Source organism: Camellia sinensis, chromosome 14, assembly GCF_055761805.1.
Source record: "Camellia sinensis isolate YWXY chromosome 14, ASM5576180v1, whole genome shotgun sequence".
Taxonomy (NCBI): Eukaryota; Viridiplantae; Streptophyta; class Magnoliopsida; order Ericales; family Theaceae; genus Camellia; species Camellia sinensis.
Window position 1 is genome coordinate 41,390,714 of NC_138974.1, and position 67,425 is coordinate 41,458,138.

Genomic DNA, 67,425 nt, shown 5'->3' on the forward strand with positions numbered 1-67,425 from the left:
GTAGAACTCTATCTTGTATTCTTCACAAAAGCTTCTGAAGATTCTGCTATCGAACTGAGTGCCATTGTCTGAGATTAGGGCTTTTGGTATGCCAAACCGAGTGATGATATTCTGCCAAACGAACTTCTTCACATCTTTTTCTTTGATTGATGTCAATGCTTCTGCTTCCACCCACTTTGTGAAATAGTCTGTTGCTGCGATAAAGAACTTCCTGTTGCCGGGTGCTGTTGGAAGTGGTCCTACTATGTCCAAGCCCCACATTGCGAAAGGCCATGGGCTGGTAGGAGTTCTCTTGCTGGTTGATGAATTTGGTGTGCGAATTTTTGGCATTTCTCACACTTCTTTACATATTTCTCTAAGTCTGCTTGCATGTATGGCCACCAGTAACCTTGTGAAATGGCCCTGTAAGCTAGCGATCTTCCGCCTTGATGGCTTCCACATACCCCTTCATGTATCTCGTACAAGAAAGCTTCTACTTTGCTAGGATTACGCACTTTAGGTAGGGTCCTGAGAATGACTTCTTGTATAATGCTAAGGATTGGGAGAGCCAAAATCGTTGCGATTTCGCTCTTATTCTGTTGGCTTCTTTTTTCTCTTCTAGTAGGATGCCGTCTTTTAAGAACAGGATGATGGGATCCATCCAAGAGGGGCCTAGTTCTGTGCAACATACCTCTTCTGCTTCGGGGTCTTCTATGCTTGGTCTAGGTAGGTAGTCGATTAGTAGTGGATGAGGTATGGAGGAATCTGCCATTGAGGCGAAGCCTGCTAGTTCGTCTGCTTTGCCGTTTTCCTCCCTGTCGATTTGCTCTATCCTTACTACTTCAAATTTCTTGATTTCTATTCTGACCAACTCTTGATACTTGGCCATCCTATCATCCTTTGCTTCATAGTCGCCAAGAATTTGATTTACCACCAGCTGTGAGTCGCTGTAAACCATTAGTTCGGTGGCCTTCATGTAGTATGCTGATTTGAGTCCTGCGAGAAGCGCTTCATACTCTGCTTCGTTGTTTGATGCTGGGAAGCCAAGGTTGATTGCTTGCTCAACAACCAGGCCGTCTGGGGAGATGAGGACTATGCCAAGCCCTGCACTATGCCGGTTGGATGCTCCATCCACAAAGAGCTTCCACATCTCTCCAACGAACAACTTCCAGCACGTGGAGGGGTCAGATGATGTCGTGGGGTCAAGAATGGTGTTTTCTTCAAGGTCCATGCTTGCTGTTTGCCCCTCGCCATCTGATTGTACTATTGGTGAGCCTTGGTTTGTTTCTTCGTTGTTGTCCTTAGTCTGGTCTGCCTTGGAGTTTGACTGAGTACCTTCTACTAGGGGTTGCGCTATTCCGGCGTCAACTTCTGTCCCTAGTTCGGTTGTGTCAGTTAGGTCGACTGGGCAGATATGATGACTTCCAAGAGTAAACTCTGCGACGAAGTCTGCCAAAGATTGGGCTTTTATTGCGGTCCTGGGTTGGAACTTGATGTCGAATTGTTCCAACTCGACTGCCCACTTCAAAATTCACCCAGAAAAGTTCGCCCTCTCAAACAAAGCTTTTAGTAGGAAAGCTGTGAGGACGACTATGGTGTGGGCGTGAAAGTAGTGTGCCAATTTCCTGGAGGCCATCATCAAGGCTAATGCCAGTTTTTCCAGTGGCAAATACCTTGTTTCGGCTCCCAGCAATGTCTTGCTGACATAATAGATGGGCAAGTGTTGAATTCCTTATGCACGAACCAACACTGCGCTAACTGCGTGCTGAGAGACTGCCAGATACAAGAAGAGTTCTTCACTAGGTACTAGGGTAACGAGCAGTGGTGGGGAAGACATATACTCCTTCAAGTTTTCCAGAGCTTGGTCGCATTCTTCATCCCACTCAAACTTGGTTTTTAAGGCATGAAAAAATGGTCGTAGTCTGTCTGACGACCTGCTTATGAACCGGTTGAGTGCAGCTGCCATGCCGGTGAGATGCTGCACTTCTTTTACTGAGTTTGGTCTCTCCAGATCTTGGATTGCCTTGATTTAAGAGGGGTCTGCCTCTATACCTCGGTTGGTCACGAGGAAACCCAGGAATTTGCCAGATCCTACTCTGAATGCACACTTGGACGCATTGAGGCGCAACTTGTGCTTCTTCAGGATCTGGAACATCTCGCCTAGGTCCTTAAGATGGTCATTCTCATCCTTGCTTTTGACCACCATGTCGTCGATGTAAGCTTCCATTGTTCTGCCTAACAATGGTTCAAACATCTTGGTGACCATCCGTTGGAATGTTGCCCCTGCGTTCTTCAGGCCAAAGGGCATGACCTTGTAACAGTATAATCCTCTTGGAGTTGTAAAAGATGTGACCTCCTGGTCTGGTTCATGCATGGCGATTTGGTGATAGCCTCTATATGCATCCAGAAAGCTAAGTCGGTTGTGTCCCGCCGTTAGGTCCACTAGTTGATCTATCCGCGGTAGAGGAAAGCTGTCTTTTGGGCACGCCTTGTTGATTGTTTTGTAGTCGACGCAGACTCGCCATTTGCCATTTTTCTTTGGCACTACGACTGTGTTGGAGATCCATCTTGGGTAGTGCACTTCTCTAATTGCTCCTGCCTCCAGCAGGTTGCCTACTTCTTCCGCCACTATTTCGGCGTGGTGGAGTGCCGATCTGTGTGTGCGCTGAATGACTGGTCTGGTGGATGGGTGGACATTGAGTTGGTGACTGATGAAGTTTGGATCAATGCCTGGCATGTCGTAGGACGTCCAGGCAAACACTTCGATGTTGGAGGTCAAGAATTCCAAGACCTCTAATCTCTCAGTACTGGACAACGACGAGCCAAGCAAGAAGAACTTATCCGGGTTCTTCTCATCTATTTTTACCTCCACCAAGTCCTCCACCGCTTTTTGATCAGCCTCTTTGCCGACGTCCGCGAATAGTTCATTGCTTTCAGGTTCCTCCACCGAATGAACGTATCCTTTGGCAGCGCGGCTGCCGTTTACCGTGACGAAACATTGCTTTGACATGATCTGATCTCCATAAACTTCTTCAATTATTCCGGTGTCATTGGGGAACCGCATTACCTAGTGGTAGGATGACGCCACCGAACGCATGGCGTGCAGCCATGTTCTGCCCAAGATGATGTTGTAAGTGGAGGGGACCTTCAATACCCAGAACTCCACTTGTTTTGTTACGCTTCTTGCTCTGACTGGAAGAATTATTTTGCCAACGGGCCACTCTGGCATGGAGTTGAATCCAATTAAGGGAGAGACTGCAGGCGCCAAGTCTTTGTCTTGTAGCTTCAGTTGTTTAAATGTGTCGTAGTACATGATCTCACATGAACTACCCTGGTCAATCAGAATCCGCTTGACGTCAAAATCCTTGACTTGGAGAGTGACGACCAGAGCATCATTGTGAGGACAGTATATTCGATCTAAGTCCTTATCCGAAAAGGACATGACGTTTGTTGCCTCTGTCTTTCCCTTCTTGATGGCAGGTTGGGCACTTAACACCTCTCTAAAGTGCTCAGCCTTCTTGATTGATCCCCTGAGCTCGCATACACACTCAGGTTCAAAGACTCCATGTATTACATTGATAATGCCTTGAGGTGAGGCGTCGATTGGCATTCCGTTGGGGTTATTGTGATCCTGGGGGGCTGGTTGCGTCCCTCCTTCAATGTATTTGTCCAAGTGGCCCGCTGCCACTAACTCTTCCAGGTGTTGTCTCAATGGTGTGCAATTCTCCGTGCGGTGTCCCTTTTCTTTGTGGAAAGTGCACCGCGATCTTTCGTCATAGTCCTTCTGGGCTTCTCCTAGCTTGGCTGGCCACTTGACGAAAGACTCATCTCTTATTTCGCTAAGAATCCGATATATCGATTTCTTGAACACCGTGGTTATAGTAGTGCGAATTCTCAACCATCTTTTATCCGGGTCTTCTCCGTTATCTCGTCTGCCACGCCCGTTTTTGCTTTGACGATCTACTGTATTGACCTTCGCTGAGGTCTTCTTTTTTGGTACTGCGGTCGCACTAGATTTTACTTTTGCTCGTGCGCCATCCTCTTCTACCCTGATGTGCTGATGCACTCTTTCCATCACGGCTTCCATAGTGAGGGGTGGCGTCATGGTGATCGAGTCCCTCAGTCTGTTCCCAACTGGAAGGCCTCTTTTATACTGTGCAATGGCGAGATTGGTGGGGCAGTCCCCAATCTGATTGAATGTCTCCCAGTAGCGACTGTTGTAGGATCTTAGGGTCTCTTTATCGCCCATGTCGATGGAGAGTAGCTAGTTGATCTCCACCGGGGTTTTAGTGTTCGTTCGGAACCTTGTTACGAAAGTTTCTGCCAATTGCGCCCAAGAGGCTATGCTGCCCTTAGGAAGTTTCTCGAACCAAGTCAAGCCTAGGTCGCCAAGGCTAGACGGGAAGAGTATGCACATTAAGGCCTCGTTTCGTCTGTAAACGGCCATGACTTGGCGAAAGTGGCTCAAGTGTGAGTACGGGTCCGTCTTCCCTTCATATGTGGTGAATTTCGGCTGAAGGAAGCCTGATGGTAGGGGCGCGTTTTCGATCGCTAGAACAAATGGTGAAGTCTGTAGTCTTGCCAATGCTTTGTCCGTTGGTTCGTAGGCTGGGCGTGGTATTGGCATTCCAACCTCGACGCTTCCATGTGTCCGAGGAGCCAACCGCTGTAAGGAAGAAACTCTGTGCGGATCCCGCGCCCTGGCATCCTCCTTGCATCGTGCTTTCTCTTCGAGCACGGTTCGTAAGTCGGATGATCTGGGTAATTCCGTCTGTCTAGATCTAGTTTGATGCGAATGAGAGGGCCAGTATGTGCTTCCTTCAGTGTATGATCTTTCTGACTTCGTCCTCTCAGACCTGGAGTGACGAGTTCTGGAAGACCATGATTGAGTATCGCCTGTCCTGAGGCTTCTACTCTCTCCTTGTGAGGGTGTAGTATTCCTACTACGATTTTCTGAGTGGCGAGGGGGCGTCTTGTTTTTGCGCCCCTCTCCTGTCGCCACTTCTTTTTTCTTCATCTGGCGTTTCAAGGCCTCCATGTCCGCCGCCATCTTTCTTATCAATTCATCTTGCTCTTTTACGCGATCTACCAGAGCTTGATGGTCAATCCTCCGCCTTTGCCTGTCAGGACTTTGCGAACGAGAGTGACGGGGGCTGTTAGTTCGCCTCCCCCTTGTATCCCTCTTGGTGTTATGTCGTTGGGGCTCCAAGTTCGCCATGGGAGGGACAGAGGGTAATCCTTCACGCCTTGCGTCCCCTTCTGGAGTTTGCCCATCGACGGCGGATTGCGGCAATTCTTCAATGTGTGCCATTGGATGTAAAGGGGATAAGCTTTAATCAAGAGGTTTTGTTCTGTCTGTTTTTCCCACAGACGGCGCCAATTGTACGGGGAAGAAATAATTCTCCTCGTATAATCCTGTTGACTAAGTCTGCGCTGCTCCGTACGACGTCGCTTTGTCACCTGAAAACGCAAACGTGAGCTAGCCGGCAGGTGTGTGCCGGAAACCTCTCCGATGCTTAAGTCAGAAAACTTGACAAATAAACAAAGCTCAATGTATTCAGGAAGCAAAATTGTATGTTGTGTTATGTTACCTCCTCCAAGGTGATGCTTGTGAGCTTTTATAGGTTTCAAGTGGTACAATCCTAGTAGGACTTTTATTTCTCCATGCAGAGTCCTCATAGGATTCATACTCCTAAAGGAAAATGCTTATCCTTTTACACCCCCCCCCACTGCTCAAACCAAGTGGAATGGTTTTTACCACGGCCGAACTACCATTTGACCGAAGTACCTACAGCTATGCTGAGCCATAGAACAGGCCGAACTATTCCTTAGTTCGGTTCTCCCTTTACTCCTCCTTACCTCGGTTCTCTCTTGTTCAACCCATGGTATGTTTGGACCGAACCAACGATTTGCGGTCGGTATAACTCCAAGACCGGTATAACTTCCAAGACCGGTCTAAATTCAAGTTGATTCCTGAGCCGAAGTAACTTCATCTCTTTTGGCCGGAGTAACCTTATCTCTCTCGGGCCGGAGTAACTTTTCGGCCCTTTTTACCTTGGGCCATAAAGTCCATCTCATAGCTCGGCCCAATTTTCACCAAAAATTACCCTCTCAGTTGGGAAATCATGAATAAAAATAATTACTTGAAAGACTATTTTATTATTTTGAATTGTTTAGTAAAAAATAATAATATTAAGAAGGTCTTGGCAAAGTTAACAATTTTAAATTTTTTGGGGGCATGTCATGATATTCTAGCAAACGGCTCACAGGGCCTGTAACCGTGTGAGCCAGCCCATGGTCTTATTGCTAAACGGACCAAATATGGACAGTCCAGGACGCTCATAAAGGTAGGCCCTTGAAGGCTCATTAATCGTTCCAATTACTAGTCGGTTAATACACGCGTAAAACTCCAAAAGTAAAATGCTAATGATGAAAAGTTTTATTAAAGTTTTTATCAAATATCTCATATGAGTATAGAACTTACGATGTATAAATTTTATGTAAATCTCACATTTATGTAAGATATTTATATTGGATTTAGTTGGAGAATTTTAAAAAAAAAATTTAAACAAAAAAATAAAAATTTATAAAATTAAATAAAATATAAATATATATTATTCACATTCACTTATTTTTTTATGCTCTCTTTTTAAATTCCTTCTTAAATTTTTTTTTTTAAAAAAAAAACAGCTTTAATAAAAATTTTAATGAAATTTTAGATCTCTACCATCCGTCAATGTAAAATCACTACCTTGGAAGCTATGTAACTTCTTCCCGCAGCTCAGTGTATCATATAGGAGTCCGGATCCTCAGCCGCCCTCTCCAGCGGCCCTTCCTACGGCGCCCCAAAACGACGTCGTTTTGGGGCCAAATTTCAATTTAAAAAAAAATAAAAAGAGAAAAAGACAGCAGGAACAAAGAAGAAGAAGAAAGAAGGGAAAAGAAAAAAGGCAGAGAAAGGGAGGAGGAGGAGGAAGAGTGAACAAAATTTAGAGACCAAAATAAAATTTTCCATTTCATTTGTCTTGGTTTTCTTCACATCCAAACACAGTGAACAGAAATTTCAAAGAAGAGAGAGAGAGAGAGAGAGAGAGAGAGAAAATGGAACAAACCTGAAGATTTCTGGGTATTTGCCATTTCAATCTAATAACATAATCTCAATGTATAAAGAGATTTAAGAGCCCATTTCAAATACCCACCATGGTTTTCGCCGGAAACCTAGATGATCGTGAACAAACTTCTCGACCCAAATCCCATCACACGAATCTCAGCTTCAGATTCATGGACATACCTTGGTTCAAATTCAACAAAAAAATTTCCAAAAACGTGAAGCAAATGAGTGAATCAGAGAGGGATTGAATCAGAGAAGGAGAAAGAGAAGGAGACACTGAATGCGTTTCATATAATTTCATTATCGGTGGGGTTCGATTTGTCGTCGTTGTTCGAGGAGAGGAAGGAGGAGGAGAAGATGAGGTTTGCGACGGCGAGCAGAGTGATAGAGAGGATGGAGGAGGTGGGGAGGCGACGGAGTTCAGCATGAGGAAGAGCTTCAGCCTCCTCCTCTCCTCTCCTTCTCTTTCCCCTTCTCGATCCTCCCTTCTTTCTTCTTCTCCTTTGCTCCTGTTCTGTCCTCTTTTTTTTTAATTAAAATTTGGCCCCAAAACGACGTCGTTTTGGGGCGCCGAAGGAAGAGCCGCTGGAGAGAGCGGCCGAGGATCCGGGCTCATCATATAGATAAAGAGAGGGGAGAGAAAGCAATACCTTCCCCTCACGTCTTATTTTCTTCTCCTTAAAAAACTCATATATAGAGAAAGAGAGAACCGAAATCTATACTATATATTAAGCAAAATTGAGGTTTTAATCCCAAGCCTTGTGGGAGCTCCAATCTCCCAATCTAAATTTCCTGATTTTTTTATTTTTTAAAAAAAAAATCTTAGCATTTATTAACTTCTCCCAACTCCCAAGTCTTACCCTTATAATAACACTTTAATGCATTAAGAAAAATTATAAAAAAAATTCTTTAAAATCCAATACATATGAATTCCTTGAGAAGTCCCAACACATATGATTATTATTCCTCATAATAACACTTTAATGTATTAAGAACAAATATAAAAAAAAATTCTTGAAAAGTCCAACGCATATGATTATTATCAAAATATTAAACTTTAATATAATATAATAAAAAAAAAGACATTTAATTCCTTGAAAAGTCCAACACATATGATTATTATCAAAATATTAAACTTTAATATAATATAAAAAAGGAAAAAAAGAAGACATTTAAAAAAAAAATTTAAAAATTACAATTCACATATATAGATAATTGTAAACACAATCCGTGCATAGTACAGGTGATATGCTAGTAGATTTTTACCGCAAAAATCTTTTTTTCTCCCACGTAATCCAACCTCTCTTTCTCTTCTCTCTTCCCCTTTTTTTTTTTTTTTTTTTTTTTTTGTCGACTCTGGTGTATATCAAGCTTCGAACCTCTTTGTTCTCTCTCATCTTCGAATTCTGTCTGATCTTGTGCGCTTCTTTGCTCACAATCATCTAATGGGTTTCTCCAAACCCCTCAATTTCAGCTCTCTCCGCCTTCCCTCGCTCAATCGACCATCGCTTTTGGTGGGTTAAAACCCTCATTTGATGCCCAAAAAATTATACTAATTATTGTTACTTTGTATTAATTTATCTTTTGCATCGCTTTATTGGGGTTTCATTAATGTGTTGTTAGTTTTTTATATTTCCTGATTTTTTGATTTTAAAAAAAAAATCTTAATATTTATTAACTTGTCCCAACTTCCAAGTCTTACCCTCATAATAACACTTTAATGCATTAAGAAAAATTATAAAAAAAATTCTTTAAAATCTAAAACATATGAATTCCTTGAGAAGTCCCAACACATATGATTATTATCCCTCATAATAACACTTTAATGTATTAAGAACAAGGATAAAAAAAATTTCTTGAAAAGTCCAACGCATATGATTATTATCAAAATATTAAACTTTAATATAATATAATAAAAAAAAAAGACATTTAATTCCTTGAAAAGTCCAACACATATTATTATTATCAAAATATTAAACTTTAATATAATATAAAAAAGGAAAAAAAGAAGACATTTAAAAAAAAAATTTAAAAATTACAATTCACATATATAGATAATTGTAAACACAATCCGTGCATAGTACATGTGATATGCTAGTAGATTTTTACCGCAAAAATCTTTTTTTCTCCCATGTAATCCAACCTCTCTTTCTCTTCTCTCTTCCCCCCCCTTTTTTTTTTTTGTCGACTCTGGTGTATATCAAGCTTCGAACCTCTTTGTTCTCTCTCATCTTCGAATTTTGTCTGATCTTGTGCGCTTCTTTGCTCACAATCATCTAATGGGTTTCTCCAAACCCCTCAATTTCAGCTCTCTCCGCCTTCCCTCGCTCAATCGACCATCGCTTTTGGTGGGTTAAAACCCTCATTTGATGCCCAAAAAATTATACTAATTATTGTTACTTTGTATTAATTTATCTTTTGCATCGCTTTATTGGGGTTTCATTAATGTGTTGTTAGTTTTTTATATTTCCTGATTTTTTGATTTTAAAAAAAAAAATCTTAATATTTATTAACTTGTCCCAACTTCCAAGTCTTACCCTCATAATAACACTTTAATGCATTAAGAAAAATTATAAAAAAAATTCTTTAAAATCTAAAACATATGAATTCCTTGAGAAGTCCCAACACATATGATTATTATCCCTCATAATAACACTTTAATGTATTAAGAACAAGGATAAAAAAAATTTCTTGAAAAGTCCAACGCATATGATTATTATCAAAATATTAAACTTTAATATAATATAATAAAAAAAAGACATTTAATTCCTTGAAAAGTCCAACACATACGATTATTATCAAAATATTAAACTTTAATATAATATAAAAAATAAAAAAAAGAAGACATTTAAAAAAATATATTTAAAAATTACAATTCACATATATAGATAATTATAAACACAATCCGTGCATAGCACAAGGGATATGCTAGTAAATTTTTACCGCAAAAATCCTTTTTTCTTCCACGTAATCCAACCTCTCTTTCTCTTCTCTCTTCCTTTTTTTTTTTTTTGACTCTGGTATATATCAAGCTTCGAACCTCTTTGTTCTCTCTCATCTTCGAATTCTGTCTGATCTTGTGCGCTTCTTTGCCCACAATCATCTAATGGGTTTCTCCAAACCCCCCAATTTCAACTCTCTCCGCCTTTCCTCGCTCAATCGACCGTCGCTTTTGGTGGGTTAAAACCCTCCTTTGATGCCCAAAAAATTATACTAATTATTGTTACTTTGTATTAATTTATCTTTTGCACCGCTTTATTGTGGTTTCATTAATGTGCTGTTAGTTTCTTTAGATATGGGTATTTAGGTTGACTTGTAGTCGACGAAACTAGCTGTTAATTTAGCTGTTTATGTTCCTAAAATATTCAGGGAAATAATATTGTACTATGATTGTTTGTAGTGTCTTTAATATGTGGATGTTCTCTTATTATGGGAAATATGCAATCTTTAATTGCTTTCACTGTAATGGAAGGGCTTTGTTTTCTTTTTTTTTTGTTTTTGTTTTCATGTTTTAGGTTTTCAATGTTGTGGGTTCTGAGTTTGGTTCACTTATGTTTTTGTTCACAGAGGGCCTGGGTGCATTGGAGGTTTTGTGCAACAAAGCTGTAATATCTGAATCTGAACTGTCAGCACATTATTTGGTTCAACTGGTTGGTAAGATTACTTTCAGCTGCATTCTAATTATCTATTTCTATTCAGCCTTTTTTTTTTTTTGGGTTTGGGTTTAGTTTTGCATTTGCTAAATTTGTGGAATTTGATGTATTATTTGATTGTTAGTTTCCGCATATTTTGTATAAACAGGACATTTAGAAAACACTGTTCAAATCTTCATATGCAAATTTGTGCCTGCAACTATTAAAGGGAGATGCACTGATCCAGTTCATCACAATTGGAGTGCTGTGAATATGTATGTACATGTATATTTGCTGGTTTAAGAATAAAATATATGCTAGGGTCTTATACTTGAAACCATTAGTTTGCACTACATTTGAGAAGAAATATGCAAAATCTTGGTAGTAAAATCTCCATTACGATCTTACTATCTCTGCTGCCAAATTTAACACAAGATAAGTAAGTTCATTAAGAATTAAGTATACGCTCTTGCTTCAAGGCAGTGTATAACAGCTCGTTTGGATTGGGTGATTTGGAAGGAAAAGTATTTCTCTTTGTTCATATCACCTGTTTGGATTAGTAAAGAGGAGAGAAATGAGGTGAAATGGGAGGAAATAGAGAGAAACCTATTTCTCTTATAACCCTCATTTTGAATCTCTCCAAAAGTGGAGAGATTAGAAGAGAAACGAAATCAACAAATTACTATTTTGTTCATAATACCAAAACTGCCCATTTTTGATATTGAAGAAATACCAAAAAAACCCCTAAAAAAAACTGACACCTATGAAATGTTGTTTTTGGTATGATAACATGAAATGATTTCTTTTCTTTTCTTTTCTTTTATGTAGTTTAATCAAACAAGATAGGAGAGAAATCATTCTCTTTTCTCTCCTATGTATCCAAAACAAGAGAGGGAAAAACACAATCTTTTCTCTCCTAACTTATGTAATCATTTATTTTCTTCTCTCTGCTAGGTTCCCAAACAGAACGTAAGTGATTTATGGCCATACTTATATAGTAAGGTTGCGGGACACCATCCCTAGATGTATTCCTTTACCATTAATGTTGTACCCCTGACCAAAATCTAACTTTGCCACTGCTTCTATAAAAGAAAAAGAAAAACCAATAGAAAGCTACTTACCAGGCATTCTTGAAGATTGTAGCCAAATTCCTCATTTCCATGTGCATTCAGCAATATCATTTCTGCATGACCGATTGATTGCATAATTTGAACAGAAGGTTCTGCTGCAAATTTACTTGTGTTTTTTAAATGAAAAAAATAAAAATAAAATTAATCTCTGCTGCAAATTACTTATGAATTCCTGCTGAAATTTTAATTTGAAACCAACAGAGAGCCATTTAATGTGGTTTAATATCCAGGAAAAAATTATATTATTGACGGTTGAAGAACAAAGCATACGTCATCGCTTGAGCATGATTACAATCAGTGCCTTGCTGGTATCAGCAACGTAATGAAACACACATGCGATTTACTATGTTCTTATTTGCAAGAAAAAAGAAGAATAATTGTGAGGACAAATGTGATTTGGTTCTTTGAATAGGTTTATGCTTGAGTTAAATTAGTTGGTGCTATTTACAAATTGGTGGATATCTCTTAAAATGCAATATCTCTTAAAATGCAATATGTATAGAAAGAAAATATATATGTAATATGTATGATGTATCTTATTGTAGTTGAGATTCTATACCAGAAATATGGGGTTCTTGAGTTTTTATGTTTCAGTTTTAAGTTATGCTATAAAATGTATGTTATATGTGTGTATATAATTTACATATTGGAAGAGTGTTATTGTTTGTGTTGGTAAATTCTCAAATTTTGTTTTGATCTGACAAAGCTGAAGTAAAGGTAGTCTTCACATAGATTTACTGTAATTTTATTGTTTGTAAATTACTGTTACTCTGCTGGTCTTCATTGAATTCTTTCATTGAGACAAATTGTGAAGTATAAAGGGAATAACCCAATTTTCTTGTTTCTTACAGCACTGTGTTTTAACCATTCATGCACGTTGGTTAATGGACTGGCTATATTTCTCCTGCTGTCAGTTTCTGTAAATAATGTTCAGTGGGGCAAAGGGTGCTAAAGCTTTTAACATATTTAAATGGAAAAGGCGTGGTGAAAAGTCCTTAACAACTGGATTTCTTGATGATGTGCATCATGAAATTGAATTATCTGATTACCAAAGAGCACCCAGTCCTGGTAGTGAAATTCCTTCTGGGCTTCTGAATGACGAGGGCTTGAACGCAGAGCCAATTGCTGATTTGGACCTGTTTTTTGAGAGGCTTTACAGCTACTATTGCGAGAAAGGGCTTTTGTGCATTATTATAAAGTGGATAGTTTCGCTCTTGAGCCTAGCTTTTACCATATGTTTCTCAGGATTTTTCTTATTATATGTTGATTGGAATGGCCTTCGCAATGCAAAATGTGGGATGGATGCAGTTGAGTCTGGAATTAAGCCGTGTGATCTGGCTAAGGAAACTCTTCATCCGCATCCATTAATCCCTTTTACACTTTCGAAAGCTATTATTGTTGGGTATTTGGGAATATTTTCTGTCTATTGGGCATTCTGTTTTTTAAGGTTCTTTCTTTGCACAGCTGAAGGACACTTTAAAAATCCGTCAATTTTACTACAACAGGTACATCTGAGCAATGGAAATTATTATGCTGAAAGCAAATATTTATTTCTCCTTATTTTTACAGAGCAAAGATTTCCATCATTTTGTAATGCAATAAGCATGTTTATCATGTTTCTGCAGTCTATGCGTAACGGATAATGAAATATAGACCATGCCATGGGCGTCAATTCTTGAAAAGGTTGTTCGGTTACAAAGTACCCAGCAACTATGTGTAGTCAAGGATCTTTCTGCTCACGATGTGGTGATGCGATTAATGTGAAAGGAGAATTACTTGATTGAAATGCTGAACAAAGGGGTGCTTGCTTTTCCAATCTCTCAATGGGTTCCAGGTTCTAGCCCATCAGTCAAATTTGGCCCAAATGGTACGTGATATTGGTTAATACTAACAAAGACCCTCGAATGGACCTTAAATTGGTGCATACTGCAAAGTATGTTTGACAGGTGTGTTGCATTTTCCTTGAGGACAATTATAGCCTTGTGTGCATTATAGTGAGCCACTATATGTGATATATTTTTGCCCACTACATGTAACAGATGCATCTAGATGTCTATTGGTATCAATTTTGGGGCAGTTTGAAAGTTTGAACATTTCTCATTAATTTTAATTTTAGGGTGCAGAATTGTGTTCTTTTGTATTCTGTGTGTATCCTTGCTATTCATAATGGGGCATATTTCCCGGGAAATGTTATGGGTTTTCTCTTTTTACAGCTTATTTTTTTAACTTGTGGGTCCTAGGTCCACAAAGAGGAAGATTGATAATTATTATAAATTCTTTTAGCAAAATGATAATGGGAGGCTGCGTGACATCCCCAAACCTTGCTTTAGTGGGAGGCTTGTGCACTAGGTCACCTTTTTTTTATTAAGATGATGATATGCATGAATTTTAGACTCTTAAGGTCCAACGCAGAAGTCCTTTACAAGACGAAACTCTTGCAAGACTAGAATCATAGCAAAAAGGATTTCATATAGCCAACCCTAAATAGAACGAAAAAGTTTTTTTCCCCTCTTTTTTGGGGGCATGGGGAGGGGTAGATATATTCTTGAGTGTGGTTACGGTCTCCTTTTGATGCCTTCCCAAAGCAATGTTGATCATCTATTATTTATTTTTCAATTTTAATGAAATTTCATTGAACTGTTGTATAATTCACTTCATGGGGTTCAAAGGTGCATTCTACTACTGATTTTGAATCTATTGACAATCCTTTTCTGATCTAGATATACCTTTTTGGCAGAAACTTTTGTGTTCAGAGGGACTTTGTTTCCGATCCTAAAACATTAAAGAAGAGGCTTATGATAGTTGGGCTTGCAATGCTTCTTCTTTCCCCGTTTCTTGTCATATTCATGCTGGTATATCTCTTTCTGAGGCATGCTGAACAGTACTATAATCAGCCGAGCACAGCATCATCTCGAAGATGGTCAAATCTCTCTAAGTGGATGTTTAGAGAATTTAATGAGGTATCTTTGTTTTCCCTTGATTTTTTAGAGTCTGTGGTGCTAAGTGTAGCCAATTTTGTGTTCTACTTCCTTTTCCATCTCTTTTTACTCTTTTTTTTCTTTCTTTCTTTCTTTTGTTCTTCCTCATCTGCCCTTCTTCTTCTTCTTTTCCTTCTTCTTCTTTTTTTTTTTTTTTTGGTCACTTTTCAATACTCCCACCGCACCCCTGCTATGTAGAATAGATCAGCGTCTGTCACTTGTGTCCAATCTGTTGTCAGAATTTGTTTCTGTGCTTGGAAGTAATTGTTGATGGAATATTCAAGCTCAAATTGTTTGCAAATTCCATTTGTAAATTTTGTAGCCTTCAGTAGTTTTATCAATCCAGTGATATTAGACCGGTAGTTAACCTTTTTCATGTTCATTTGTTCGGAACTAGCTATTTGATCAGGTTTGCCTTTGATGCGGGATTCCTTTCTCTTTCTTTTGCCATCAAATCTACGGGGAAGACCTATTTGTTCAAATACAAACAAATTTAATATCACTATTCACAAATGAATAGTGATAATAAGTGTAAATTATTATATGTTATGTAAGGCCTCGTTTGGGAAGTGGCTATTTTAGCCAAAAAGTCAAAAAGCCAACTAAAACTAGTCACATCACCTCTTTACTTTTCTGCACATCTTTTCGTAAAAAGTCAAAAAATTACTAAAATAGCATGTTCCCAAACAAGGCCTAAATAATGGGATAGTGATGGTGAAATAGTATGTGAATAGCTGGTGTAAATGTTTATATGAAGAGATAATAGCACATAACAAACCAACATTGACATAAAGAAGGGAGAACAGTCACACATTACAACAAGAAGCCTGCAAGAACAAAACATGATGTAAATGTCTGTGATACTTAAGGTCTTGTGTTGTTAATATTGTCATTGATTTGAAGTCATTACCAATATGTAACAATCTGATGTAAATATTGACATTATGTATAATAGAATTCATATTGAACCAAAAGATGTTACAATATGAATATTAACATTATGTTAAGAATGTAATTATTGACATTATGTTCAAAATGTTACAATGTGAATATTAACATTATGTTCAAAATGTAATTATTGACATTATATTCAGAATGTGCATATTGATATTGATGTCACTCAATAACAAGTGAAATAATAAGATATTATTTACAACATGCCTACAAGAATTCACATGTAACTAAAATAGGGTTGATAATCACCTAAAGTTTGATCTATAATTATTTCATGACCATCAACAACCAATAACACCAACAAGTTTGACATTGACACATGAGAGGAGATAAGGAATGTTTTACAAAATAATAACACATAACAATTTAAGACAAATAAGTCATTACCAATATTTGATAATCAGATGCAAATATTAATATTATCGATAATGGGATTAACATTGAACTAGAAGAGGGTTGACAACCATAACCATTAACAAGCAACAATACCAATAGCTCCGTAAATATTTACATCATATTCCATTAATGTCAGAAGGTGAATATTGACATTATGTTCATAATGTGAATATTGCCATTGATGTTACAATGTGAATATTGATATTATGTTCAAAATGTGCATATTGACATTGATGTTAATCAATAACAAGTGAAATAATACGATGTTATTATTTACAGCATGCTTACAAGAATTTATATGTAACTAAAACAGGGTTGGCAATCATCCAAAGTTTGGGTTATAATCATTTCATGACCATCAACAACCAATAACACCAACAAGTCTGACATTAATACAAGGGAGAAGATAAGGAATGTATTACAAAACAATAACACATGACAATTCAAGACAAACAAGTCATTATCAATATTTAACAATCTGATGTAAATATTGATATTATGTATAATGGAATTCACATTGACCTAAAAAAGGATTGACAACCATAATGTGAATATAGTCATTAATGTTCATAATATGAATATTGCCATTGATGTCACAATGTGAATATTTGCATCATAATCCATCATATTTTTTGGTGAAAATTGAGGGTTCTATGGCTATGGACATCAACAATCAACAATACCAATATTGACAGAAAGAAAAAAACAGAGAGTTCATTACCAAATCACAACCACAAACAACATTAATAACAAATGAATGTAATATTCAACAAAAAAATCAAAATCACTAACATGGACAAAGAGTGAAAATATGGAGTTCATTAGAAAATCAAATCCAAAAACAACAATAATAATAGGGCAATGTAAATATATACATTTGTGATTACATTATGTTATCATTGACTGAAAAACAGAGGGTGAAAATGAATGTAAGTTGTACATTTGTTTGTTAATGTTATTTATATTCAACAAAAAAAATCAAAATCACCAACATGGACAAAGAGTGAAAATAGGGAGTTCATTACAAAATCAAATCAAAAAACAACAATAATAATAATATGGCAATGTAAATATATACATTGACGATTATATTATGTTATCATTGACTGAAAAACAGAGGTTGAAATGATGATACTTACTTTTGCTCCTCATTGTGGGTAGGTATGAAAATCGACGAATCATACTCAGTCGACCGATGGGAAACACGGAAGAACGAACCATCCTATTTCCGATGTAAACCTTCGCAGCGGTGAGATGATGTGGAATAGCAATAGCCGACGATAGTGGGCGGTGGAGGACAACGGTGGTAAGGCAATGTAATATAAATCTAGGGTTACGATTTGAGAGTTTTTTGGAGCCAACGATGAGTTTTCTTTTGGGAAATCAGTGTTTTGTGGAGTGAAGAGATGGAATAGGAATGGTTTATTTTCAGAATGGAGTATGTGCGGAAGAAATGGAGGGAGGGTGTTTTGGTCTTATTACACTGAATGGAACCTAATGGAATAATAAAAAATGATTTGGATTTTATGTTATAAAACTGTTAGGAATGAGATTTGTGAAAAAAAAACTCCCTTTTTTTATTACTAAATTTTTGAGGTTTTAATCATATACATTTATAATTCCTATAACTAATAATTATCAACTTATTTGTCCAAAGAAAAAAAAAGAAGAATTTTACAAATTAAAAAGTTCAAATTTATATCATAATGGTATTATAAAATTTAGAAATTCAATTTCATAAATATCCAATTTTGTGACTTCATATCAAATTATGATTGGTCAAATTGGTCAAAAAATTGTAACGAGACAATATTTCAAAGAGAAATTCAACTATTCAAAGAGAAATTTCAATAAAGAGAAACTTTAAAAATTTCAAAGAGCGATTTGTCACAAAAAAATTTGAAATTTCTTTGTAATGAGCTAAGATTTCTCTAATCATCTAATAATTTTATTGATGAACGTTAACTAATAAGAAAAAACATATTAAACCTCTCATACTACAAAAAGTTAAAAAGAGATACTTCACTAATTTCTCCTTAAAGGAAGTATCTTTATTTCTTTCGTTTTTTCTCATAAACTCTACTTATACATAAAATTTATACCCTTTTCTCAAAATAAAAATCAAAATCAAAAAAAAAAAAAAAAATGATGTTATAAATAAAAAGCATCTTCATCAGTGTTCTATTTTAAAGTGAAATATACATATTAAATTATATAATTTTATACAGAAATTATGTATCGTTTATTTTTATTTTTATACCATTATTCAAAAACAATAAGACTACACTCATCATATTTTATTTACTATTTAATGTGTGAAATACACAATGATTGGTGTAATGATATTTTTTTGTCATGAGTTAAGATTTTTCTAATAATATTGTTGATGGACGTTAACTAATAGGAAAAAAGAATATTAAGCCTCTCATATTATAAAAAGTTGAAAAGAGATACTTCACTAATTTCTCCTTAAAAGAAATCTATCTTTATTTCTTTCATTTTTTCTCATAAACTTTATTTATACATAAAATTTATGCCCTTTCCTCAAAAAAATATATAAAAAAAAAAAATCATAAAAAGGATGTCATAAATAAAGAGAAAATTTGTATAAGATCCCTCTCCCATTTTTAGTGATAAAAGAGATCCAGAATATTATTTTATAATGTCTAAGGTCCCTCAACACTACACCTATATATCACAGAAAAATTTGACTCTCAAATCAAATCTCATCTCTCTCTCTCTCTCTCTCTCTCTCTCTTCGCTCACTATCTGTTTCTTAGATTCTCTCTCTTCCTTCAACAATGACGATTCGAACTGCGATGTCGAGTTGAATTCTAAAGAATTCGTCGATTGCAACGTTCAGAGGTCGATCTATGTCCTCTTCATTGTGGTGAACCTTTGAGCCCGCTCCCAAAGACCCCATTCTTGGTGTCACTGAAGCTTTACCAACATTTGGCCTTCCAACGATGGCAACCTTTGGAAAAAGATAATCAGGGATTTGTAGATGGAATTTTAAAGCTCAAGCAAGCCATCACCACACATGTAAAGAATTTTATCTTCACCTTTTTGAATACTAAGCAAGTCCTAAAGTAATAGTATTTAAAAGAAGATCAGTTTACTTGCATCAAATAAATCTTAATAACCAACTTGCAACATATAATGATGTGTTCAGAAATATATAGATGAACACAATTTACTAAAAAAGAGAGGTAAAGTGGGACATGAGGTTTGATAAATGATTCATTTGAATGGTTAAAAAAAACCCAATTTAGTTGAATCATTTGGACGGTTGAATAAATATTTCAATGGTGTTTGAGATATATAGACACTAAATTAATTGACTTTGCACATATTACTGAAATTGCATCCATTTTGATTCCGCATAAACTATTTTTTTTTTATGGAGTTAGAGATATATAGACACTAAATTAGTTGATTCAGCATTTAATAATGGTATTGCATCCATTGAGGTACTACATAAACCCCATCCCCTTTAACAACCCAAAATTTCCTTTTCATTTCAGTTTACTGTTTGACTGACAAATATCCATGCAAAAGTTCCTTGTGCCATTTAACTTCCCTTGCTTTTCACAATTTTCATATAAGGTGTTGATACCTCTAGATTTTGAAATTTCAACATGATAGTTGACGTTGATATTTCTTTTACTGTTTGCAATAAAACTTCATTATGGGGCTGTTTGGGAAGTGGTTTGGGCGGCTAATATAGTCCAAAAATAAAAATCAGTCCAAAAGCTTAACTGTAGTAAACTTTTGCTTGATTTTCAAAAAAAAAAAAAAAAAAAAATTGATTTTCAGTCGGCAGCTGCAGCAGTGCAGCCTACACTGCCACCAACAGTGTAGGCTGCAGGTTTACTAAATTACATTATTACCCCTATTTCTCAATCTTTTAAAAAAATAAAGTGAAGGGTAAATTTGTAATTTCAATTTAAACATCATTTCAAACACTTTTTTCAATACAACAATCAACCTAAAAATTTAACTCAATTTCCCAAACACAAAACTAAAATAACCTACTAAAATAGTCAAAAAACCAAATAGCCTACTAAAATAGTCACTTCCCAAACGAGGCCTATGCAAGCAGCATTGATGTATTTTCCACTGTTCACAAATTCCATTCAGCCTATTTTAGTGTACTTGTATGCACATTTAGGCCAAGTTTGGGAAGACTAAAAAAGTGCACTTTTTGTCTTTTTAGACTAAAAAATTGAGGTTGAAAATATAGATGTTTGGGTTAACTTTTTGACTTTTTATTGAAAAATGTGTAATAAAAAATTATAAAAATTGATTTGTAGGGAAAAATTTGAATTGAGAGTTGTGCAGCCGTAATTGTTGACTTTTGATGAATAGTGTTAACTTTTTAACTTTTTGAATAACTTTTTAACTTTTTGGCTTTTTTTGAAGTCCCAAACTTAGCCTTAAAATCATTTTCACTTATTATTACCAAGAATCCATTATCAGAGTAAGAAAATAAACTACTAATATACAATGATCTTAGAAAAGATGCTTACTGACATTTCTGGTGGTACTCTTATGACTCGGCTGCCTTTCACGAGTTTCTTTCTGAATATTTGTTTCATCTTCTAAAATATTAGAGAGAGAGAGAGAGAGAGAGTGTGTGTTTAGGCCAAGCTGAGACTTGAACTTACTTTGTCCAGAGAAATTTAGAAAGAATTTCTCTCCAGAGTGAGAAGTCTAGAGAAATTTAAACAAAAGTCTAGAGAAATTTGAAGAGAATTTTTGTGCTGTGGGAAGTCCAAAGAATTTTGGAAAGAGAAATTTGAAAAGAAATCTAGAGAATTTTAGGGAGAATTTCTCTGGAGATTGCAATTTCTCTTGATCGATGCGTGAAAAACCTTAAGACATTATGAAAATATTAAATATCGTTTATACTATAAAATGTTAATATCAAGGACTGTAAGAAAAATGCCCATAAATAAAAAACATCTTCATAAATGTTTTATTTTAAAGTGAAATATACATATTAAATTATATAATTTTATACAAAAACTATGTATCATTTATTTTTATTTTTATGCCATTATTCACAAAAAAAAAAATTAATTAATATCATGATATTTATTAAGACTACACTCACCATATTTTATTTACTATTTAATATGTGAAATACACAATGATTGTTGTAATGATCTTCATATAACTCTCATTCATATTCATACTGAATATGTATAATTATTTGTTTAAACCTTTTTTTTTTTTTCGATAAATCTATTTCTTTTAACAATTTTAATGGTGTCAATTTATGAAAACCTCTCAAAAATTTTATATACTACTACAAAATTCTATAAATAAATAAAAAAAAGTTCAATGGGTTCAATTAAACCCCTACTTTATGCATAGCTCCGTCCATTTTTTTAATTTTATTTTAGCAGTAGAAATCTTTCATTAAGTAAGAAAGGAAGGTACATCAGAAGAGACTAAAGAAACGAAACAGGCTGGGGGAAACAAAGCCCAATTAGGAAAATGTGTTGTAGCTTGAAACCTATGGCCCCGAATGACTCGATTTTCAAAAATGACGCTGTTTTGAAAATATTGTTTTTGCTCAAATTGCTACTGTTTTGCTGCTGTTTTGGTGTTGTTTTGATCCTGAAATTGGTGCTTTTTGGTAATAAAATTGGGGCTGTTTCTGTGCTAAAATTGGGGCTGTTTTTTTGCTGAAATTAGTACTATTTTTCTTCTTCTTCTTCTTTGTTTTTTTGATGAAATTAGTGCTATTTTTCTTTTCTTTTCTTTTTTTCCTTCTTTTTTTTCTTGCTGAATTTGCAGTTGAAATTAGTTTTGATTTTAGATTTTGATTTTAATTTTGGGTTTGATTTTTTTGGGCTCTTCTTCTTTTTCTTCTTCCTCTAATTTTTCAGATTGCCCAAGGGGAAGGAAGAAAAGGAAGCAAAGAGGGGGAAAAAAAACCAATTGGTTTTGATTTTAGATTTAGATTTAGATTTTTATTTTGAGTTTTGATTTTGATTTTTTTTTTTTTTTCTCAGATTAGATTTTGGGACTGTTTGATTTTTTGGGGCTCTTCTTCTTCTTCTTCTTTTTCTGTAATTTTTTAGATTGCCCAAGGGAAGGAAGAAGAGGAAGCAAGAGGGAAAGAAAAAAAAAAAAAAGGGTCAAAACGATGCGTTTCCGACAATCAAGCCATTCGGGGCAATCAGTTTTTGAGCTACCCAGCAGCTCCGGCCCAATTAACAGGTAACAACACCTTAGAAGCTAAAGACTTTAGAAACCCAGTGGCCAATTGTTGTTTCGCCCAGTCCACACAAAAGACTTAGCAACCCAGCTCACTTTGCTTCCACCAGTCTTGCACGCAACAACTCTGGGCTTGATATCTTATTGATGCTACAAAAGGACAAATGATCACATTAAACAACTCTGTGGAGTAGCTAAATATTAACAAACAAAGCAACAATTAGTTCAATAGTTCGGAACCAACCAAACACATTTCTTGTATATACTCTTTTCAATCATTTAAATGGAATTTAACACGTGAAACCTACAAAATATATATAAAAGGCTTACCATATGAGAAGATCTCCACTAGTACAGGCTTCTCATAAATCCATCCAGGAACTAGTTCCTGCAAAAGTTCAAGTTGCTCTTCAACTTCTCCTGTGAACACAAGACGAGTAATCTCAAACAGAGTTTCATGACATCAAAAGAGATTTATGTTTCTGATAATAAAATTGAGGATTACTTCTATCAACAATATCTAGGTGGCTGGCCATTATCTTGTGCATAAGCTCCTCTTTTGTTATAACAGAACTCTTGATTGACTGAAACAAGTAATGAATCGAGTCAAAGAGTTTAGGTAAGCTGGCAATCATCTGTTGGCGCCTCATCACTTGTGAGAAGGCTGGATCCTGCTGCTCTAATGCTTTCTCTCCAATCTGCAGAGAGAGAGAGAGAGTAAGAGGGATGTTAGGTAGTTCCTTATTTGAATCAATTATGCAACAAATGTAACCACAAGTCTTCCCATGTGAAACATAATTTGACAATGTTCCTCCCCAAACTAGGCATAAAAATACAAGAGCATGAGTGGAACGAGTAAATGGCCCCGTTTGGTAGAACTGTGGGAATGTGATTATAACTTATAGCTTAACAGGTTATAACTTATAACTATGAACATAAGCTGATTTTTGACTTATAAATTAAGCTTCTCCACCCCCACTCAAAGAATAAGTTGATTTTTGACTTACAAAAAGCTATAAGCTGTATTGTTAAGCTGAACCAAACACATCAAAATAGCTTAAATTAAGCTAAAAGCTGAAATAAGCTGGAAATAAACTCTACCAAACAGGGTCAATGTTGTTTTCATCGAAACACTTCCTCTTTAAAACGATAACATTAGGGCCAATCTTTATGCTACTACTACTACATTGTATATCAGGGAAATAGTTCCAGGACAAACTACAATTTTACCTCATCAGAAACTAATTTTGACAACCCTCCTAAATAAAGGAGAGTAGCTATCCTCTTTACTTGTTTTCTCAGTCAAAATTAGGCAGCCCGTGTGATTCTACTTTGTTAAATTGTAGCATCTTAAACATCAATTATAAAACACACCATTATAGTATTACACACTTTGCCTAGATCTCCAAGCCTGACTTTGTTATAAATGAGAAGTGAACAAAATCTATGCCTAGATATATCATATAAGATGGCTAATATATTCCATCAGCATGAATGAATTCCAAGACAAAGATACGCTGTGAAAAGGATTAAAGGGTAGGATAGCAAATCCATCGTGGGCTTACCGATTGCAGAAGATTCTCGGGAAGAATTTCAAAAATATCATTGCCAATGTCAACTGATACTCCTCCAGTGATATTGACTTCATCCTCCATCTTTGCATTTTCCACAGGGGTGTCAAATTTCGATGATCTGATACGAAGTGGCCGATTAACAGATTTGTTGGGTGAGCTGGTCGAATCATCGTCCGGGCTCATATAACACCTCTTTGGAGGTGGCAATGCAGGTGTGGCACTCATCAGCTTTACTGGAGTCAAAAAGTGTTTTGCAGGAGTTCCTTGTACAGTAGGAGTTTGCACAGAAGAACAGACTTCATTCTTCACGGAATTTATATCTTTCATGGCAGTTGCAGGTGAATGATACTGTGGTACACTTGCTTGAGAAGCCCCGAGTGAACAGTTTTGATGCGTGGTTGTTTTTAAAGAAAATTTACTAATGAATGGGGCAGCAGATGCACTGATTCGCTCATCATAGGAACTATGGTCAACCTGCAGCTCTGACACGGGGATCTGAAGGCTGAACAGACACTAATGATTGTTCTGGATTACTATGTACTGCTTCAATGCGTAAAACTTCTTTTGAAAAGCACTTTTGGAAAGATTGAGATAGATGGGACGCTGCTGCTGGCTGTGGTTCTTCAAGTGCATCAGTTAATGCCTCACCAATCAAGGATGAACTGGAGGCCTTGATTGTGCTTGTATGCAGACCTAGCTTTGACTGGTTGAATGGCTCTGGTAGCGTTCCCTCTGGAACTTCCCCCTGAATGCTAAGACACATTGTTAATTACACAAGCTATGCCAAAAAAAAATCAGGATGACAGTGCAAGCAAAACAAAAAGCAGATGATTATAGACAATAATATCTTTAGAAATACATCAGAGGCAAAATGCAGATATAGAATATAGACCAAATTGTTCTTAAAATGCAAAGCCAACTTCCTAGCTGGGGACAAGCATTCATACTTCTGGTTCAGACCATCACAAAGTCGCAGGACACCTCTCTAACTGGTCACCATGACACTAATACTGATAACTGAACTAGAGTTTTAATAGCATTCTACACAATTAAATAGTGTAGTGAAAATTGATTATGCTGAAATTTGGTAATGATGTACAGAATTAGGTTTTAAATTGTGAAATTGGCACCTTTCTGTGTAATTTAAGTCTCTGAAATTTATTCTTTGTTTGGGTTAATTGATGTTAGAAATTAGGATTTGAATTGCCAACCCAACAAAACCGACCACACCAAGCCTCCCACTACAAAACCAAAAGATTCAGTTATAGGTATAGTACGGTCAGTTTCATTACCATTTTATAGAAAACCAACATGTTCAGTATGGGGCCAATTTTGCTTTATAAACCGTCCGGACCAAACCAATTACACACTTACATACAGGTGCACGAAACCAATCTTAAAACTTCATAGAAAAATATGTATACCTCAGGATGGGCTTTAAAGAAATCCAATAGTCTACCGTGAAAGACCTTCCTCATGTGTGAATTCCCACTAGCCAATTTCAGCATGCCCTCATTCTTAATAGCATCAACATTCATAGTAACATGAAGATCAGGCTTCATACAACAAGTTCGCTCATCATGTACAAGTACCTTCTTTATCTCAATCACTTCAGGCAAAATAAACTTCAATTGTGCTAAATGACCATAGGAGAACCTCCTACAAAAATTAAATCATGACATTACAAATCTAATGAAAAGGATTAAAAAAAGAAATCCTCTGGCAATATAGAAGTTTGCATGTATCAAAATTTTACCTATCTGTCAAACACTATACTTTGGGGCAAATATTTGTAAATGTGGACATTGAGCCGCTCAACCTAAGCAGCCGAATCGAACTATCCAAGCTATTGAAGAACTTTCCCAATATCTCATACCTGAAAGTAATTCAACTCCACCATCAGCAATTGACTAAAAACATGCTCTGCATGCTTGTCCAGAAGATAAAAAATAAATAATAAATAATAAATAAATTCCCCTGGTTTCTTCTTCCCTAGCTACTACACAACATAACTGACAAAACCCGTAAATATTCACCAACGTTTTACGAAAAGTAATCAAACTTGCATAAAACATACTTTTCCGGAAGATTTACGTCATCAGAACCGGACTTTTCGTACTGATATGGCCGCTCTTGATCTGAAATCGGGAGCTCTGAAGCAACATCTCTCATTTCTTCCACCGACGCCGCAGTTCGGCGGTTCCGGACTCGACTCGGAGGGTTTGGTGGCTTCTCGGGGATCGGAAGGCGAGGACTTCGGGGCTGATGAATGCAGTATCTTCTTCGATTTGAAAGAATCAAAGGGTAACGAATCTGAAGACTCCATTACTTAGTTGAGATAACTAGGGTTTGCGGGATCTGAAAGAAACCTTCGTCACTTCGTCTCCTCCGGTACTTCACTGTTTGTTAGGGGTGTTTGGCAACTTAGGTTTACGCTTTTTTTTTTCTTTTTTTTTTTTGGTGCTAAATTTTTTTAAAAAAATAAATAAATAAAGTAGACTAAAATATTTAATAAAATAAAATATCACATTAAATATATAATTATTTTATTTTTTTATAAACATCATATCTAATTATTTAAAAAAAAAATCAAGGGGAATTGACCAGTAAATCACATTTTGTCATCTTGTAGATTACGTGGTCCTAATAGTTTTCTTTTAAACCGTTTAGTCCTTTGGATTGTTTGTTTACTATTTCGCCATTAAAGTGTTAATTTGGGTTTGTAGACTCGCGTGTATTTATGAGAAGGGGTGTGTGAGATTCACGTTGCAAAAAAAAGGTAATAGTACTCTTTTTGGACGGTGTGGGTTACAAGCTCGTGATGTGGAATGTGACATAACTCCGCACATCAACATCATCGGCAACGAAACAGACATATGCCAAAATACACATAAACAAAGCTCATCTGCAATTAGCAGCAATGGCGGCCAATCCATCAGTAGTAAACCCCTCACACGAAGAAAAAACAAGCATTTTGAAGTTGTTTAACGATTTCGAGATCAACTCCAAGGACTCATCAGTCACAACCATGCGTTTGAGCAGAATCTCCTCCAACCAAGGGTAAGCCCTAGCCATGACTACGATCCAAGGGTACACATACCCTCCCCAACCCTCGCGCAGTAGATTATAGCCTGCAAAATGAGGCTTCTCTTTGAGCTCCACAGATCTGATCTCCGGGAAGCGTCTGATCATGATGTCCAGAAATCACCGCCATGTCCATCAGAGTCCAGATGTGTGCTCCGAACCACCACCGCGACAGAAATGACGAACTGTCCGATATTCGAACCTGACAAGGCACGGTAGCAATCGAATTCCAGAACCGCCGTCTCGATTGAGTCTTCAGATCCACGTTGATGATTCTGAAGTACCGAGCTTCTTCTTTGTCTTCGCCGATGGTGGAGGAAGGTGGGATTTCGCAGAGGAAGAGAATGGCAGTGAGGCAGACGAGAAAGGGGACGATTGTGAGCATGAGAAGGAAAGTTAAAGGGTCAGAGGAGGACAGAGCTGTGCAGAGATCGGTTTGCGGAAGTTTCGAATGCAGGTCACCAGCACTATAGTGTTCAACCATGTTCAAAACATGAGATCCAAATTACCAAACGTGGATCAGCAAACGTATTCCACAAAATCTGCATTCAATCCCAATATACACCTCTATAGAAAAAACAAAAAATGGGGCAAACCTGTCCACACACATATCACATAAATTCAAAAAGGACCTGACTGTCCACAAAACATGCCAAACAGGACTTGTCAATCCAAAAGAATGAATGTGGGACCAAATGGAGTAATAGATTGGTAAATAGGACTTTCTGATAATTTTCCCAAAAATGAATCTATTTTTCAGACATAATTTTACCTCATTAAAATAGTCAAAAATTAAAATATTTTATTAAAATAACAACTTCCTTAACATCCACATTATATACAATTTAGAGAGAAGAATGGTGTACATATAATTTAGATATCATTTGAAAATATATTATTTTAATAATTTTTTAATTAAAATATAAGATAAAAAAATTTAATATATTTAGAATAACTTTTAATATTTTATAAAAAATATATAAAAAGTAAACAGAAAAAATACTTTTTAGTTTTTTAACATAAAATTAATTTTTTTTTATTTTTTTAATCACTATATAACTTTTAAATTAAAATATTAAATTACCAACGTTTAATTACAAAGCATAACCGTGCTGGACCCCCAGTGGGGGTGACCCCCAACACCCCCACTTCCATGTAGGGGCTGTGAGAGCAAGACTAAAAAATAAAAAATAAAAAAAAATTGAGCTAATCAAAAAACAGTGGCTTCCATGTAAGGGCTATGAAAGCAAGACTAAAAAAAATAAATAAATTTGAGCCAATAAAAAAACAGTGGGAGTGGTGGGGGTCACCCCCACTAGGGGTCCAAGGCATTTTTCTTGCAAAGCAAGGGGGCGGTGCGGTGCTGTCGAGGGAAAAAAATACGGGAACACGCAGAGGTAGAGCTATCCCAACTAGTAGAGTAATTATTTTATTAGTATTATTATTATTTTTTTTCCATCCATACATTCTATCTGAAAGGTCTTCAAGATCTGCTGCCGAGAGTTGATCGTAAAAATCATTCCCATTATCTGGTTCACTCCCTCATTGGTTATCTTGGTAATCTTCTCCCATTAGTGGTGACTCATGAGAGACGCTATGCTGATAATTAGGATACTGACTTTCATCGACGAATGTTTCTTTGCTGAAGGGATAACCTGGGATAGCTAGGTTACAGTATATCTTCTGATTTCTATCTTCGCAAACTAGATAACCATAATTTCTATTATATGCTAGTAGAGGATTATTAGCAAATTTCCTTCATTTACTGAGCTGATCTCTAAGTAAAAATTTTATGAATAGCTGTAACATGCCGGGGTACCCGCTCACGTTAAACAGTTCGGACTCTCGAGATCTCTTTAATCTAGCCTCACGAGTGCAATGTGAAACATAAATGAGAGTCCAGATTTGGAAACTTTTATTGAAAATCCATTTTATTACAATTTTGTCAAAAATGGATTGCATTATCAGATCTCAGAGTCGCCACCTAATATTTTGAGAAATTAGGAAACCCATAACTCGTGCCAAGGCCACTGTTCGTTGTAACCAAAGATGCTTGGCTCGGCACCTTAGGTATGAAAGGGGAAGGTCAATATTGAGCACTCCCGCTCACCAATCAAAGATCGGCCTCTACTAAATCATGATATGAATTTTATTTTCTTTATATGTTTATGTTCTGATTATTTAATAAATCCTCAAAATTTATTATGTGAAGCATACAAGTATAAACTAATTTTCTCAAATTGGAACAATTCAATTTCATATTTGTTTGTCGAAAGGGGTTTGAATTTACCACTTCTCAAAGTGGGCTTAAAGTTTGTGAATTTGCCACTACAAAGTAGGCTTAAAACATACAATCGTTGAATCCTTCCAATTCAAGCAATAAGCTTTCATCCACAGGCATTCATAGAGTTATATCACATAAGCAAATATTCTCATGGTAGAATGCTAACCATAGTAAGAAAAACATACACAAATGGGATGTTAAAGCATAACAACTCACATATTTACCGACATCCCGCGAACAGTTACAAAACAAAATTAGTAAAATATGCATGATTCTATATACAGAATCCTAATGCAATATATATACAAGAATGCTTCTAAAGATCTGACTTCTAAAATATGACATGTGAAACATTACAAAACATGCAATAGCGCACAAAACCATGTGATAATCAATTAAAGTACAAAGATGCAAATTTAGCCAGATCAAGATACATGAAACACGGATTCAACGCATGGATATGCATGGCATATTAAATATATGCATATGTACAGTTAAGAAAAGCGAGTAAAGAATGTGATAGAAAGAAACGGGGTGGGAGATTATTACAACACTTTAAATATTACAGATCTGAGGGAGATAAATAAAATAAAATCCTCACAAAAATTTAAAATAAAAATAAAATAAAGAACTTCATGTACTTTGGGGAAATAGACTGCCCCCAATTAATAACCCAACTTAATAACCCATTGGCACCTTCCACTTTTTTTCTCCACTGGAACTTGGACCCAACAAGTAAGCCCAAAAAATATGAAGCCCAGCGTTTTAAACCCCCGATCACTCATGAAGTCGACAATTAGCAAAAATTAATTTTCTTCAATCCAGTAGGCCTCAGCCCATGTAAACTCATCTCCAATAAAGGCTCCACCTAAGCCACTCAAAATTTTAAATTGATCAGAAACTTTAGGTGGGCATATATCCACACAAATATACATATAACAAATGGTATCCACTCATAACTCAGACATTATACATATAACATATCTATACTATATATTAAGCAAAAAGGGGTTTTTAACCCCAAGGCCTGTGAGAGTTTCAATATACCAATCTGAATTTTTTAAAATTTTTATTTTTTTTTAAAAAAAACTCAGCATTTATTGATTTGGTCAAAATCCCCTGATCAGCATTTATTAACTTTTTTTAATCCACATGTCTTTCTACATGCCTGCATTTATTGATTTGGTCAAAATCCTCTGATCAGCATTTAAAATCCCCTCAAACAAATAAATATAGATACAATCCGTGTATAGTTACTACAGTACCCTTTTCAACTTCTCCTATATACTATGGTTAGTAATAAGATTGTTAAATTATTTTTATAAAAAATCTTAAAAAACATAATTTGTATATTAAAAAAAATCTACAACAAATATAAATATTTATAATTATTCCGTGCGTAGTACGGGTGATAGGCTAGTATATAATTAAGGGAAATGGCAGACAACTTGGGGTGGGGAAAAAACCCATGCTCTTCTACGCACTGAACCTGCATGAACCATACATCATCACCTTTTTAAACTCACGCACATGGCATGTGCATGCGTATGGCATCAACTCTACATCAACTGAAGCTCACGCATTCGCACGACCGTGAGACACATCAACCCGGATTACACACCATAAATAACATCCCTCTACTTCAGAAAGAGGTTAAAACAAGCAAGGATCAATTCGGACACGGAGGGAGAAGAGGCAGCTCTGAACAGCCACCTCTTTCCCCCCTTTTTGTGTGCGTATGCTGTGTTGCTCTCCCAACCGAGAGTGTGAAAGAGAGAGAAAATTAGAGCCCTTCCTTTCAGCCTATATGTGCGTATCTTTTTTTGAGAGAGAGTGTATCCATGTGTGTATGTTGCAGCTCCGTCTGTGTGTGTGTGTGTTATGCTAGGGAAAATATGTGATTCCCCACAAGTAAATCAATTAATGGGAATAAAAACTAATGCGGAAAAATTAAATCAAAAACAACACAAGAATTTTGACGTGGTTCCCTCAATGTGAAGTACGTCCACGGGATCAAAATCTGATTCCACTATCAACCAAATAAGTTCCAAACGATTACAAACGAGACACGAATGGTCTCACAAAAAACACCCTTAGGTGAATTCCAAATAATCACAAATAAACAAAGAGGAAAGACCTTACCAAATAGATGAACCAAAATCTTCAGAACCAAAGTTGAAGAAGACCCAAAATAATAACCCAAATCAACTTCGAATCAAAGATAAACAAACTGCTACTCACAAAGCAAAGTCCACCAAACTGTTTACCCAAGTCCCGAAATCAATTTGGTGCTACATTGTTTCACCGAATTGAATTGTAGCCACTGCTATACACCGGAATGCACACAAAACAATATATATATATATATTGTTAGATCTTAGATTTGTTTCATCAAAATCTAGTTGTTATCAAATTGAATTAGGTCTCCAAAAATTAGATATAATATATTAAAATATATTATACCTAAACCAAGTCAAATTAAAATTCTTTAACAAACCAATTGGGTCCCACACTCCAATAAGGAGGCATACCCAATAATTCTCCCCCTACCGACTTAGGTGGAGATATCAACCATACCCCCCAAAGTTCGACACTTCAAATGTTTGTCCCTCGACAAAGTCTTTGTCAACATATCCGAAATATTATCACCTGTGTGAACCTTTTCGAGTTGTAACAATTTCGAATCTAACACATCACGAATCCAGTGGTATCTTATATCAATGTGTTTCGATCTCGAATGAAAAGTAGAATTTTTACTCAAGTGAATAGCACTTTGACTATCACAATAAAGCATATACTTTTCTTGCTTTAAACCCAACTCTTGCAAAAATTTCTTCAACCATAACTCTTCTTTGCAAGCTTCCGTAATGGCAATAAATTCAGCTTCGGTAGTTGAGAGAGCAACACATTTTTGTAATTTAGATTGCTATGCCACAGCTCCCCTTGAAAAAGTCATCAAATACCCTGAAGTAGATTTCTTAGAATCAACATCACTGGCCATGTCAGAATCTGTGAACCCATCAAGCATCGGCTTACCATCCCAAAACACAAACACACCTTCGAAGTTCCTCGAAGATACCTCAGAATCCATTTTACCGCTGCCCAATGTTCTTTACTTGGATCAGAGAGAAAACGACTCACCACACCAACGGCATGAGCAATATCCGGCCTTGTACAAACCATAGCGTACATCAAAGAACCAACTGCTGAAGTATAAGGAACTTTCAACATCTCTTCCTTGTCTTTCTCACTTGTAGGACATTGATTCGAACTAAGCTTGAAGTGACCCGCAAGTGGACAACCAACCGGCTTTGCTTTATTCATGTTGAACCTCTCAAGAACTTTCTAAATGTAGCTTTCTTGAGACAACCAAATCAACCCCTCATTTCGATCACGAATAATTTTCATACCAAGTATTTGCTTTGCCGGTCCCAAATCTTTCATAGCAAAAGATTTACTCAACTCTAACTTCAACTTGTTAATCATGGTAGAATCTTGACCCACAATTAACATGTCATCAACATAAAGCAAAAGAATAATAAATTTACCATTCGGAAAATTTTTCACAAACATACAATGGTCCAAAGTGATTTTAGAAAAACCATTATTCATCATGAAAGAGTCAAATTTTTTGTACCATTGCCGCGGGGCTTGCTTGAGGCCATACAAACTTTTTTTCAATTTGCAAACAAATTTCTCTTTCCCTTTCTCTACAAAACCTTCCGGTTGCTCCATATAAATTTCTTCTTCAAGGTCACCATGAAGAAATGCGGTCTTCACATCAAGTTGCTCAACTTCAAGGTTCATACTTGCAGTCATGCCAAGTACAACCCGAATAGAAGACATCTTTACAATCGGTGAGAAAATCTCGTCAAAGTCAATACCTTTCTTTTACCCAAAACCTTTCACAACAAGACGTGCCTTGTACCTCAGATTCTTGCCATCATTCTTTAATTTGAAAACCCACTTATTTTTCAAAATTTTCCTCCCTTTAGGCAACTTTACTAAATCATAAGTCTGGTTTTCAAGCAAGGAATTCATCTCCTCGTCCATGGCCTTTTTCCAATCACCTTTTTTTGCATGCTCAATTGCTTCTTGGTAGCTCTTAGGCTCTCCTTGATCGGAAATCAACACAAATTCATTGGGAGGATACTTTCTTGAAGGTTGTCGGTCCCTTGTAGATTTCCTCAACTCAAGTTGTGGTGGCGGTTCTTGAGTTGGATGCTCTTCCTCAATTTCTGGCTCAACTTCATTAGGATTGGCATCATCCTCTACATCTTCAATAGGTGGCTGCACATCTCCCCCATTTTCATCATCAACTGAAGATAAAGGAGATAGATCCATGTCAATGAGATCACTAGTTTTTGGCTCCGGTTGATCACCTTTGCCAAAGTCTTCAATTGTTTGGTCTTCAAGAAACATAACATCACGGCTTTGAATGACTTTCTCGTCGACCGGATCCCACAATCTATACCCAAACTCATCACGTCCATAGCCAAGAAAAATACATTGTCTTGACTTACTATCAAGCTTGGACCTCTCATCTTTTAGAATGTGAACAAAAGCTCGGCAACCAAACACTCTCAAGTGCTCATAAGACACATCTTTACTGGTCCAAACTCTTTCTGGAACATCACCATTCAAAGGAAAGGAAGGAGACAAATTGATCACGTCAACCGCTGTCTTCAATGCCTCATCCCAAAAGGATCTTGGCAATTTAGCTTGTGAAAGCAAACACCTTGTTCTTTCCACAATGGTGCGGTTCATCCTCTCGGCAACCCCATTTTGTTGAGGAGTCTTCTTAACTGTCTTTTGGTGCCGAATACCTTGGCTGCGACAATACTCATCAAATGGCCCAATGTATTTACAACCATTGTCTGATCGGATGCACTTCAATTTCTACCATGTTTCTCTTTCAACCATGGCCTGAAAATGCTTAAATACTTCTAGAACTTGATCTTTAGTTTTTAGTAGAAAAACCTAAACTTTCCTTGAATAATCATCAATGAAAGTAACAAAATAAAGTGCACCACCATGTGTTCCAACTTTTAAAGGACCACAAACATCTAAATGAATCAACTCCAAAACATTTTCTTTGCTAGAAGTAACATTTTTATGAAAAGAAACTCTATGTTGTTTACCCGCCAAACAATGAACACAAGTTTTAAGATGTGTACCTTTCAAACCGGGTAGAAGCTCTTTCTTGAACAATACTTGCAGCCCCTTTTCACTCATGTGGCCAAGCCGCTTATGCCACAATTCGGTAGAAGTATCATCTTCAAGTGCATTGACAACACCTTTACAAATTTTTCCTTGCATCGAATAAAGTGTATGAGTCTTCTTGCACTTAGCCACCACCAAAGAACTCTTTATGAGCTTCCATATTCCATCACCAAATTTATTGTTGAAGCCTTCATCATCTAGCTTCCCAGTAGAGATCAAATTGAGGCGAATGTCGGGAATAGCCTCACATCTTTAAGCAACAATTTGCAGCCCAAATTTGTTTCCAAGTAAACATCACCCATGCCAATAATCTTGGACAAACCTTCATTACCTATTCGAACAGAACCATAATCTCCTGCAGTGTAGGTAGTAAAGAAATCAACTCGAGAAGTCACATGAAAAGAAGCACCGGAATCAATCACCCAATTGCTCTCTTGGCCCACAAAATTGATACAATCATCTTCACAAACGACCATGAGACCATTGGTAGTAACTGCCGTTGTGTCTTCTTGCTTCTTATCCACACTTTTGTCACGCCTTTTCTCTTTGTTCTTGAGTTTTCGGCATTCCCGCTTCATGTACCCTTTCTCATGGCAATAATAGCACTCAATGTCTTTCTTTGAAAAAGAACCATCTTTTGATTTGTCACGGCTTTGATCACGACCATGAGGAGTCTTACTCCTCCCCCTTGTTTTACTTCGGCCTCTCACAACAAATGTTTCTGAATGAAAGGAACCTGCTGATTTTCTTCTAGTTTCTTCATTCAACAAGTTACTAGTGACTTGGCCCATTGTGAAAACTTCATCAGGTGCCGAATTACTAACCGTCACAACCAAAGTCTCCCAACCTTCAGGTAAAGAACTAAGTAGCATCAAAGCCTGCAACTCATCATCAAAAACAATTTTCATAGAAGCAAGTTGGTTAACAATACTCTTTATTTCATTCAGATGTTCCGGAATAGGGTTGCCCTCTTTATATTTTAAATTAACCAACTTACGAAACATAAAAGCTTTATTTGTGGCTGATTTCGTATCATAAAGGCCTTCTAATTTTTTTCATAAATCATGTGCCGAAATTTCAGTAGCAACATGATGAAACACACTATCATCAATCCATTGGCGGATAACACCAACGGCTTTTCGATTAAGCTTATTTCATTCATCATCTTTCATACCTTCGGGTTTGCCACTATCACCCTCAATGGGTCCATACAAATCTTTACAAAATAATAGGTCCTTCATTTTAGTTTTCCAAGTTACCCAATTGCTTCCATTGAAGCTAGACATACGACCCACATTCTCCTCCATTGATTTACACAAATAAATAGACCCAAATAAATCGTAAGCTCTGATACCAGTTGTTAGGGAAAATATGTGATTCCCCACAAGTAAATCAATCAATGGGAATAAAAACTAATGCGGAAAAATTAAATCAAAAGCAACACAAGAATTTTTACGTGGTTCCCTTAATGTGAGGTACGTCCACGGGATCGAAATCCGATTCCACTATCAACCACATAAGTTCCAAACGATTACAAACGAGACACGAATGGTCTCACAAAAAACACCCTTAGGTGAATTCCAAATAATCACAAATAAACAAAGAGGAAAGACCTCACCAAATAGATGAACCAAAATCTTCAGAACCAAAATTGAAGAAGACCCAAAATAATAACCCAAATCAACTTCGAATCAAAAATAAACAAACTGCTACTCACAAAGCAAAGTCCACCAAACTGTTTACCCAAGTCCCGAAATCAATTTGGTGCTACACTGTTTGACCGAATTGAATTGTAGCCACTGCTCTACACCGGAATGCACACAAAACAATATATATATATATATATATATCTTGTTAGATCTTAGATTTGTTTCATCAAAATCTAGTTGTTATCAAATTGAATTAGGTCTCAAAAAATTAGATATAATATATTAAAATATATTATACCTAAACCAAGTCAAATTAAAATTCTTTAACAAACCAATTGGGTCCCACACTCTAATAAGGAGGTATACCCAATATAGATAGAACCAGAGGGAGGGATAGGTGCCTCGTGTGTGTGTGCTGTGTGTGTGCGTGTCTTCTGTGTATCAGTGTGTGTGTGTGTTTAGAGATAGATAGAACCAGACAGAGAGAGAGATGCCTCGTGTGTGTGTATGTGCTGAGTGTATCAGTGTGTTAGAGCAGAGGTGGCAGTGTGTGTGTGGTGTCCCCGTGTGATCCTCTCTCTGCGTGTGTTTTCTTTTCCGCCCTTTAGATCACATTCTCTCTCTCCAACTCGAGAGAGAGAGAGAGAGGGATGAGATGGGTTCGTCCCTTTGCTCAGCAGATTCCTTTGCATCATCAGACCATTTTGCTCTCAGGGCACTTCGGTGAGGTGAATCACCACCAGAATTTGAAACTTTATTTTCTGTGGCCCTCTAGAGAGAGAGAGCTCAATGCATATGTGTGTTTTCTTGCCCAGATCAGTGCCTTCTGCCCACGCACACCGAAAGAGAGAGAGATCGTGTATCTTTTTTTTTATTATCCCCCAGAGAGAGAGAGATCGTCCACCTAAAACCAGAGAGACCCTGTAGACACCCCATTTTTGACCGACCTTGAGACTCAGACGTCACCGATTGAGCACTCGGTGATGGTGCATTTTGTGCTTGTTCAGAAGTTTCAGAGTCTCGGCTGCGAGCCTTGCCTCCGAACTTCCGGACTCTTTCATGCTTTACCTCGGTTTGCGAACTAGGCTCTGTTTTCTCTGTTTTCTCTTTCCGAAGGGAGGGAGAGGTCTCGTAGATCATTTCTCAGTGGCCGTAGGCTACGTTTCGTGGTCGTAGGCCATTTTGCCCGTTTGGAGTACGGTTTCCGATTTTTCGGAGCCGTTGGCCGTGTGCCTCGGTTCGGGACCGTTTAACCACCTCCGTTTGCTCCAGTTTTTGGCATGCATATTATTTACTCCCTTTTTAGGGACACTGCGGTCTGAAAAACCAACTTCGTGGTCAAACACTATTTCCGGTGCCTAACAGTCAGTTTTCGGGGCCTCGGGCTGCGTGTTTCGGCCCCCGAATCTTCATTTTGCATCGGTTTGAGTTCATTTTTGGCAGGGACCTCTGTTTCATTGTTAGGAAGGTCGTAGAAAGGTGGGAGGTCAGTAATTGTTCTGACAACCAGTTTTATTCATCCATCGCCCTCCGTCGCCTGTTTTTCTCACTTGAAAGCCAATGTTGACCACCCTAAGGCCACTTTTTCTTGCCCCAAACCACATATTTGTGTTGTACACACCTGGGAGGCCACCAATATCACATGGCCGGCCAGTAATTGTGTGTGACCCTTTTGAACCCCTCCTAAAAGTGGTCTTTTCTCTCTCTTGGTTCACTTTCTCCAGTTTTTGACCACATGGTTGTGTTGTGCACACATGGGAGACCACCAATCTGGGGTGGCCGGCCACTAATACTTCTTGAGATTTTTGACCCTTGGCCGGCCGGCCATGGGGAGGGCCGGCCGGCCACCTGCAACTTAGATACCCGGCCGGCCATGATCCCCACCTCTGGTACATCACAAATATGTATTCTGTTTCCTCACAGATTCTGTATCTGGGGGGGAAATTTTTGGGGGGGAAACTTGAATTTGAATCTCTCCCCCTTTTTCTCCACTCTTGTGCCTATATACCAGCACCTCCAGCTACATTTCAAAGGGTTAGAAATTTTGGTTTGGAGCTCTTGCATTGCATCTCTCTCTCTCTCTACACTCCAACCCTCAAAACCTCCCAAACCCTACACCATTTCTACACCACCACCTAGCACCACACCACCACCATCCATTCCAGCCACTTGGAGCTGTTTTCCAGAGCTAAGGAGCCACCAAACTTGGTCCAAGAGTTGTCAAAGCATTGGTCTTCAAGGGTAAGTCTTCTATCCCTCTCTTTGGCCCTATTTTTGCTCAAAATATTAGCTCCTCTTGATTGCATATTTGGGCTCCGACCCTAACTGAAAATAGCATTATTTTGAGCTCCTTTTCATGTTTGTTTAAGGGCCTATCCCTGTTTGAGGCTTCCTTTTTACACTTGCTTCTTTACCTTTCTTGTATGCCTCTTTCTTGCATAGTATTTTAGGCCTATTTGTAAACTGTTTTGAGCTTAGTTATAAACTGTAAAGTGGATTATTTTGAGCCCTTATTCAAAATTGTTGAAGGGATCTTCACTGTTTGAGGCTTCCTTTTGTCACTTGCCTCTTTATCATTCTTTTGGCCTTATTTTTGCATGTTTTGTTAGACCCTTGTGCTTGTATTTTTGGGCTCTGGTCCAAACTGTAAATAGCCTTATTTTGACCCCTTCTTCATGTTTGATCAAGGGACTTTTACTGTTTGAAGCTCCCTTTTTGCTTTTTGTGTTTAAACCTCTTTTTAGGCCTTATTTTGCATAGTATTTTAAGCTTGCACGTGCATTATTTTGGGTTTAGTCACTAACTATAAAACATCATGTTTTGGGCCCCTCTTCAACTTTGTTGAGGGTCCTCCTCTATTTGAGGCCAGAAACCATCACTTGCTTCTTTGTCTCCCTTTTGGCCCATTTCTTGCACAATGTTTTAGGCCTGTTTGTGTTTAGATCCGTGGCTTGTTGAAAACTGTAAAGTGATTCATTTTGAGCCCCTCTTAAACTTTGTTGAAGGGCTCTTGGCCATTTGGGGCCAGCAGCTGCTACTTGCTTCATTACCTCTCTTACGGGGCCATTTTTGCATGCTAGCTTAGTCCTATTTGTGTCCATTATTTGGCCTTACTTAAAACTGTAAATATGCTTGTTTTGGGACTGTCTTGATTCTGTATTCACACTTCATGTTCAAATAATGCATGCTTTGCATAGCCATAGGTCATTCCATGTACCTAATTTCATGTTTCGGGTCTCATTCCATGCATCGGGTACCATGTTTCCATGTTTCAGGACCATTTTGCATCATATTTTGGTACTGAAATTTGCATGTTTGCATATCATGTTTCATACCTTGCCATGCTTTGTTAGAATGGCATTTGTGCCTTAGGTTCGGTCCTCGGTACGTGTGCACACATCTCGAGTGTCTCATTTTCATCTAATGGCCTCTTATGTGAGTGTGGCTGAGGTCCACTTATGTTGGTGTAAGCCCATATTGCATTGTGTATGCCATTTCATTTCATAGCATTGTGTATGTTAGGTTGTATGTTAGCGCATTGTGTATGCCATGTTATCTCGTGCATCGTGTATGCCATTTCATAGCATTGTGTATGTTAGGTTGTAGCTTAGTTGCATTTCATGCATATTGCATCGTGCTTGGGATAGGAGTTAGCCCGAGCACAGGAAACGAGAGACGTTTCGTACTTCGAGTGACGGAACGTGTCTCAATTCCCAGTCACCGACACTCCGGATTATCCATGATGGAGTTTAGGTTTTGTTGTGTTTATATGTGCATTCATTTCATATTGAGTCGTGCAATTCGACTCCTCGGCCATCATGCATCAATATGCGTGATTGGTGGTACGAGGATCGAGACATGCATACATTTGTGAAAATACATTGCCATGCCCTTTTCCTGCTCTCTGTTGTAGCAAATCAAGAATCAGTAGCTTTCCAAAGGCCTTGCACAGCATTCCGGCATCAATCGCAAACAGAGGCTAATTGGGGCATCGTAGTGGATTTCCGTGCCAAGCAACCCGAGCATGCATCATCCATCATTCGGAACAGAGTCGAGGCAGTCCCTAGCTTGCATGCTAGTTTACCGCTTTCCTAGTTAAATTTGTTATTTAATTTGGATTCTGTACATATTTGGACTGTATTATTTATTTGGACTGTACTATTTATTTGGGACTGTATATTATTTTATTCGGACCCTCTGCGCGAGGGCAATGTTGTAATAAGTGTGCGTGTGTGTGATGTATGTCTTCCAACCCCACGTCTTTCTTCCTTTTATTTACCCGCTTATGATGGTTAGATTAGGGCAAGTTTCAATTAGCATACAGTATGATAGCATGTTTGCATTCATTCATCTGTTTTGCATGCACCAGGCTCGGCGCATCATACTAACTACATTGTATTTTCAATTCCAAGTTGAATACATGTTAGCTGTAGCATTTCATATGCCATGTTTAGAATAGCCGAGCCTGCTATAGTTGCATGTTTGCATGTGTTGCATTAGGCATTTCCGTATAATTAGGATCATACATGGATTTCTAATTAGCTTCTGTTTTGGCTTGGAGTACTCGGTAAGTTTTATGCTTTAGCATCCTTGCATGCGTGTGAGTGACTGCCATGAATAGCATGCTTACCATGAGGCTATATGCTTATGTGATATAACTGCCTGAATGCCTGTGGGTGAAGGTTGGGTTATTTGAATTGGAGCAATTCATCAAATGTGTGTTCTAAGCCCACTAAATAGTGGCAAAATCATGTTTTCTAAGCCCACCTGAGGGTGGCAAATCCACGTCTTAGCCTACTTGCGAATAGCACCATCAAACCATTTTCAAACAAACAAACATGAAATGTTTTGTTCCAATTCAGGCGATCCAGTCTATACTTGTATGCTGTGCGCATCACATAGTAAATCTAGGCTAATAACCGGAATAAGAACGCATAATGTTTTCAAAAATAGATATCATGGTTAGTAGAGGCCGATCTTTGATCGGGCGAGCGGGGGTGCTCACAAAGTGACCTTCCCCAATCGTACCCAAGTTCCCGAGCCGAGACAACTTTGGTGATGACGGACACGTGGCCTTAGGCAAACGAGTCAGGGTTTCCTAAATTTCCCCAAAATAAAATATTTAGGTGGCGACTTTGTATCTGGCAAAGCAGTCCATGTTTGGCACTTCTTTCAAAATCTGTTTTCTCAAAACGATTTGCCGAATTTGGACTCTTTGGTTCAGATTTAGAACCGTGACAAATTGAGAGTCCGAACTGTAGTGAGCCCAATATCGAACGGAACGGGGGACTCATCCCTCTCGGGGCGTTTAGGGACGTCTATAGACCCCCAGGTTGATATGTTGTGTGTCTTTTATGTATTATTCTTTTTTACCCCTGCTCTCCTCTCTTTTTAATATTCTCCACATTCTCACTTGCTCTCATCTCTTTTCAATATTCTCCACCTACCTTTGAATCCCACTCCCACCGAATTTAACATCTCTATCTTCCTCTCATTTTCTTTTTTTAATTTCAGATTGTCTCCTTTTGAAATAATACACCACCCACTCCCTCGTTTTTGAAACTCCTCTCTCTGTCGAGAGACCCACCCAAACCTTTCTCTCTCTTATTATTTTTTTTGTACACCTGTGTGTCTCCCCTTTCTTCATAACACCACCCACTCCTCATTTTTTTATATTCCTTCACGAGAGAGAGCCAGCTTTTTGGAACCTTTTCTTCTTTTTTTTTCTTTTACTCACCAGCTGTAACAAGCCCGCGGGGGACCTCGCTACAGCTCGGACTCGATTTTGTAGTCACGGTTCTAAGTCTGAACCAAAGAGTCCAAATCCGGCAAATCGTTTTGAGAAAAAACAGATTTTTGAAAGAAGTGCCAAACATGGACTGCTTTGCCAGATACAGAGTCGCCACCTAAATATTTTATTTTGGGAAATTTAGGAAACCCTGACTCGGTGCCAAAAGGCCACGTGTCCGTCATCACCAAAGTTGCCTCGGCTCAGGAACTTGGGTACGATTGGGGAAGGTCACTTCGTGAGCACCCCCGCTCGCCCGATCAAAGATCGGCCTCTACTAACCGTGATATCTATTTTTGAAAACTTTGTGTGTTCTTATTCCGGTTATTAGCCTAGGTTACTATGTGATGCACACAGCATATAAGTATAGACTGGATCGCCCGAATTGGAACAAAACATTTCATGCTTGTTTATTTGAAAGATGATTTGCTACTCGCAAGTAGGCTTAAAATGCAGATTTTACCACCCGCAGGTGGGTTTAGAAAAGATGGTTTTGCCACTATCTAGTGGGCTTAAAACAAACAGTCGATGATTTATTCCAATCTAAACAACTCAACCTTCACCCACAGGCATTCAGGCAGATATATCACATAAGCACATAGCCTCATGGTAAGCATGCTATTCATGGCAGTCACTCACACGCATGCGAGGATGCTAAAGCATAGAACTTACCGAGTACTCCAAGCCAAAATAGGAACTACATTAGAAATCATGCATGATCCTAAGTATACAAAAATGCTTAATGCAACACATGCAAAATGCAACTATAGTAGGCTCGGCTATTCTAAGATGGCATATGAAATGCTACAACTAACATGTATTCAACTTGGAATTGAAAATACAATGCAGTTAGTATGATGCGCCGAGCCCGGTGCATGCAAAACAGATGAATGATGCAAACATGCTGTCATACTGTATGCTAATTTAAACATGCCCTAATCTAACCATCATAAGCGGATAAATAAAAGGGAGAAAGACGTGGGGTTGGAAGACATACATCACACTCACGCACACTTATTACAGTTGTGCCCTCACTCGGAGGGTCCGAATAAATAATACAGTCCAAATATTACAGTCCCCAAAATAAAAGAATATTAAAGTCCAAAATATTACAGAATTCTAATTAATTAATGAATTAACTAGAAAGCAAATAAACTGGCGTGCAAGCCAGGGACTGCCTTGCTTCTGGTGGATGATGCATGTCCGGACTGTCTTGCGCGGAAATCCACCGGAATGCCCCGATTAGCCTCTGTTTACACCTGTTCTTGAAATGCGTGCCAAGTTCCAAAAAGTTGCTGATTCCTCGTTTTGCTGCAATAGAGAGCAGAAAAGGGGCATAGCAATGTATTTGCACAAATATATGCATGTCTCGATCCTCGTGCCACCAATCACGCATACCGAGGCATGATGGCCGAGGAGTCGAAATGCACAACTCAATATAGGATGAATGCACATGAAACTACAGCTAAAACCTAACTCCATCATGGATAATCCGGAGTGTCGGTGACTGGGGAATTGAGACACATTCCGTCACTCGGAGTACGAAATGTACCTCGTTTCCCGTGCCCGGGCTAACTCTTATTCCGGACACGATGCAATATGCATGATATGCATGAAATGCAACTAAGATACAATCCTAACATACTCAATGCTATGAAAATGAGATGCCTCGAAATGCGTTCACACGGGCATGCAAACCGAGAAAATGATATGTCTCGAAATGCGTGCACGCAGGCACGCAAACCGAGAAAATGATATGTCTCGAAATGCGTGCACGCGGGCACGCAAATCGAGAAAATGATATGTCTCGAAATGCATGCACGCGGGCACGCAAACCGAGGCGATGATATGTCTCGAAATGCATGCACGCGGGCACGCAAACCGAGGCGATGGCGGAATACAATGTAATGACATGAAAACATGATGTGGGCTTATACCAACATGAGTGAGCCTCAGCCACACTCACATGGGATGCCGGTAGATAAAAATAGGGTGCCCCGAAATGCGTGCACACGGGCACGCAAACCGAGGCAATGATGGAATGCTATGAAATGACATGGAAATGACAAGTGGGCTTATACCAACATGAGTGAACCTCAGCCACACTCACATCGGATGCCGGCGGATAAAAATGAGGTGCCTCGAAATGCGTGCACACGGGCACGCAAACCGAGGCAATGCTAAAATGTGATGAAATGACATGGAAATGACAAGTGGGCTTATACCAACATGAGAGAGCCTCAGCCGCACTCACATGAGATGCCGATGGCAAAAAATGAGGTGCCTCGAAATGCGTGCACACGGGCACGCAAACCGAGGCAATGCATACGCAATGCAAATGACATGGAAAATGACAAATGGACTTATACTAACATGAGAGAGCCTCAGCCGCACTCACATGAGATGCCGACGGATAAAAACGGAGTGCCTCGAAATGCGTGCACACGGGCACGCAAACCGAGGCAATGATGAAATGTGATGAAATGTGGCAAAAATGATATGCAAGCATGCCAATGGAATTTCAGCACTAAAATATGGGGGAAAACAGTCCCGAAATGAGGCGAAATGACATGAAATGCAAGGAAATGTCCCGAAATGCAACATTAGGCACCCGAAATGACCTATAGCTATGCCAAACATGCACAATATGGATATGCAATGCAAAGACAGAAGCTAGACAGTCCCAAAAGATGCACTTTTACAGTTATAAACATGGCCAAACAGCAAGCATAGGTAGGGGAAAAATAGCATGCAAGAATAGGGGCCAAAAGAGGGGTAATGAAGCAAGTGGTATAAGAAAAACCCAAACTGAAACATTTCCTTCTACAACACTGAAGATGGACCAAAAATATGAACATTTACAGTATATGGCAGCCTCAAAATCAGTATACAAACATGCTAAAAATATGATGCAAAATGAGGCTCAAAAGGTGCTAAAACATGAAGTATACAAAATAATCACCAAACAGAAAAAAAGTGTGAATGAAACATGAAGTATAGGCCAAAACAAGGCCACTTTCAGTTCGGACCAAGGTCCAAAAACAGAAGCAAAGAGGGCTACTAATTTATGCAAAAATGGGGCCAAATAAGGGATATAACTACAAGTGACACATAGAGACACCAAACAATGTTGAGCCCTTCTCCAATGTTGAAGAGGGGCTCAAAATAAGCCTTATATCAGTTTACAACATGCTCGAAAATAAATTGCTCATGGGTCAAAAATAGCATGCAAAACTATGACATACAAGATGGTCAATGAAGCAAGTGTATCATGGAGGGCTCAAACAGGGTTGAGCCCTTAATGAGAAGTGAAGATGAGCTCAAAAGATGGCCCTTTTCAGTTAGGGCCGGAGCTTGAAACAAAAAGGAAGTGAGGCTTAGAAATGGATCAAGAAAAAGGGTCAAAAGGGTAAAAGTGTAACTTACCCTTGAAGATTCGAATTTTTGTTGCTTCTTGGATGGATTTGCAGCTTCTTTAGCCTTCAAGAATCCCTCCTTGCTGCTGGAAATGAGATGGTGGTGGTAGAGCTTGGTGGTGTAGAAGGAATGAAGGTTATGGACTTAGGGTTTTTTGAAGAATTGAAGAAGAAGAAGATGGAGGTGGCTATGGAGCTTTGAAGAAAAGTTTTTCTAACCCCTCTAATGCATGTTGGTAGCTGGTTATATGGACCAAAAAAAGGGTGTAAAGGTGGGGCATAAAGGAGAGCAAAATTCCCCCAAAAGGGTCCCCCCGGATGTAGATATTTTTGGGAGAAAACCAAGGCACAGCTGGAATGCACTCAACCTGAAGAAGCAGGCCGGCCTATCACTTTTGTTGCAGGTGGCCGGCCGGCCACTTAACATAGCCGGCCGGCTAGGTCAAAGAAAAAAAACGGCCGGCCGGCCAGAAAAAATGGCCGGTCACCCCCTAGGATGAAGCCCCAGAAGTTAGCTTTCCAATGGCGCAAACCTTGCATTAAAATTCCTCCTGTAGAAAACGTTATGCCCTTTTCCGTGAAGCCGCGCAGATTCAGTCCAAGCGGACTTCAACCAACCACATCTCTCCCCCCCGGACTTGGACTTGGGAGATTCTTGAGTGCAAAATGAAGCCCCGGAAGTAAGCTTTCCAATGGTGGTGGCCTCATATCTTAATTCCTCTTGTGCAAAGAGTTACGCCCGTTTCGGTGAAGCCGCGCAGCTTTTTCTCCTTCCCGGATTCATGCTGAACCACTTTTGACCAAAAAGAAGTTGGCTTTTCGGCAAAATTACTAGCCTCCCACCAACTTTTGGTGTCCTCTCATGTGTGTAGATCACATATATGTGGTTTGGGGTTGGCAACAGTGACTCCAGGGTGTTCAACATTGCATTTGAAGAGGAGGGGCAAAAATGGAAAGAAAAATTAATGGCCGGCCATAAACTTTTAGGGTCCTCCCAAGTGTGTACATCACAGATATGTGGTTCAAAGTTCAAGAAAGTGGGCCCAAGGTGTTCAACATTGGCCCGGAAGAGGAGGGGCAAAAATGGAAATAACAATTAATGGCCGGCCATGACTTTTTTGGGTCCTCCAAGGTGTGTAGATCACAGTTATGTGGTTGAAAGTTGGCAACACTACCCCTAGGGTGTTCAACATTAGCCCGGAAGTGCGAAAAACGGGCGCCGGGAGGCTCCGGAGGAGAGATAACTGGTTGTTGCAACAATTGCTGGCCTCCCACCCTTCAGTGACCTTCCCTGTGATAAAACAGAGGTACCTGCCAAAAATGAACGAAAACCGTTGCAAAACGAATGTTCCGGGGCCAAAACACGCAGTTCGGGGTCCCGAAAATGGGCTGTTAAGCATCGAAAATGGCATTCGACCTCGAAGTGGGTTTCTCAACCCCCAGTGTCCCTCAACAGGGAGCAAATAGGAAGTATGCCGAAAATCAGAGCAAACGGAGGTGGTTAGGCAGTCCCGAACCGAGGCACACGGCCTGACGGCTCCGAAAACCGGGAACCGGACTCCGAAATGGGCAAAATGGCCTACGGCCACCAAATGTAGCCTACGGACATTGAGAGATGGTCTACGGGACCTCTCCCTCCCCTCAGGAAAAGAAACAGAGAAAACCGAGTCTGGTTCGCAAACCGAGACAAGGCACAGAAGAGGGTTCGGAAGTCCGGAGGCAGGGCTCACGGCCGCGATTCTGGAACTTCTGAACGAGCACATTATGCAACATCACCAAGCGCTCAATTGGTGACGTCTGAGTCTTAAGGTCGGTCAAAAATGGGGTGTCTACACCAGCCCAATCAAAACAATAAAGAAATACATCTCTTGTGCCCACCCTCATCATTCTGACCATATTTTCTTTTCTTTTTTTTAATTATTATTATTTTTTTTTGTATTTTGTTTTTATTATTTTCTATTTCTAAAATACACCACCTCAAAAATATGTACACACACATCAAATTATATAAAAATTATAAAATACTACTAATTAATAAAATATTAGTGATATAAAACAATTTGGCCAAAATGGGTGAGGTTTGGGATTAAAATTTCAATCTGATTTTTCGACTGAGAAATTCATAAAATGACATATTCCAATTTTCATCATGGGGTGTTCAAAAGAAAATGCCAAAGTCTTAGGACCAGTCAAAATAGGGTGTCTACAATGGCCAGGGTATCCGATTGAGAAGTCTTGGGTATCCTAGGAATGTTGAAGTTTCTCTAAGATACATTTTATGCTTTCCATTCTGTAGCTTGCTATCAATTAATGTTTCTACAAATGGATGATACTTTTCCATTACACAAAGTACTGCATGAGCGAGTTTATTTCCAAAATTATCTATCTGATCTGGATCTGAGAAAATTATTCTAGAGACAAAACCGTAATCTAACAATTGTGAGGCTGTTAGATAACGCGGTTTGCCCCCAATCTCTATCTCCAATGGCTCAAACGTTGCTAGATTTATTTGGCAAAGGCAGATGCTGAAATCTAAATTACACTAACATCTATCAAAATATTATGGTCTATTTGTACATCTTTCCTCTTGTAAACAGGGTTGCTCTTCATCCTCGTAGAGATAAGTCCATTGATAAGCCATGCCAGGGCATTGAACTCCTGCTATGGAGAGGTCCTAAAGAAACTGTTGTATAGTGACTAACTCGCTATATCTGTTATCTTCTGCTAAGGTGTATATATAGAGTTTAAGGTCTTCTATTGCTTGACTTTTCTCACAAAAAGATTGAATGATAGAATGCCTGAAGAAATACATTCTAGCACTCAATTGTTCAAATTCCTCACTGATAAGTTGTCTGATTTCTAAGTTAGGAAAGTGAGCAGTTGCTTTTTCTGGAGCTAATTTTTTCAGCTGGTTGGTTAGGGTTCGAATGGTTGCTCTCAATTTTTTTTCTTCATCTCAGAGCTGGTCTAGCTCTTCACTGACCTTTTTGCCTTTATCCATGATTTTCTTGAAATTTCTGGTAAGGCCTTCACAATATTTGCATATTTGGAGAGGATTTTAAGAATCTGGCTGAGGGTTAGTACTATTGTTTCTTGTTATCTGGCTAACTGAAACTCCACTAGTAGCAAGAGTTGTTGACTGCATCTTGCTCAATGTGTCCAGATAATCTATAGCTATTTGGCTGATGAAGTAACTGGTTCCTATCTGTCTGCGGGCATAGGTACTGGCTGACTCAAAATCATAAAATCCTTTAAACTGAGGTGTGGGAAAATTTTTAACTAAAGGATCAACTTCTACCCAATCATGGTGAATATCAGGCTTTGTTCCTTTAGCTATTACGTAAAAAGAACAGCTTTTAGACAATGGTTTATTTTGAATTTTTGAAAAATATATACTAAGAGAGTTTAAGGTTGACAGACGTTTAGCTGGATGGTTATGGTTGTTCCAAAGGTTATCTAGAAGACACTGTTGAATTGGGTCTAGCTCGATTCCTGTTAATGGTCTGAATTTGTTTCTATTTTTATAAATGGAAAGGGCAAATCCCCCAAAGTTCATTGTTTTGCTGTTCTCCATTATCTGCACAAAAATTAAACCGGTTATTTTCTTTTTCTAAGTAAATCTTTCTACTTAGCCAATCTGTTAATTTATTATCACTCCCTTTAATATGTTCAAATTATACTTTATATCGTTGTCCTACAATACAATCTAAAAATTTTACCCATCTTTTGGTACTAAGTTTTTGCTCATTAAGTTTATTATGAAATCTAACTATAGCTTCACAGTCTGTTCTTATTGTAAAGGGTTTGTGTAAAAATAATCTAAATTTGTTTATTGCATATACTATTCCTAATATCTCAAAATCTAGGCTGGTCATGGTTGTATCTTTTTCTTTAAATTTTCCAGAACTATATCTACAATGCACTCTTTATTTTTACTATCATACTTACTAGGTTTCGCTAATAATACTGTTCTCCATCTTAGCTGGCTTGCATCTGTTTTTACGACTATATATTCTTATTCTAAGGGAAGTTGTAGGTCTGGTAAGTTTTGACAAATGTCTTTTATTTTCCTAACTAAAGCTATATCTTGTTGATTGAAATATTTTTGCCTGTAGGTGTGGTTTTACTATATAGGGGTCCTATTATTTTACTAAGGCTGGGAATGTACATTCGTGCATAATTTAAAATTCCTAAAAATGATTGAAGTTGTTTTGTATCTTCTAATTTATCTAGATAATCTAAAATTTTCTTAACTGTGTGAGGTTGTAATCTAATTTTTCCATCTCCTAACTCCATTCCTAAAAATTCTATATGAGGTTTATTTAACACCATTTTCGTCTTACTAATTATTATTCCATTATTTATGAATTCTTCTAATACTATATATAAATGATCTATATGACTATTTTTATCTAGGCTACATACTAATATGTATCTATATATACCAATATAAAACTGTATTTATTAAATATACTATCCATCTTATACTAAAATATGGAAGGTGCATTTTTTAATCCAAAAGGCATGACTAGCCATTCATAATGTCCTTGTGGGTAACAAAAGGTTGTCCAAGGTATACTTTCCTTTTCCATTTTTATCTACCAAAATCCCAACTTGCAATCAAATTTGCTAAATTTTTTTGCTGTATGTATTCTGTTTATAAGCTGATCTTTATCTGGTATATTATATTTATCATCTTCTGTATTGTTATATAATCTTTTGTAATTTATAACCATTCTAGTTTTTCCTCTTTTTATTACTGTATGATTTCTAACCATAAATGCAGCGCTCCTATGCGGGGTGTTACTAGGTTGAATTACTCCTAAATCTAATAATTCCTTAATCTGTGTCCTAAATTCTTTTATATCTGCTAGCGTATGATCTATTTGTGCTGATGTAATCCTATAATCTTTATTTTTTATATCTAAGCTAGCTAAGACTTTATTTCTTTCCCAATATTTTATAGGCTGTTCTCCTAAAATTTTTGTTGTTTCAGCTAATCTTATTATTTCATCTAAATCATTTTCTGTTCTTCTGTATGTTGGTTTTTTCTTTAATTTTTCTATTTTTGCAAAAATTAACTCTAGATTAACAGTTTGTTGAAAATCTTCTAGGTTCCAACAGTCTCATTTTTCTTCAAAATTTTCAATGTCTTCAAATTCAAAATCTTCTACTTCTAAATTTTCTAAAGAGGTATTAGCTATTTCTTCATTTGGTATGTATTTTTGGGTTAGCTTGGGAAAAATATTTCTACTAGGAAATAAAAAACTAGCTGGAACTGAATCTATTCCTATGGTACCACCACGCTTCGAACGTAACTCTGATGAATGGACAATGGTACTAAGGGCATATGTTGTGGGTGTATGTACTGTGTGTTTGAAGAAACTGATGCTGTTTTGATTGATAAACATGCCGCCTTGTAGACTAAGTATGAAGTTAAGTCCTAAGATGAAGGGATTGTTTTGCCGAGTATTTCCAATCCAAACTTGAGGCAAAGGAAACCATTCTACATGTTGAGTCTGAGAACCTATGTGATGAAAACTATTTTGTGCGCCATTAATGCAATGTGTATATGTCTGTTTAGTACCATCGGCTATACTAACTAAAGCTGGGGTTGTTAAAACTGTGCTCCATCCAGGTGGAACTATGTGTTGCTCAATATATGATTTACTGGCTCTTTTATCTATCATGGCATCTATACTAAGGGTTTTTTCTGCAAATTTGATGACACAAGAAATATCAACTAAATTTGGCTTGGGTATAACAGGGTAATTAAATGGTAAATATGTATTATCTGACTGTGCTTGGGAGTATTGTCTAAAGGGTTGAGAATCAACTAGATTGACTAATTATAAAGAGTTCATATGTTCTTCAATAAGTTTATCTTTTAAGGGGTATGAAATTGTTCTAGCTGCTGTTCAAGCTGTCTATTTTCTACTTCTAAACATTCTATGTTAAAACTAGCCTTAGTTTCTATCTCACATATTTGAAGTTTAAGTTCTCTTAGTTGTACTTCTAATTCTCTAATAGTTAAATGCAATTCTCTGTTTTCTATACTATAATATTCTCGTATCTCGTCGTTAGCTTCTAATGTTGTCTTGTGTGTCATATTTAATTTTTCTAGACGGACTATACAATAAGTTATGCTGCATAATAAGCATTGAGCTCTTTTACATTTAGCAGGAAACCAATTACAATAACTACATCTAGTGGTATCAAATCCTAGTCCTATTCTAAAATTATGCTGACATTCAGCATCTGCATTGCATTCCATCATAAAGAAATTGTCAGGGGAAGGGGGTATTCCGATTTCTTGGTTGAGCTGTCCTAAAAGATTATCTACGTCTGTATTACTTTCTGAATCACTATCTGAACTTATGGCTTCTATTTGATATTCATAATCACTGACAATGCTATAGACTTCTGAATCATCACTATTTATGCTAACTATATCTTCTTCTAAATCTTCTATAATATGTAGTCTTTCTATCTGTTTATTAGTATTAGGCCTCTGTCTTTTGGGGCAGTTCTTTACAAAATGATTGGGTTCTCCACATATAAAACAATTGCATTTTTTATTATTAGGTTTTCTAACATATCTCTGTTTTCTTCTATCTTTCTTTTCTTTAGGTAGTCGCTTATAATTTATCCTATTAAAAGTTCTACTCTTTCTAATGAATTTTTTTTTACATGGTTTTCTATAATTTTTCTTCCAATATTTTTATTTTTTATATTTTTTCCTATTATATTTATCTTCATATTGCTGAAGAGTATATATTATGCTGCTACAGAAACCATAGTTTTGTTTTTTCAAATCTTTATGTATTTTAACTTCTATACATTTTTCTCCGAACTTATGAAATCTAAAAACTATTCTAGGTCCTATTCCTAAAGCTCCTCTTATGCTTACTACTCCTAATGCTATTTTTGCTGGTAAGTTTGCATAATAAATTGACCATTTATTTTCTATCTCCCTTCCTAGCTCTCCCGGTAATTTTCTAAAATATTTATTTCCTATTTCTTCATTAAAACTTTTTCCAGTTCTGGCTGCTATGGCTAAATATTCTTTGCTAAAGGATACAACATATTTCCAACTTCCTAATGTTATCTTATCTAACTCAGTTAATGCTATACTTTGAGTATAATCATTTCTTTTAGAATGGTCATATCCTATTAGTATTTCTTTTATAAAGCTAGTAAAATTCTATGGATTATCTCCTAGTCCTTTAAGCTATCTAATTATCTCTTCATATTTTCTTTTAAAAGTTAAATATATATTAAAAGCTGAATCTCGTAAAAGTGTTTCCATATATTCTCACATATCAGTTGATTCAAAGGGATTACTTATCCATGTTTTTACCGCATATTTTTCCCATTTTTCTATCACTTCTTGCCATATCTGAGGGTCGAATCTAGCTAAATCTAAAAGGGTTCCTTGGTTATTAGTTGGCTGTAATTGTATACCCATATCTGGTTGTCTACGCTTTTTATGAAACATATACCTTTTATTCGGATCTGCTTTACTACGTCCTGTATTGGTTAATGGTCTTCTTCCTCCTTCTACATAATGCATTGGTTCTACTGGATCTTCTACCGTATTTTATGGATTACTAGCTTCTGTGCTTTCTGTTGTTTGAGTGTTCATATAAAAAGTGTCTTCTAAATTAGATTGTTTTGATATTCTAAATATTTTGCTAGGATGTATTATATCTTCTATGATATCGTCCACATATTCGGTATGAAATTTTTAATCTAAAAATGAAACTGCTTCATCATGGGTATCTCCTCTAGCTATATATTCATAGTATCTAGTATCTAATATTTTATTCATATCGCTTAGGGTGAAATTTTCCAAATATATCTCATCAATATTGTATATCTTATTTTGTGATATTGTTTTTTCTTCTGTCATTACATAAAGCTGATTTATATCACTATGATTATCTTGATTTTCTTCCCTATCTATACTACTAAATTCATCATCTTCAGATTTTTTTGATGCTACATACGTATATTGAGTAAATCTTACTGCATAGCTTCCATCTGCTTTTTGATATAGTAAATTATCTTGAGGGGCTAGCCTTTTTTGTCTTAGAAAATCTCCTAAATTCCAATCTAGTGCTGCATTATCTTTAGAATTAAATTTTTTAGCTGGTAGTTCCTTTATTCCTTTTGCGCCTAATAACTTAACTATTTGATCATTTGTAAGTCTATAATGAGTATTGCTTTCTGAGACTGCTAAGCTTAAAAATCTTGTGCAAACTAATAAATTCTTTTCTTCCTTTTTCATTTTATATCCTCTACTTTTTATTCTTATTTTTATCATTTTATGAAAGGTCGAGGTTGGTAATAAAAAATCCGCTGTAAAATAGACTATTCCTCTTTTTAAATTCATATCTAACTCATGGCTGCCTAAGATACTTTGTCCTACGTCATTAAACCTATCATCATAAAGACATACAAAAACTTTAGTTCCTAAATTTTCTCTGGTTAAAGCCTTAATTCCTACCACAATTAATCCTAAGTGAGTCATTTTGAGGTGTTCATTTACAGCATATTTATAGCTTTCTCTATTTATTAAATTTAGCTCTAGTTTTTTCATCTTCATGAGTTACACTAATCATTTGTTCACTATAGTGTTTAAATAGATATTATTTTTTATGTATCTTTCCTAACTTATATACACATTTAGCTGGGATTAACTCTAACTTTTCCTTTATAAATTTTTCTATTTGTTGTTCAACTTTGACGTCTTCATTCTCATTATGTTTTTTACTTCACTAGCTATTTAAAAAAATTTTATTTTCTGTAAGCTCTACAGGTGGGTTTCTTTGGTAATTTAAGTTTTTCGAAATATCTAGCTTTATCTTCTTGGTTTATCTGATATTGGGGTTTGCTTGTTTGTCCTTCTACTTCTTCCCCCTTTTGAAGTATTATTTTTTCTAAAGAAGCTAAACGATTTTCTAAACTGTGTAGTTGTTCTGATAGTTCTTCAAATTTTTCACACAATTGGATTAGAAATAAAATTTCTATACTATTTTGTCTTATTGATATTTTATCTGACTGATTTATTCTCTGATAGCTATTGATTCCCTCTGCGTTATTATGAAAGTCTTCTACTTGTTTTAAAATAATCTGGTAATCTCTATTAACTTTTTTTTATCACTGCTCAGAAATTAAGATCTTATTAGTTGTTCTAAAATTTCTAATTTATGTTTTAAATTATCTTGAATTTGATTGATCTGTTCTATTTGTCTAGCTATTGATTTATCTGATTATGAATTTGTTCAATTAATTGCTTAAATTCTAACTCTATTTGCTTCGAGTTATTAATATTTATGGCTGATATTAGAGTTTCTATTTCTAACTTAATGGGAAATTTTTCTAAATTCAACTCTATTCGTTTTTGTAAGATTGAACTATACTGATCTTGGATATAATCTAATTTTTTATCTTGATTTTTAATTATACTACGAGTATTACGAAGATGGTCTATAGATGAAGTAAAGATATTACTAATTTTATCTACATCCTATTTGATATTTTCTGCAAAATTAATCTGATGATGTATGATACTATTTAGTTGAGAATTATGTTCGCTATGGAGCTGTTATATAAAAGTACCTTCAAAATTACAACGAAATTTATTTTTATCTATATTAAGACGATGGTTATGATTGCTGAGTTTTAAATCTAGATATTCTACTCTTGTCATACACAAAATTAAATCCTACTTTAAAATTATTAAAAACTACTATAATATAGAATTTATAACTAAATTGTCCAAAAATAAAAACTACTCTATTTTCGTAGGCAAAATGCATGAACTAACTTAAACTGTCCTAAACCGAACACTGCTTTGATACTATTTTTGGGTTCGAGGGTTAGTGGTCTACCACTATTTTGAAATTAGGCTGAGAATTATCTAATTAATTCTACAATTATGCTAATTAATCTTCAAGTTGTTGTATAGCTAACTGTAAGGCTTCTTGTTTTATAGTTATCTGTCTATTTATTTGAGTAATTTTCAAACTATAATTTTCTAGAGATCTACCAGAAGATAATGATAATAGAAATTGATATCTTAATTTTTGATCTTCTAATTCTTGTATAAGCTCAGTACTGGATCTAATTTTAATCCTAAGTTCTTCTTCTAAAGGCATAAAATTTTGATTTTTAAAATTCTTTTATGAAAAATATTTCCTCGATATTTCTACTCAGGTTGCTCTTCTTAGATTCCAAAATTCTTTTTTTTTTGGCAAAACTATTTTTAGGTAATGTTTGCTTTCATTACATGTACTCCCACCTGTATATTTTTATTTTCTATTCCTTACCTTTCCCTTTCTGCCTACAATTTGCCCTCAAACGCCTAACCACGGCTCACACGGGCTCTTCAGCTAAGGTCACTCAGTAACAAAATAGAAAACAATAGATACTATGAAGGTTCAAAGATGTAATATTAATGAACAAGCAAACATTCCATAAACTTGGTTTTTCTAAAAAGAAAATAAATTTTAGAACAGAAGAGTTACCCTTTTGAAATATCTAAAGAAAAAGCGAGACTACTCACACTTCATATTAATATGTAATATACTTACAAAGATTATGTTACAGACTTTGAGTTTCTGAAAGACTTGGAACACTTAGAATTTTTTAGGGGAGTTGGAAATTTTTGCAAAGAGAAGTGGAGGGAAATTTTTCATTGCTTCATCCGTTGGCATGAATGCCAATTTATATACATATTTGATAGATACAAACAAACCTAAAGATTTATCTATACGTTAAGTTTTTGAACCAAAAGTCCAAAAGTCTAGTTAGGTCTAGTCTATAGACTTTACAAAATTTCTATGCAATAAATGCATAGACTTTGACACCAACTATTATTATAGATATGGATAATAAAATTTTATTAATAAAAGATTAGGATAATAATATCGGGTATTGCTTTGGGGCCCATCACATATCATTTAATCCTCTTTTTTTGACAAAATTTTGACACTATAATTTGTTACAAGACACGTGTAAGGATTTTCACAGCTTTTCTTTAATGGAGCAGGGTAGGGGTCATCTACTCTATTAAAGTAGTGAGTGAAAGAAAAACCTTACTACTGACAAACGAAATAATTATAGACATAAATTTTTACAATAGCTATTGTCGTTTCTTGACATGCTTTTCTCTAATCGTTGAAGAGAGACTTTATCTTCTACACATTGTCTTTTCTTCTGAGATGCCAATAGTTGATGTAGACACTTGGATGATGAATCTTTGGTGGCCTGGAATGAAAAAGAGTATTGCCGATTTCGTGGCTAGATGTCTACATTGCCAACAGGTTAAAACTGAACACCAACGACCCGCTGGTTTGCTACAACCACTCCCAATACCCGAATGGAAATGAGAGCACATTACCATGGACTTCATTATAGGATTGCCTCGTTCTTCTCGAGGTATGGACTCTATCTGGGTTATAGTTGACCGTTTAACTAAGTCTGCCCATTTTCTGCCTGTGAAAACTATTTATAACGCTGATAAATTGGCCAATATCTATATGAATGAAATTGTGAGATTGCATGGAGTGCTAGTATCTATTGTGTCTAACAGGGACTCCAAGTTTGTATCGAGATTTTGGTAGAGTTTACAACAGGCTTTGGGGACTGAATTGAGACTGAGCAGTGCCTATCACCCACAGACAAATGGCCAAACTGAACGAACGAACCAAACTCTGGAAGATATGCTCAGAATGTGTGTGTTAGACTTCCAAGGGAATTGGGAGACCTACTTGCCATTAGCTGAATTTGTATACAACAACAGTTACCATTCAAGTATTGGAATGGCTCCTTACGAAGCTTTGTATGGAAGAAAATGTCGTTCTCCGATATGTTGGGCTGAAGTAGGTGATAGACCTTTGTTGGGACCGAAACTTGTGCAAGAAACAACCGAAAAAGTGAAACTGATACAGCAGCGTCTGAAAACTGCATAGAGTCGGCAGAAGAGCTATGCCGATGTTCGAAGAAGAGAGAGGGAATATGAAGTTGGGGACCACGTGTTCATAAAGGTGACCCCGATGAAGGGTCAAACTCGATTTGGTGTTAAGGGAAAATTGACGCCAAGATATGTTGGACCTTATAAAGTCCTCGAAAAGATCAATCCGGTATCGTATCGGGTCGCCTTACCTCCAGTAATGGAACATATGCATAACATCTTTCATGTATCGATGCTACGAGAATATTTGAGAGATCCACTCCACGTCATCGAACCGACATATGTGCTGTTGAAAGATGACTACACTTATGAGGAAAGACCTATCCAGATTGCGAATCACCGGATCAAAAAGTTGAGAAGTAAAGAAATACCGTTGGTAAAAGTTGATTAGAAAAATCACGGAGGAACCTATGCAACTTGGGAAACCAAGGAAGGCATGATGAAGAGATATCCGGATTTGTTCCCATTGGACACAATATTGATTTCGAATGAAGGTAATTCGAGTTTGGAGGACCAAACTCTTTTAAGGGGGGAAGACTGTAATAACCCCGACCTCCGATTGATGCTAAACCATGATTATTTATGCCTAACAGTAATTTAGAAGGAATTCGGAATTAAATTACATATGTATTGCATTATCTTTGTGTTTTTATCTGTTTGCCATAAAATGATCTGTTCATGTTTTATGTTTTAAACTGCAAATTGAAGGCCTTATCGGCGGCCGAATCCGAAACTGATTAGTGTTTTGTGTTAATTAGAATTAATGTGATTTTATGGTAAATTTAGTTGAAATTTGATTTGGTATGATTAAATTGGATTAAATAAGCTAAATTACATTAGTTGGACTTATCTACCATTTTGCCCTTGAGTGGGTCACTTTCTCATACATTGTTTAGAGTAAATTCATATATCATTTTTAGCCTTTTTCCTTGCCAAAACTGTGAGAGAGAGGGAGTGAGGGAGGAGATTGAATTCATCTAGAGAATTGGCTTGGAACTTAGGAGAATTGAAGAGGCTTTGCAAATTTGAGCTCCTAGACTTGGAATTCAAGACTTAAGGTAGGAGATTCCCCTTTCAATTGTGAATTTAAGATTAATTTTTACATGGTTCATGGAAGATTAGAGTTTAAAGTTTAGAATTGGTTTAAAAAGTTGGATTTGAGAGTGAATTCATGCATACATGCATATATTCTTGGATTTTGGAGTTGTTCTTCATGAATTTCCACATGCATGTCCACATTTTTGTTATAGTCCATGAATTCATCCTATTCTTGAGCTTAATCTTGCTTTGGATAATGTTTTGGAGCATTAGAAGTCATGAAATTCATGCATGTTACATTTAAGTTATGTTCTTGAAATTTTATTTGAAATTGTGTTTAATTGACTCATCTTTGGGCTTCGATTTTACAAATTGATCTTTGAAACCTCTTATACTATGAGTTTACAAGTGTTTTTTAGAAAATGGGCCCAAAGGGTTGAGATTTGAGGTGTTGAATGCTTGGTTTGAGCTTGGGAGGCAAATCTGGAAATTCCAGAATTTGGCTTCCTCGCTCGAGTGAAGGATTCCACGCTCGAGCGACTATCATTTGTTTAGAGCTCCGCTCGAGCAAAGGATTGATAGCTCGAGCGTAAATTGCAAGCTCTCAGGTTTTTGGTGCACGCAGACACACGCTCGAGCGACGAGACCTACGCTCGAGCGAAGAGCTGTGTCTCACGCTCGAGCGAGCATCGAGCGGGCATCGAGCGTAAAATTTCAACAACCAGTACTTTTGCATTTTTACAGACCGCTCGAGCTAAGGAGTCTACACTCGAGCGACCCCTCTGTTTTGACAAGCTCGCTCGAGCGAAGGAAGCCACGCTCGAGCGAGACCCTTGTTTTTAGCAAGTTTTGAAAATTGGTTTTCAAGGCATTTTTGCATCCTCATTCCATCCTAGGCATTCCTAGGCCATGTTTAAGACTCTATAGTGAGGATTTAAGGTTAGAAACACACTAAGAACCAACGACGTAAGTTTTGTGCAATTAGAATGTATGTTTCAAGTGTGTGTCCGTTATGTGTTATGTAGGTCACGTGCCGCGTGTTGTGTGATCAATTTGCGCCGTCTGTCTGTTTCAAGGCCAACTGTGAGTAATAATTTAGTAAAGTTATGTTCAAATTGTATCTACTTTTTGTGTGATAAAACAAGATCTGTTTTCTGAAATGATATGTTCTGTACAATGAATGATTGTTCAATTTTTGACATGTATTCGTGACATCCTTAGCATCATGTGATATCTGTTAGCTGTTACCCGGTATCGGAGGTTCCTTTATGGAACTTATTTCTGTCTGCATTCTGTTACCCGTACCGGAGGCCCTGTCATGGGGGCTCAGCTTCTGTTCTATTCTGTTACCCGGATCTGGAGGTTCCTTTATGGAACTGGTTATTCGTAACCTCACGTGTATACGTTCTGTTCTGTTTATGCTAATGGATGTATCACGTAAACTTAATCATGACTTATGATTTCTGTCTGTATATGATCTGGACAAATGATGAATTTGATACAAATCTGAATTATGATTTCTGAATCTGTACGAACTCATTCATTGAAACCCTTTACTCTATTGTTATTCACTGGGCTTTCGCTCACAGTTTATATTATGTATGTGGTGAGCCGACACATGACCAGGGCCAGAGTTGACGGCCTTCTGTTTTGTTTTTGTCAGCCAACTGTTGTCCCTCCCGATGAGGTTCCGAACGAAGCCTAAAGCCATGGCTGTTTTTTTGTATTCATGCTAGTCTTTGTGTATGCTCTGTAAGGTCAGGTCTTGGGAACTACATTCTGTAAATACCTTGTAAATATTCTGTATCTAGACTGGCATGTTTATGTATATATAAATAAGTTTTGAAATGTTTTGTCCCATGTACGTTATCATAGCTCATTGGACCTTGTCTATTTTGTATTATTGCTTCCGCAGCCCCTTATTTACTTACTAATCTGTTCAGAGGCGTTTGGTAATCCACGGATTACTGGCCGGTTACGATGCTAAACCTACAGAGGCGGGTTTGGGTAGTAACATTTATAAAATAAATACTAATAGGATATGACCTTTCTAGAAGAAATGATTATACTCAAAGCATAGCATTAACTGAGTTAGATAAGATAACATTAGGAAGTTGGAAATATGTTGTATCCTTTAGCAAATAATATTTAGTCATAGCAGCCAGAACTGTAAAAAGTTTTGATGAAGAAATAGGAAATAAATATTTTAGAAAATTACCGGGAGAGCTAGGAAGGGAGATAGAAAATAAATGGTCAATTTATTATGCAAACTTACCAGCAAAAATAGCATTAGGAGAAGTAAGCATAAGAGGAGCTTTAGGAATAGGACCTAGAATAGTTTTTAGATTTCATAAGCTCAGAGAAAAATGTATAGAAGTTAAAATACATAAAGATTTGAAAAAAAAAAACTATGGTTTCTGTAGCAGCATAATATATACTCCTCAGCAATATGAAGATAACTATAATAGGAAAAAATATAAAAAAATATGGAAAATATAAAAAAGAAAAATATTCGAAGAAAAATTATAGCAAACCATGGAAAAAACAAAAATTCATTAGAAAGAGTAGAATTTTTAATAGGATAAATTATAAGCGACTACCTAAAGAAAAGAAAGATAGAAGAAAACAGAGATATGTTAGAAAACCTAATTGTAAAAAATGCAATTGTTTTATATGTGGAGAACCCAATCATTTTGTAAAGAACTGCCCCAAAAGACAGAGGCCTAATACTAATAAACAGATAGAAAGACTACATATTATAGAAGATTTAGAAGAAGATATAGTTAGCATAAATAGTGATGATTCAGAAGTCTATAGCATTGTCAGTGATTATGAATATCAAATAGAAGTCATAAGTTCAGATAGTGATTCAGAAAGTAACACAGACGTAGATAATCTTTTAGGACAGCTCAACCAAGAAATCGAAATACCCCTTTCCCGGACAATTTCTTTATGATGGAATGCAATGAAGATACTGAATGTCAGCATAATTTTAGAATAGGACTAGGATTTGATACCACTAGATGTAGTTATTGTAATTTGTTTCCTGCTAAATGTAAAAGAGCTCAATGTTTATTATGCAGCATAACTTATTGTATAGTTTGTCTAGAAAAATTAAATATGACACACAAGATAACATTAGAAGCTAACGACGAGATACGAGAAGATTATAGTATAGAAAACAGAGAATTGTATTTAACTAGCTAGTTTTTTATTTTCTAGTAGAAATATTTTTCCCAAGCTAACCCAAAAATACATACCAAATGAAGAAATAGCTAATACCTCTTTAGAAAATTTAGAAGTAGAAGATTTTGAATTTGAAGACATTGAAGATTTTGAAGAAAAAGAAGACTGTTGGAACCTAGAAGATTTTCAACAAACTGTTAATCTAGAGTTAATTTTTGCAAAAATAAGAAAATTAAAGAAAAAACTAACATACATAAGAACAGAAAATAATTTAGATGAAATAATAAGATTAGCTGAAACAGCAAAATTTTTAAGAGAACAGCCCATGAAATACTGGGAAAGAAATAAAGTCTTAGCTAGCTTAGATATAAAAAATAAAGATTATAGGATTACATCAGCACAAATAGATCATACGCTAGCAGATATAAAAGAATTTAGGACACAGATTAAGGAATTATTAGATTTAGGTGTAATTCGACCTAGTAACAGCCTGCATAGGAGCGCTGCATTTATGGTTAAAAATCATGCAGAAATAAAAAGAGGAAAAGCTAGAATGGTTATAAATTACAAAAGATTAAATAACAATACATAAGATGATAAATATAATATACCAGATAAAGATCAGCTTATAAACAGAATACATACAACAAAAAAATTTAGCAAATTTGATTGCAAGTCGGGATTTTGGTAGATAAAAATGGAAAAGGAAAGTATACCTTGGACAACCTTTTGTTGCCCACAAGGACAACCTTTTGGATTAAAAAATACACCTTCCATATTTCAGTGTAAGATGGATAGTATATTTAATAAATACAGTTTTATACTGGTATATATAGATACATATTAGTATTTAGCCCAGATAAAAATAGTCATATAGATCATTTATATATAGTATTAGAAGAATTCATAAATAATGGAATAATAATTAGTAGGAGGAAAATGGTGTTAAATAAACCTCATATAGAATTTTTAGGAATGGAGCTAGGAGATGGAAAAATTAGGTTACAACCTCACATGGTTAAGAAAATTTTAGATTATCCAGATAAATTAGAAGATACAAAATACAACCTCACATGGTTAAGAAAATTTTAGATTATCCAGATAAATTAGAAGATGCAAAACAACTTCAATCATTTTTAGGAATTTTAAATTATGCACGAATGTACATTCCTAACCTTAGTAAAATAATAGGACCCCTATTTAGTAAAACCACACCCACAAGGCAAAAATATTTCAATCAACAAGATATAGCTTTAGTTAGGAAAATAAAAGACATTTGTAAAAACTTACCAGACCTACAACTTCCCTTAGAATCAAAATATATAGTCATAGAAACAGATGCAAGCCAGCTAGGATGAGGAATAATATTATTAGCGAAACCTAGTAAGTATGATAGTAAAAATAAAGAGTGCATTGTAGATATAGTTCTGGAAAATTTAAAGAAAAAAATACAACCATGACCAGCCTAGATTTTGAGATATTAGGAATAGTATATGCAATAAACAAATTTAGATTATTTTTACACAAGCCCTTTACAATAAGAACAGACAGTGAAGCTATAGTTAGATTTCATAATAAACTTAATGAGCGAAAACTTAGTACCAAAAGATGGGCAAAATTTTTAGATTGTATAGTAGGATAAGGATATAAAGTATAATTTGAACATATTAAAGGGAGTGATAATAAATTAACAGATTGGCTAAGTAGAAAGATTTACTTAGAAAAAGAAAATAACTAGTTTAATTTTTGTGTAGATAATGGAGAACAGCAAAACTATGAACTTTGGGGGATTTGCCCTTCCTATTTATAAAAGTAGAAACAAATTAAGACCATTAACAGGAATCGAGCTAGACCCAATTTAACAATGTCTTCTAGATAACCTTTGGAACAACCATAACCGTCTAGCTAAACGTCTGTCAGCCTTAAACTCTCTTAGTATATATTTTTCAAAAATCCAAAATAAACCATTGTCTAAAAGCTTTTCTTTTTACGTAGTAGCTAAAGGAACCAAGCCTGATATTTACCATGATTGGGTAGAAGTTGAACCTTTAGTTAAAAATTTTCTCACACCTCAGTTTAAAGGATTTTATAATTTTGAGTCAGGCAGTACCTATGCCCGCAGATAGATAGGAACCAGTTACTTCATCAGCCAAATAACTATAGATTATTTGGACACATTGAGCAAGATGTAGTCAACAACTCTTGTTACTAGTGGAGTTCCAGTTAGCCAGATAACGGGAAGCAGTAGTACTAACCCTCAGTTAGATTATCAAAATCCTCTCCAAATATGCAGACATTGTAAAGGCCTTACCAGAAATTTCAAGAAAATCATGGATAAAGGCAAAAAGGTCAGTGAAGAGCTAGACTAGCTCCGAGATGAAGAAAAACAATTGAGAGCAACCATTCGAACCCTAACCAACCAGCTTAAAAAATTAGCTCCAGAAAAAGCAACTGTTCCCTTTCCTAACTTAGAAATCAGACAACTTACCAGTAAGAAATTTGAACAATTGAGTGTTAGAATGTATTTCTTTAGGTATTCTATTATTCAATCTTTTTGTGAGAAAAGTCAAGCAATAGAAGACCTTAAACCCTATATATACACCTTAGTCGAAGATAGTAAAAATAGCGAGTTAGTCACTATACAACAGTTTTTTCAGGACCTCTCCATAGCAGGAGTTCAATGCCCTGGCATGGCTTATCAATGGACTTATCTCTACGAGGATAAAGAGCAACCCTGTTTACAAGAGGAAAGATGTACAGATAGACCAGAATATTTTGATAGATGTCAGTGTAATTTAGATTTCAGCATCTGCCTTTGCCAAATAAATCTAGCTGCGTTCGAGCCATTGGAGATAGAGATTAGGGGCAAAACGCGTTATCTAACAGCCTCACAATTGTTAGATTACGGCTATGTCTCTAGAATAATTTTCTTAGATCCAGATCAGATAGATAATTTTGGAAATAAACTCGTTCATGCAGTACTTTGTGTAATGGAAGAGCATCATCCATTTGTAGAAGCATTAATTGATAGCAAGCTACCAAAATATAAAGAAATAAGGTGCATCCCAGCTAAGCATAGAATGTATCTTAGAGGAACTTCAACATTCCCAGGATATTCAGGGCTTCTTAATCAGAGACCTTGGCCATGCAGAAAATTTTTCACTTAGAGATCGGCTCAATAAATGGAGGAAATTTGCTAATAACCCTCTACTAGCATATAATGGAAATTATGGTCATCTAGTTTGTGAAGATAGAAATCAGAAGATATACTGTAACCTAGTTATCCTAGGTTATCCCTTCAGCAAAGAAACATTCGTCGATGAAAGTCAATATCCCAACTATCAGCATAGCGTCTCTCATGAGTCACCACTAACAGGAGAAGATTACCAATGGGGGAAAGAACCAGATAATGGGGATGATTTTTACGATCAACTCTCGGCAGCAAATCTTGAAGACCTTTCAAATAGAATGTATGGGTGAAAGAAAAATATATATATATATATATTAAAAAAATTAAAAATTCTATACTACTTAAGGGTAACTTGTGAGGGAAGCCACTAGGGGAAAGTTATTATTTTGTCATTTGAATTCAATTACCTAAAAAGTCAAAAAGTCAAAAATGTAAAATTGTTATGTTGATTTTACTCTAATATTTTATTACACATCTTTTCGTAAAAAATCAAAAAATTGTCCCAAACATATATTTTTTTTCTCTAGTTTTTTAACTAAAAAGTCAAAAAATACATTTATATAGCACATCTCAAACAACTACTAAATTTAAATTTAATAAAAATTTACTAAAAATAATATTTTAACTGTTTAGCCAAATTAATATTAAATGAAAGAAGTCATACTTTTTTTTATCAAATCAATGGTGTGTTTACTCTTTTATCAAATCTCGCAAGTAATCGTTGGCAGACGACCGGGTGGATAAATGCCCGATTAACCAAGTGGACGATCGGCTGAATAACTGGGTGGATGACCAGATTGGGGAAGATTTGATAAAAATTTATATTAGGTTGGATGATCAGTCAAATTTGATAAAATGATTAGAGCACATCATATTATATTAAACTTTTATTCAAATTTAATTAAAATTTTGAGTAAGTATTATAGATGTTCTAAGATGATTAATTCTATATTTGAGTTGTTAGGTAACTCTACGAATTTAAAAAAATAAAATAAAAATAAAAATATATTAGCATATGAGCATGTGGTCATATAATATGATAATTTTTGATAATATTAGCATAAATTGTATGACAATAGGCATCTGTATATTTTGCTTATGTTATTCTAAACTTTACAAATCATATGGGTTGTGATCATTGTCATTCTAAAATTGTAATGGAAGGTTTTTATTACATTATTCAAGGAATAAAGTTGGTAATAACTTTTTAAAAATTTAAAATAATGATAAATTGTGTATTATTTTTTCACAATACTTAGATGATGCAATAAAAAATTTCTACTATAACTATGTAACAAAAATGATCCTAGTCCTAATTATTTTTACCCCTTTCATTGATTTTTTGATCAGTACCCCTTTCATTGATTGAGTACAAAATTACTATAAAAATTTAAGAGTAATGATACACATCTCAAAGTTTTTATTAAATTTCTATCAAATGCCTCAGATAGGTGTGGAATTCACACCATGTGAATCTCATGTAAGTCTCACACACATTCGAGATATTTATAAAATTTATAAAATCTCTAATATTTTTTAAATTTTAAAGTACATAAATAAAAATCACATAATAAAAGGGCACAAACGTCATTGAGGGACTCATCATGTTGTACAGGATAATTACTCCTAATATAAACTAATCCTCGTTGTGTGTATATATGTTAGTCTTCTGGGCCTTGTTTTTAGCTAATTTCCTATTCTGATTAATTGGACCGTTGAAGACAAAAGGGGTAGGGAATAAAAGTTTTGTATAGTTTCCTTCGATGCTAAATTGGACCGTTGGGAAAAGTAGATAGTTACAAAAGTTCATTCAATTTTTAGACGGTCTGCTATTTAGGTATCGTTTGGTAAATGATAATTTTAATTAAAAAATTAAAAAAATAAAAAAAATAAAAAATTAATAATCTATATTATAAAGTTAAAAATTTCATTTTTTATTTACTTTTTGCACATCTTTTTTTTTTAAAAATTAAAAAGTTATCCCAAACATATTAATTTTTTTACCTCATATTTTAATCAAAAAGTCAAAAAGTTACTAAAATAATCTATTTCCAAACGAGGCCTTAGAGGTTGATTTGTTTGCCCCAAAAATATGTATAATAAACAATTTAAAAATTGAGAAATTATATATTGAACAGTCAAAAATAATGCGTAAATTATAAATATACCTCATGAAATTTGTTTAAAATATGGTTTATTCATGGTTATTTTGAAAATTACATTCCGCTCTTTGAAATTTATAATTTCATAATAAATAATTCATTTTATTAATAAACTATCAAGTTTAATTAAATGTTTTTCATGATGTCAGAAATTTATTTCAATTAATAATTTAGATAATTTTATTATTGTATAGGAGATCAGTTATAAATTTTATTTTTTCAGTTAATTGTGTTAAATAAAAAATTTCAAAATTAGAATTTTTGTAATTTTTCAAGTTACAAATAATAATTTATATTTTAAACAAATTTCAAAAATATATTTGTAATTTATCCATAGATGATTTTATCCACTAGACACAAACAAGTATAAATGGTTGATTGAAATTAGTTTGGAAACATATCCAAAAATAATTATTCTACTAAATTCTATATTGGTTGGGAAA

General features: G+C 36.2%; 2 pseudogenes across 2 annotated transcripts; one reads left to right on the top strand and one right to left on the bottom strand.

The window, feature by feature from the left end:
- Nucleotides 1-10,034: 10,034 nt before the first annotated feature.
- Nucleotides 10,035-17,715, top strand: LOC114274206 (autophagy-related protein 9-like; annotated as a pseudogene). Its single transcript, XR_014350496.1, has 6 exons — nt 10,035-10,265; nt 10,658-10,744; nt 12,704-13,357; nt 13,478-13,798; nt 14,590-14,812; nt 17,342-17,715. The product of XR_014350496.1 is annotated as an autophagy-related protein 9-like (transcript).
- Nucleotides 17,716-21,995: 4,280 nt separating this feature from the next.
- Nucleotides 21,996-27,057, bottom strand: LOC114274208 (CDT1-like protein a, chloroplastic; annotated as a pseudogene). Its single transcript, XR_014350275.1, has 8 exons — nt 26,972-27,057; nt 26,060-26,260; nt 25,739-25,858; nt 25,407-25,641; nt 23,974-24,727; nt 22,914-23,106; nt 22,739-22,828; nt 21,996-22,558 (listed from the first exon to the last, which is right to left on the bottom strand). The product of XR_014350275.1 is annotated as a CDT1-like protein a, chloroplastic (transcript).
- Nucleotides 27,058-67,425: the final 40,368 nt, after the last annotated feature.